The 61,510-nt window shown below is 33.8% G+C and overlaps 1 protein-coding gene and 3 pseudogenes across 1 annotated transcript; 2 read left to right on the plus strand and 2 right to left on the minus strand.

Moving 5' to 3' along the window:
- Nucleotides 1–12,381: 12,381 nt before the first annotated feature.
- Nucleotides 12,382–13,437, minus strand: LOC120126433 (transport and Golgi organization 2 homolog). Its single transcript, XM_039144636.1, has 4 exons — nucleotides 13,321–13,437; nucleotides 13,066–13,255; nucleotides 12,584–12,982; nucleotides 12,382–12,504 (listed from the first exon to the last, which is right to left on the minus strand). Exons 1-4 carry the CDS (start codon nucleotides 13,401–13,403, stop codon nucleotides 12,382–12,384), a joined length of 795 nt encoding a protein of 264 aa, XP_039000567.1. The 5' UTR covers nucleotides 13,404–13,437.
- Nucleotides 13,438–31,850: 18,413 nt separating this feature from the next.
- Nucleotides 31,851–37,652, plus strand: LOC120126469 (annotated as a pseudogene).
- A 5,826-nt stretch (nucleotides 37,653–43,478) lies between these two features.
- On the minus strand, nucleotides 43,479–45,289 carry LOC120126470 (annotated as a pseudogene).
- Nucleotides 45,290–53,825: 8,536 nt separating this feature from the next.
- Nucleotides 53,826–56,498, plus strand: LOC120126421 (annotated as a pseudogene).
- Nucleotides 56,499–61,510: the final 5,012 nt, after the last annotated feature.

A 61,510-nucleotide genomic window follows, 5' to 3' on the forward strand; every position in this document is an offset into this window, starting at 1 on the left:
GACCTTGTAACAAAACAGCACCGGTTTCTTCATCGCGCACTATGCACCGGCTAGCATGGAACTCTAGAAAAACTCGATTGTCTCTAGCAAGCTTCGACACCTAGATTAGATTTTTAGTAATCTGTGGTACAAGCAGCATATGATTTAAACTCAAGGCTCTAGATGGAGTAATTAAAGATTCTTGACCAATTTGAGAAATAGATAAACATTTGCCGTTACCAACAATCAACTTACCGGCACCGGAGTAGTCCATTCCGTCCACCACATTCGCGGGATCAGCTATAACATGATGAGTAGCCCCGGAATCTATAAACCACTTGTTTTGTTCATTCGACGCAGTTGAAGCATAAGTATTAGAGGAATTCGTTGAAACCCAGCAAATTGAGCGTGCTTAGTCTGTGCACAACCACAGTCATGATGGACAACATTGGCATTGTACCTGCTGGAATTTGACGAGGAATCACTACTCACAGAACCGCCCTTGCCACCAGTCGACGATACCCCCGGAAAAGATTTATCGAACTTGTACCAACAACGGTCAACAAGATGACCGTTTTTACCGCACAGCTGACATTGAAACCGCACACGCCCTCGACCACGACCTCCTTGGTACCCCTGAGATCGGCCACCCTTAGAGTCAGAGAACTGAGCAGCACTACGAGATCCCTCTTTCATAGCCTCCTGAGCTACATTGGCACTAAGACTTAACCCTTCAAATTGCTCAGAAACCTTTCTGCTATAGCTCAGCATCCAGAAGAATCGAAATAACACCATCAAGAGTAACAGGTTCTCGGGTTATTGTGATAACCGCCACAAACGGCTTACACTCAGCATACAATCCTCCAAGAATGGTGGCTACCTTCTCCTGATTGGTCACCGGACTTCCACAGGCAGCCAAGGCGTCACATATCTCTTTGACTTGAGATATATATGAAAGCGTAGACAACTCACCTTTCTTGACCGCCTTTAGATGATAATGAAGATTTATTATCGTGGCTGTAGATTTGCTGGAAAAGAATTGGGTGATTGCACGCCAAATCTCAGCAGCCGATTCTGCTCTGACCAGCAGTGGCAACAGCTGAGGACTGACGGTAGACAACAACCACGACGCTAGAGCACTATCTTGAGCAACGAATATATCATAATCTTCTTTCTCCACAACATCACCATTATCACGAACCACAGTCTGCGGCGGTGGCGTAACAGATCCGATGAGCAACTTCTCCATTCGATGACTCCTCACGGCTATGAGAATTTGTTGCTTCCATAACAGGAAGTTAAATTCATCAAGGACGATACTTTTTTAGTAGTGAACATTTTTGAATGAGTCATGGAAGCAGCGCCAAACTTCGTCGGACTGTCACGGGAAAAAACGAGCTTAAGAGAAACGGAAGCAAAAAGAAAACCCATGAATCACAGCAACTGATACCATGTTAGTTTCAGAAATTTACTATAGTTGTAAACAAAGGCTTCTGACATGAAAGAATTTATATTCAGAAAGCATGATGATTACAAGAAACCTAGCCTTATTTATATAACCCTCCTTACATCATAAACACGTGAAGGCTAACAAACTCAATAACAACTCTGCAACAGATTCACAACAATCTGAACAGATGTACACCAATCTATTAATCACATATTCACGCATGTATACTAACATAATTGAATTAGAAATTTAAAATAAAGGATTTAGAGGCAATAAACAAAATACAAAGGATGCAAATTTACCAAGATAGAATTACTAGAAAAAATTAATGTTCATAAGAGAATCACTTGAACAAAATCTTTTCACACTTTAACATGCAATAATGTAAGTCAATATCTCTTTCTTCTCCTATTAACTTCAAATTATCTTTTAGTATAAGTCCTAACAATGAAGAATAAATGATAAAGAGATCATATGCATAAGTAGGGAGAAGTTTAATACTCATTATGATTTGTATAAAATCAAACATTGTACAAGCAATGAGGGTGGCTAATTGATACATGGTTAATTTAAAGGTTTTTTTTATTAATCTAATGTGATTACAAGATGATATATGTTCAAAATTTTCTTAACCAATTGACAATGAACGTACACACTTTGCAAAAACAATTGCTTAAACCTAAAACTTCTAAAGAAAATAAGCTCCCTTTTACCAATGATCTCAATAGATTTTTAAATGTTGCATTATGATATAGATGATTAGACTTTCTTATAAATGAATATGTTGATTCTGATTGGAGATTTGGATAAAAACGAATACATCATAAATTATGTGTTTACATTTGCTAGTGGAGTTATAAGTTGTGTTTTAAAATTACAATCAATTGTTATTACATCAACAACAAAGAAAAAAAAATGTAGAAGCTACACAAGTTAATAAAGAAACAATATGATTAAGGATGTTATCAAAGGAACTAGACATAAACAATAGTATGCCTCTTTATTTTATGACAATTAGCCCATTGCAATTTGCAAGGAATTCAGCCTCTTATTCAAGAATGAAATATGCACGAACTTACTTACTTCAGTGGTTAAAGAAATCGTTTTTTCCTAGAGGTCACAGGTTCAAGCACTAACGATTGCAGCAAGGTGAATTAAACTTTTATTGTCAAATGGTTGAGAACATTTAGAACATATACTACTTTGTAATCACTTTAGCTTAATAAAAAAAAGAGAATGAAATGTATTAGAGTTTAATATCACTTTATTTGTAAAAAAGGTGAAAAGAATGGACTATATATATGCAAAAAAAAAAATTCATACCAGAAACAATATAGGAAATTTCATTACCAAGACTATTTGTATTAAAAGTTTATCCAATGTGGATTTTCTTATTGACTGATAGAGAAGTAAGCAACATGAAAAATGAAGGTAGAAAAATATGATGTGAATACATGATTATCCCAATCAAATTTTTAAGTGGGAGATTGTTAGGTGGGCATGAGAGGTAACAATAATTCATGCCGACAATTATCAAGTTTGCAACATGGGTGGTGGCTCTTCAAAGCGGACTAATTACAAGTTAAAAGTATGAGACAATGGAAAATGGAGCAAAACAACGACCCTCGTAACCTTAAAAAACCTAGACGTAGAGAAGATGAGCCGCTTGATACTGGAGGCCCATGAAGTCAAAGATCAGTTTGATGCTCGTCCTGTGCATGAATTTCTCCCTATGGATACATCAGATTCTTATAAAGACAAACTAAAGGGTGCCTCCCACGTTACTCTAGAAGATGAGAAACCATTGTTGAGGATGAGATAGAGATTCTGGACGGTGATTTCTCACGTTCATTTATCGATGGAATCATCTCAATCAACATCTCGGATAGGATCCAATCTATTGCAGTTAAGAGTCTTGATTTAACAGTTGTTCTCAAGTTGCTAGGAAAACGTATTGGGTTAACACTCTGCGAGGTAAATTGTATGATCTATCCTTTTCGTTTAATGGATATTGAAAACTACTACTTTCTAGTCACTTTTAGAACCCGATTTGACTTCTTGAAGGTAATATCTGAAGGGCCCTGGATAGTTTTCGGGAATTACCTCACTATTGAACTGTGGTTCTTAGATTTTTCGACAGCACAACCCGATCCGCGTAAGGTGATTGCTTGGATTTGCTTTCCAATATTATCAGTCACTCTCTACAAGCGAAGTATTATCAAAGAAATTGGAAAGTGTATCGGACCGACCATTCACATCGACTACCAAACAGATAGTGGTCGGCGAGGTAGGTTTGCTCATATGGCTATTTCTATTGATATTCATAAACTTTTGATTTCAAAGTTGATCATTAATGGTAAATCGTTCCCCACATCTGTTTGTCATATGGCAAATATGGCCACGTCCAAGATCATTATCCTGATTTAAAGTCGAATATTAAAGCTGAACCCGTTGCAGATCAACAAACGTCTGAGCAATCACACCTGGCCGAATCGGCTCCTTATGGACCTTGGATAGTTGTTGAGAGATGACAAAGAAAAGGCGCTAAAAAACAGGTAGATCCTAATGTTAGTAATTCCAAGACCCTTTTATTGCTTCACGTTTTTATTCCATTTTTGAGGAAAGGACAGAAGTTCATGCAACTGAACAACATGATGCTAGTAATTCGGTGGAAACTGGAGCCTTAACTGCTTCGATTCCTAGTGTTGCTTCGAGAGGTAAAGAGCTAGCTTCTCATGCTCTTAAAGTCTCTAAGCACAAGCCGGTCTTGTAAGTCTGCAAACCTTTGGCGGCGATTCCAAATAATCTAAAACAACGTCTGGCTCCTTCTTCTAGTAGCTCCCACAATACCCCTCGCCAGTCTCAACCCGCTCTTCACCTAGACAGATCTCAACATTCGGTCATCATAATCTCTGGAAATTATAACCCTAATGTTGTTGTTGAACCCATGCAGCAAGACACCCCTCGACCTTTGGAAAATTTTCTTCCTCCAATCATCCTGACATTTTTGGTCCATCTCTATCACGATCTGACAGACTTGAAATTGAGAATAAGCAGTTCTCCGCTACAGAGATGGTTATCGACCCAGTGATTGAAATGGTTTTTGGTGCTTCTATTTAGGCCTGTCGAGCCATTCTCTCTTCAATATTTTTAATGATTTTAAAGTTATTCAGTTAGAACATGCAAGGATGTGGTCATCCTGAATTTATGTGTACGGTGTACCATTAAACAGTATTTGCGTGATTATGAATCGGATATAGTTGGCTTAGTTGAGCCCCATGTTAGTGGCTCTAAAGCGGACTACATTATTACTTCTTTGAGTTTCCCTCACTATCACCGTATCAAAGCTGCAGGTTTCTCAGGGGGTATCTGGCTTTGTTGGTATGACACAATTACAATTGAGATCTTGATTAACCATTTTCAGTTTGTTCACTTCCGAATTCGTTGTTTGAATAATAATAACTCTTTTTGTGTACCTTTGTGTACGCTAGTCCCAATGCTACCAAGAGGAGAATTTTTTTGGTCCAACATCCGTCACCTTGCTTCTTCTATCAAGGAGCCTTGGTTGATTTTTGGAGACTTAAATGCTATCATTTGCTCTGAGGATATGATAGGTTGTGCGGCTTCTTCTAAGCCTAGTTATGTTTTCTGTGATCTTTAGTTTGATTTTGGTCTTCGCGACATGGGGTTTTATGGTTCGAACTATACTTGGTCTCGAGGTATGGTTCGAATCTAAAGTTCAACATCTATTGCGTATGTGGTCTGACCATCGACCTTTACTTCTTCACGTGGGTGACCTCTGAGGCAATAACCCTTCTCATCCCTTCCGATATTTTTGGGTTGGCGTATACATGAGGATTTTCGTCGTTTTGATACTGATAATTGGGTTCCTTCCAATAGCCTCTCCGAAACTATTAAGTTTTTCTCTTTGGCAGCCTCATATTGGAATAAAACAGTGTTCGGCTCTATCGGTACCAAAAAACGTATTATTTTGGCTTGCATTCAGGGCGTACAAAAGGCTTTGGGTACCTGTCACTCTCATTTTCTTAAAAATCTCGAAGAAGAGCTTTTCCTTGAGCTTTAAATAATTCTTGATCATGAAGAATTATTATGGCGTCCAAAGTCCCGTTCTGATTGGGTTCATTTAGGAGATTACAACACCTCTTATTTTCATAGAAAGGCTATTATTTGAAGGCAACGTAACTGAGTTAGTTCCAAACTCTCTTACGGTGAGTGGTGCTCTGATGATATTGTCCTCAAAGAGGAAGCCGAAAGCTTCTTCCAAAGATTATTTTCGAATGATGATACCCCGAGGGGATCCTTCCCTATACGTGGCTTCTTCCCACGTGTTCCCCCTCCTTTGATGTTCCGGTTAGATTCTATTCCCCCCAACGAGGAAATTCATGCGACTTTGATGGACATGGCCCATCTAAAGGCTCTTGGTATAGATGGTTTACATGCTGAGTTCTTTTAAAAGCACTGGGACATCATTGGTGCTTCTCTTTGTCGTACTATTCAGGAGGTTTTCTCTGGTAAGGATCTTGAGGCAGGCTTGAATAGGACTGTTCACGTGCTTGTCCCTAAGTTTTCATCCCTAAAGCAATTCTTTGATTTCCGCCCTATTAGTTTGTTTCAGTTATCTATAAGTTGTTTACGAAGTGATGCGTGATTAATTTCGTTATTATTTTATTATTAATTACTCCTTGATTCGTAGGTTTACGTTGTTAAGTTGGGTGTTTTCTCTATTTTTCATGAAGGGTATTGAATTCCAAAAATTAAGCTAAAAAGATGAAATTCTACAGCTTTTCTGTTTTATTGAAATCATGGCTGGATTAATAGGCATGATTTGGGACATGACTACTGATATGGTGACGAATTAACATCTTCTAAAAGGTCCAGCTGATTTGGGTCATGACTGAGGAGGATAAATTATGGGATACTGATGTGTCCTTTTATAGCCGACTTTTTCAAAAGGGAGGGGCCATGAATGACTTTGTTAAGGGTTTATTTCCTTCGGTATCGAGGGCTAGTTTGGAGGCACTAAGTGTGTGAGTGACGGATGGTGAAGTAAAAGATGCGTTCTTCGGTATGGCTCCCCTTAAATCCCTTGGACTAGACGAAATTCATGCTGCTTTCTATCAACAGAATTGGAGGGTGGTAGGTGATTCGGTTTGTGCGTTCATTCGGAAGGTGTTTGAGCAAGACCGATGACTGGTTGAACTCAATCATACTTTACTGGTTTTACTGTCTAAGGTGTCTTTATTGGAATCGATCAGCCAACTTAGACCCATTAGTCTTTTTAACATAGTGTACAAAGAAATGACCAATATCATTGTGAGTCGGTTGAAGCCGTTATTTCCGAAGTGGGTGTCAGAGAATCAAACTAGCTTCGTTCTGATTCGATCGATTGTGGATAATATTTTTATCGCTCATGAGGTTATTCATTCCATGAGACAAAAAACTGGTCGATGGGTTGGATGTCCATAAAGATCGACTTGGAGAAGACGTATCTTGGTATTCCTTGTTAAGAATTGAGCATTGCCAGCTAGAGTCGTTAGCTGTTGGTTTTGCTAATTGTTCCTGCAAATTGTCAAATTGCGGATGTATTAACCAAGCCATTAGTTACAACTCGATTTCAGGAGTTACGCCAAAAGCTTAATGTTTTCTCGCTGCAAAGGCTTCAACTGCATAAGAATTAAGTTTTTTTTACCTCAAGAAGTTGAAAAACGGGGTGAATGTTAAGAATTGAGCATTGCCAGCTAGAAGGGTTACGCCAGTTGGAGCCGTTAGATGTTGGTTTTGCTAACTGTTTCTGGTAAATTGTTAGGCGGTTAAGCCAGTTGTCCTTTATTGGGTTAAACTATCAGTGTTAATCCATGAAGGAGGCTATCAGTGTGGCTATATTAACAGGTCTTTTGACCAAGGGCTGGATATATTCTTTAGCCTACATTCTAATTTCCATCACTTCATTTCTGTTCTCTTTGTTTTCCCAGGAGGTGTTCTTCTAAGTTTTAACATTCCTGACTCGCTTATTAGATTAATTATGCGATGTGTATCCACGATGAGTACTCGTATTCTTTGGAATGGGACCCCGACTGAGGCGTTTACTCCTACATGTGGTATTCGTCAAGGGATCCTTTATCCCCATATTTGTTTGTGTTGTGCATCGAATGTTTGGAGTAGGTAATTAGCTCAAAAGTTAACGGGGGTCATTAGAAACCTTTTCGTAAGTCAAAATTCAGAACCTGGTCTATTTCATTTATTTTTGCGGGTGATATGTTACTGTTTGATGATAACCTCGTAAAAAGGCTATATTATGTGCCTTTTCACTTTGGTTATTGATTGTCTTAAGGATCATTTAGGTCCATATAGATGTATTTAGGATCATATCATTGCATGTGGTGGAACTGTTATGTTGCAACATCTTATTTTGTAAACTGGTGTTGCTTAATGGGGAAGATTATGTTTGTTTGTGGATGTGCAAGTGATTGAAAGCATAAGAGAGCAAGGAGATTTGATATAGCATTTTAGATTGATAAAGCATTGGAAAATGTTGCAACATTCTGGACAACATTTTTGTGTGCAAAAAGGACAAAATAAAAGAATATATTTTTATTGAATGAGCAAACTATCCAGCCCATACGTGATCCCCTCCTGCCAGCTACTGTATAAGGACCACCCTCATCATTGCAATCCCCTTCACGTGAAGGGAATGATACCTAGGGTACAGAGAGAATTTGGCACAAAACCCTAAGACATTCCCCTTGTATAAATAGATAAGGATACCCTATAATTAAAGGAGAGTCTTTTTGAGAAAAGGGTGATGTAGGTAAAAGTGAAAAATGACTACCAAAACTTCTATTTCTCTTCTCATTTTTCATCTTTTTCGTGGTGTCCTCTATATCCAAACTTCAAAGGGGTAGCAAGTTATGCATTTGAGAAAATCTAGCTTGCTAAGGTGGTTCACGATGGCCCAAGGGAGCTCACTACAGCACTCGTGTTGGGATTTTCCTTTATCCTTGTGCTTTCATTTCATTTTTATTTTATGGGTTGTTATGGAACAAATTATTTCTATGGATGATTTGTACCCCACCATAAACTAACCTTATTTGGTGTGGGTTAACTATGGATGATTAAGATTTTGTTTAATGAATGATTGATGTTTTTTATGTTATTATTTGCTTTGATTGTTGTATTTATTTACTTAGGATTGTAAGAGCTTATGAGAGTAGCCATTTCTTAAGTTTGATGCTTAGTATCGAGAGAGCTAACTGAGATCAACATGAGCAATGGGGCTTAGCTGCTAACTAGGTCCTAATTCACCTTAGAGATAAGGATAGGATTTCAACAATTAAAAGGGTAGTACTTAATTGATAGGAATTTGCTATAGTTCACTCTGAGAGGTATTGTCATAGAATTTTTCTCTGTCAGATTCCTTACTAAAGATAGCCTAAGAACACTTTTAGCAAACTCTGTTGAGCAAATAGGCTATAGAAGCTTAAACCATCCCAGAAGACAAGACTTAGGATTCCTTAGTGACCCTATCAATTATCCCCCTTGTAGCTTGTTTGTGTGAGGTTGTCAGGTATCTTACTTATTCCCATATTCTTAAAATTAATTTTCTTTAGCATTTTTGAACTGTTGCTTTTTATTTTGCTTTAGCATTTCATACTTGATACTTGCCATATTACCATCACTTTTCCATACATCTTATACATTTCATTTTCCACAACATTTCTAATTGTTTACACCATTATACAATATATATATATATATATATATATATTTAAATTTAATTAGTGACACCTTTTTGCTATAACTTGCTTGAAAATACCTCAAATTTCTGTGGAGACGATACTCATTTACTATTATATTACTTGCATTGATTGTGTATATTTGCATAGAATTACGTACTATATTTAGTAAACTCGCACACGCGATCATTTGCCAAGGAATCTTTGAACTATGGTGAGTTGATTCGATCTATTCTTAGGCAGTTCTGCTCAGTATCGAGTCAAAGGGTATGGCTAAAACCACTATATTCTTTTCTAAGAATGTTAGTCTGACGGATCCTTACCAAATTAGCCAATTTTTCGGATTCCGGGAGGTGATGGATTTGGGTAAGTATCTTAGGGTTCCGTTATTACATGGTCAGGTAACGTCAGGTTCTTTCAGTATTTAATCAGGATGTTGCAAGCTCGTTTCAGTGGATGGGCGATGAAATCTCTATCTTTGGTAGGAAGGATTACGCTCGCCAGGTCGGTGTTATCAGCTATTCCTGTTTATACAATGCAATCCACGATCATTCTGAAATTTGCATGTTTGGATCTTGAAAGGATAATAAGATGTTTTATTTGGGGGGGGGTGTTGATAGTAAAAAAGGCATGCATTTAGTTAATTGGAGGGATGTGTGTCATCTAATTAAGCAAGGAGGGTTGGGTTTTCGTCATCTTTCGTGATAAAATGATGCTTTTATGATGAAGATTGTGTTTAATATTTTAGATAAGAAGGACCATTTGTGGGTACGAATCTTAAGGGCTAAATATAAATGCATTGATTTGATTCCAACGGAAATTAAGCGTGCAAGTAGCTCCAAGCTTTGGCAAGGTTTATCGGTGATTTGGTTGGATGTGCGATAACACATTAATTGGTGCATCGACAATGGCAGATCAGTGGACTTTTGGTTTGATACATGGCTTGTAGATTGTGGGCCGTTGATAGATCATGTGACGGTGGCTGGAGCTATCGGTTTATCAAGAGTTACGGTTGCAGACATGATGGACGATGCCGAGAATTAGAAATGGCCATTAATTGAACCATTCCATCCGAACAATATTTTACTAAAACTTGCGACCACAAAGGGCCCTTTGTCGTGCTTTGGTTAGGACGAAGTTGGTTGGCGGCTCCGGGATAATCGTCGTTTATCTATGGCCTCGGCGCATGCGAGTAGGAAGGATCGGGAGCAAGATCGGGGCAATGGAGAGAGGAGAGATGGTTTGGGCGTTGATTATCAAGGTGAGGGGCCTTCAAAAGGTTAAGTTATTTTTGTGGTTAGTCTGTTGTGAACGCGTTATGGTGAATGCGGAGCCGGCGAGGCGTCATTTTTCCATCGACAGCAGTTGTTCCTTGTGTCAAGCTCCTGTTGAGGATATCAACCACGTTTTAAGAGGTTGTCCGGCTGCTGTTGCGGTATGGTCTGCGGTGGTCAAACCAATGAAGTTGCAGGACTTCCTTGCCATGGATTTGCTGGCATGGTTAGTGTTGAACCTTAGTGACGCGAAAGAATTTGTGAACCAATTAGCGAATTGGGACATCTTGTTCGGAGCAATCCTTTGGAACACATGGTTACATTGCAACGCGATGACGTTTGCTACAGAGGCGTTCCACAATCGTCCTATATTGGTAAAGAGCCGTCAGTTGTTAGAGATGACGATCCGGGTGTTGGAGAAAGTAAGTAGGGGAGTGTCGTTGTAGATGAGTAATGGTCGGCAGACGTGGAAATAGCCTCCACTTGGGTGGATGAAAGTGAAATTCGATGGGGCTCACCATCGTAGTTTTGGTAGCTCTACCTGTGGTGGGGTTATCCGAAATCATGAAGGCATTTGGCAAATGGGTTTCGCTAAGTTCATTGGTATTTGTTCTGTTGTGGAGGCGGAACTTTGGGGAGTTTATGTTGGATTGTTATGTGCTTGGGAGATGGGTTATTGTCGAGTGATCGTTGAGGTTGACAGCACAGAAGTGTTGAAGATGTTTCGAAATGCAGCAGATGGCCCGTTAAGGGCTACAATTCTGGCTTATGTTATGGACTTGCTGAAGAAAGATTGGGAGGTGTGCTTCCATCATGTGTTGCGGTTCGGGAATCAAGTAGCGGATGGTATGGCGAAGCTTGCGAGAAAGGATACGTATGAATGCATTAAGTTTTCCGTCGCGCCGGGGGACGTGATCACGCTGGTTGAAGAGGACCTGCGAAGCTCGGAAGCTGGTTAATTTATGTTTTTAATCGTTTCCTTACCAAAAAAAAAATCATCCTTATATAAATTGATATACGAATCAAGTGATCTTTTTAATTAAGAGAATAATTATTATTTTTATAAGTCTCGGACGTGAATATACCAGAGTATTTGAATAGTTATTATTAAATGATTTAGAATCTTTCGAACATATACGAGAATTTTTTAAACTTTACTCGTTTTAATTAGATCTTACATTTATACGAGGAAATAGTATCCATTGACATATTTGGCTCCTGACTTCAAATTTGAGTAGCAATTTGGACCCTGATTTTTTTATACATTTTGGCACAGACATTAATTTTGATATGTCATTTATCTCTTGAATATTTATTTTACAATTTTAAAATAATAATTAAGTTTTTATTTATAAATAAACAATTATTTAAAGTGTTAAAATTTATATTTTAAATTTTAATTTAGTACAAATTCAAATATTTAATTAAAGATAAATCTATATTAAAAAGTTAGTGTCAATAGTTGTTGATATACTGACATCGGTTTGACGTACTCTTTTTCCACTATTTAGGTTTATAGATGTCTTTTTAAGGAGCCCTTTATCGATGTCTGGTTTTGAATGTTCCATCTTGAATCATACAAAATCCCTTTAAAAAAAAGTCAGGGACTAAATTATAGATCAAAACCAAATTCAGGAACCAAATTGGTTCTAACAAAAAAATCAGGGCCAAATTTTAGATAAGTCAAATTCATGGGGCAAAAGGTACATTAGCCCTAATTATCCTAACAGCAGAGAGAGATCCTTGCAAAATGCAACAATTAGATACATTTGTTCCCATTTCTTGTATTAATATTGGATTGACCAAACACGCAGGCAATAATACATCACTCCTTTACTATAAACTTAAAACGCTTATCAAATACACAGGTAAATAAATAACTTTGAGCACTCAAATTCCTTTCTTCGATCCACATGTATTCAATCTACTTGATGGTATAATTAATGGTTCTCTCAAACCACACACCCCCTTCAAGATATTTCTCGTTAAAGCTAACCTCCCCACTGGGTATCGCCAATGCCGCCGTACTCCTCGTACCGTACATCCCCTGTATAAAGTCAAGTGAAGATTTCAAGTTCTCATAAAATTCCAATACTTTTTTTATAATTTGAAACTGGGGATTTTACCAGAGGGGTGTCCACTTCAACGAAGACGGAGCTAAGGCTGAACTCCCAGTTGGGAGCACAAATGCCGGGTAATTTGCTTTTATCAGCTTTCACTTTGTCCTTCATAAGTTCCTCAACCATTTCCTTCACCATTACTTGGTTTCTACCATATTGGTTCAGCATTTGTTTGAAGCCTTTACGTAGCCGCTGAGCCTTAGGCAAGGGAGAGTCAAGCTTGGCGTTTGAGAGCACGTGAAGGCCTGGAGATACCTGTTGGATGGCAACAGGCTCCCCCATTGGCCTGTTGGAGATATAAACCATTGATTTTGAAGGAATATCAGCCACTATGAGGTTAAACCCATTGTATCGATGAGCATCGGCTGCCACTTGGCGGGCAAATTCCATGGGGCTCTTCGTGCTCTGTTTTCAACAGCAACAATTGTTGTTTAACTGTGAGCTAATTTGGCCCAACAAAATGAAAGAAGAGATCATTTTTCTTTTACCTCCAAGAAAAGTAGAGGGAGACCGCCTCGGGTCTTGGCGTCGGGATGGGGATGAAGCTCCAACACATTGGTGAGAAATGCTACTCTGCCTTGTCTGGTGCATGCCAGCCATGTGCCTCCTCCAACTTCATCTCTTCCTCCCAGTATCTCCACGCCATCAACGTCCCACCATGCCAATGCCTTTGTAGGCCTTCAATGCCATCCATGGATTAATAAGGTATTCCAACAACAAGAAGTAGTAGAAGAAGAAGATACCTGTTGTGGTATTCATCTCTGTTCTGTATCAGAAGGAGAGGATAGAGTGGATGAGCTTGCCAAATAAATGCACCGATACACATGGTTCAAAGAGAATGAGAAGAGACTAGCAGATTACACAAGAAAAATAATGCAACTTCTTGTTCTTGCATGCATATTTGTCAGGGTTGGACCGACTATATATTATGCAATTAATTACCCTTACCTTTTTTTTATTGTTTTACAATGACTGCTACTCGTAGTCTTAATGGAAAATGCTTTGATTTTAATATTTATTAAATTGTGTTTAATTTTAAATTAGAATCTTGTAAGTGAAGTATTCCACTTTTTATTGATTCAACCAACTTTTATTGGCTCATAAAAGATATTCTTAGTGAAATTGATATTAAAATTACATCAAACAATGAGTGAATAGGAGGAATGAATAAGGATATGTTTAATCAATTTCCACAGTGCATGTCATTTAGAAGATGAAATCAGTATTATTACTTGTTTAGTCAGCCAGTTTTAGTGTGTTTCTGTTATTATCACTCAATTTTTGAAGTTTTTACTTTTATCGTTAAACTCTCAAATTTTACTCTTTTTGATCACTCGATCGTTAAGTGTTTAACGTCAACATCAAAATAGTGTATTTTGGAGCTTTCTATTTGTGAATCTAACCTAAACTTTTAACCTTCTTCTCCATGGTCGACATACTTCTTCACCATAATTCAACTGTAGTCGACCATCATTAGCGACGTAACTGATACTGAAATAATATCATTTATCCCCCCTTTCTTCTTCTCAATTTTGTTTACTTTGAAATCAACAAAACTCAAATCAATGTTTAATCTTATATTGGTTTGTTCTACAGTTTTCATCGTCTGATCAGTGTGAATTCAAGATATTGGTTTTCTCCTTCTTCTTGACCTCCCTATCATTCGAATTTAAAAGAAAATTATTCAACATTAGTGAATCAAAGGAAGTCTAAAATCTAATTTTGATAGAAATTTTTTAGGGTTTTACATAAATTTACCCCATAAGAGTAAATGGCATTAAAGGCTTAACGATAGAGTGACCTAAAAGAATAAAATTTGAAAGTTAAGTGATCAAAATAGAAATATGTTAAAAATTAGATGACTAAATATGCAATTTAGGCAAAGAATAGTTACGTGGAAATGAAACTATCAGCGCGTTTAATAGTGAGTAGCGGCTGCAACTCTAAAGATAAGCGTAAAACGCTGGGTGGGCCAAAGCAGTCGTATTTATATTAACCTTGATTACGCCTCCGGCTGGCCGCCGTTGTCAAGAAGTATTGATTTTGGGTTAATTTAACCAATCTCTCTCAAACTATCATCTAGGTTTTAGAGTAGTCCTTAAAGTTACGTTCTAACTAAATCCTCAAAAGTACGAGTAATCATGTCAATTAGGTATTTTCATCAATCAGCTGTTAATTCATGTGTTAAATGTTAGTTTAGATCTAATATGGATTATATCTAAAGATGATATTAATTGTTTCGGATTCGAATATTTGCGTATATTTAACTTGTTTTTTATGGATTAAAATTATATCGATTCATATATGTTAATTACTATACGCTATGGATATGGAGATTAACCCTTAAACATATATTATGTGAATATTATTTTATTTTTATAGATAATAAATTCAAATCCATGCGATGGAAGCCAATCCACTTTTTTTTATAACGATTAATATTCAGTTATCTGAATTTTTTTCACTTTTCTCCATAAATTTTTATTTAATTTTTATACTTACTAAATGTGGATGTCTAGTGGATAATTTAATTAATTCAGATTTAGATAGGAATATTTTAATTTAATGCGAATAACAAACGAACTCGAGTTTTAGGGTATATTTATAATTTATGGATTAGCTATCTTGAACTCGAGTTTATTTATCAAACTACAGGCATTATATTGCGTCCAATTAATTAGTCACAGCCGGATTTGATAGGCCCAACCAATTTTGAGGTTTTTTCTTTAATTAAAATCGTGATTATAGGCACCACTACCCCTTCTAGTGGTGCACTTTTGGGATAAAGTAATTTTTAGGCAAGAAAATAATGCAATTTCGTCTTGTTCTTGCATGCATATTAGTCAGGGTTGGACCGACTATATATTATGCAATTAATTACCCTTACCTTCTTTTTATTTGATTGTTTTACAACGACTGCTACTCCTACTCTTAATTGAAAATGCTCTGTTTTTAATATTTATTAAATTGTGTTTAATTTTAGATTAAAATCTTGTGAGTTAAGTATTCCACTCTTTATTGATTCAACCAACTTTTATTGGCTCATAAAAGATGTTCTTAGTGAAATTGATATTAAGATGACATCAAGCAATGAGTGAAGAGGAAGGAATAAGGACATGATAATCAATTTCCACAGTGCATGTCATTTAGAAGATGAAATCAGTAAGTAGATAAGAATAAGGGTACTATTACTTGTCTAGTCACCCATTTTTAGTTTGTTTATGTTATTATCACTCAATTTTTGAAGTTTTTACTTTTTTTTGTTAAACTCTCAAATTTCACTCTTTTTTATCATTCGACCGTTAAGTGTTTAACGTCAGCATCAAAAGGGTGTATTTTGGAGCTTTTTATTTGTGAAACTGACCTAAACTTTTAACCGTCTTCTCCCACATGGTCGACTCAATGTGTAATCTTATATTGGTCTGATCTATAGTTTTCATCGTCTGATCAACGTGAATCCAGGATATATTGGTTTTCTCCTCCTTCTTGACCTCCCCATCATTCGAATTTAAAAGAAAATTCTTGAACGTTAATGAATCAAAGAAAGACTAAAAATCTAAGTTTGATAGAAATTTTTTAGCGTTTTACATAAATTTACCCCCAAAAAGTAAATGACATTAAAGGCTTAACGAGAGAGTGACCTAAAAGAATAATGGAAGTTAAGTGATCAAAATAGAAACATGTTAAAAGTTAGATGACTAAATATGTAATTTTGGCAAAGAATAAATACCTAAGAAAAGAAAGTATCAGCGCGTTTAATAGTATTTATATTAACCTTGATTACGCCTCCGGATGGCCACCGTTGTCAAAAAGTATTAAGCATGTTTTATTTTGGTTTAATTTAACCAATCTCTCTCAAACTATCGTCTACATTTTAAATTAGTCCTTAAAGTTTTGTTCTAACTAAATCCTCAAAAGTATGAGTAATCATGTCAATTAGGTCTTTTCATCGATTAGTTGTCAATTCATGTGTTAAATGCTAGTTTAGATCTAATATGGATTACATCTAAAGATGATATTAATTGTTTCGGATTCAAATATTTGCGTATATTTAACTTTTTTTCTATGGATTAAAAATTATATGGATTAAAATATGTTAATTACTATAAGCTATGGATATATATATATATATTAACCCTTAAACATATATTATGTGAACATTATTTTATTTTTATAGATAATAAATTCAAATTCAGGCAATGGAAGCCTAATTCACTTTTTATGGGATATGATTAATATTCAGTTGTCTGAGTTTATTATTCACTTTACTCCATAAATTTTTATTTAATTTTTATACTTACTAAATTTGGGTGTTTAGTTGATAATTTAATTAATTCGGATTTAGATAGTAATATTTTGATTTAATGCGAATAATAAACGAATTCGAGTTTTAGGGTATATTTATAATTTATAGATTCATATTTAGATTTTTTTTATGAATAGAGTTCTTCAAGCTAAGTAACTAATGTTAGAACCAATATCATAAATAATATGAAAAATAATCAGGATCTAATCATGTCAAATCATCAAGAATAATAAATACTAGATTTGTGGAAGCTTACCTGAATTAATCGATATGTTGAAATCTTAGAATCTTTATTTGTTTGTGATTTTCCAAGAAAATATGTTTGCTATTGCCTTAAAAACTTTCTGACGGGATAAGAGTAATGCAAGTTAACCTAATTCTTGGGGACCACTACCTTTTTATATAGATTGAATATTAGGTCAATCTTTTAAGTATTTATAATTATGTCCCTCATCAAATTATAAATACAACTTATGGTATCTACACTTTGATTCCATGACACTTTAATACATATAACACATGTAACATAATTGATCACTTAATTTTGTGTCATACTTTATGATAACATTGTACATTATACATATGATCCCAAAAATATGGATTTTGTTCCAAATATCTCTCACTAGAGCAACATATGTTTGGCGACAAATGTACAACATTAAGAGTTCAAAATTTGCTATCATATAATAAGTATTCTATAACAATCTCGTCCATCAACTATATCCATATAAGACAAAATTTGTCTTTTTCCATATCAATCATGACTAGACTCATCAATGGTCATGTATACAAACACAGTCAAATGACATAGATCAATCTTGGAGTGCAACATAGAAATTACATGCAATGTGAACCGCATATGTCTATTTCCAACTGGTCCTTTTTAAACATTAGTGGTATCAAATTTAACCAAAACCAAAGTGCGGATAAATCAAAATAAACTTTATTTCTTCATAAAATAATCTTAAAATAAATATCCTTTATCGAAGTAACTGAAATTGTGTTTATAATAAACAAGCATTAAATACAAACTCCCACTAAAATGAATATACTTAAATGATATTACACCCACATGAGTAGTGTGCTCATGAAAGATCTTAGGTGACAATTCCTTAGTAAGCACACAATTATAAGTTTGTACCAATATGCTTTATAAACAGATAACCACTAAATTTTATTTAACAACTAAAAACATAATGTCTAAGTGTTTACACTTTAAGGTGTTTCTGTTATATATATAAAATAATGGACTACAACTTAGTTATCACAAAATAACTCAAGTAGTATTTCTTATCAATCCATAATTAGCAGTTCATGTGACAAATTTTACATCCATATTTCAATAAGTCAGAGTCCATAAACTTATTGATCTCTTATTTACTAGACTTTCGATATGTGAGCATGTAACATTTATGTTCTTAAATGTATCGTATAAGTCAATTTGGTTGCCATCCAATGATCCATACCCAAATTACTTAAATATATGTTTAATATCATAAAATCATACACTATGTCTGAATACGTATAAACCTGAGTATACATTAAATCCTTTATTTAATTTGAAGCATAAGGAACTTTTAATATTCTCTTAGTTTCAAAATCATTCTTAGAGCACTGATCAAGACTAAACTTGTTTCCTTTAGCAATAAGGGGTATTATTTAGTTTACTCCCACTAAACTTATAGTATATACAGTTATCAACCAAATTCATCTCAAAACCAAACGAGATAATCACTTGGTGAAATTTGTTATACAATTAACGAGAGTCATACTTAAACTCATATATGGATTTCAATAATTTTCATATCATTAATTTTATATCATCAGATACAATTAATGGTACCGTATAACATATTTCATCAATGTTACATTTGAGAAAATTTTTTGAAATCCAACTTATGTAACTCCCCCATTTTTCATTTCACTTTCTCTCACCTAAAGAGGAGAGAGAAAAATTCTCTACCCTATCTCTTTCTTTCCTCGCCGAAGGAGGCTGCCAATCTTCGGCCATCGTCCGCCAGAGCCTTCCACCACCACACACGGCGACCGAAGTCCTAAAAAGCTCCCAAAATGACCCCTGACCTTCCCTTAACCCGAATTTGAACTCTACTCCCCTTTAAAATAACCCCATTATCCTAGATCTAAAAGAAAAATACGAAGGCTTACCTTCGATTTTCTAAGGTTTTTCTTCTCTTTCCGGTGACGAGCAGCGGATTCAGTAATAAGCTCCTCTATTCTCTCTCTCTCTTTTCCTTTCCTATTTTCTTTTCAAAAAGATCTCCGATTTTTTCTCTTGATTGTTTGTTGGTTGATGTTGTGTTTGGTTGTTGTTTTTGGTTGCTGCAGATATAGGATTTTATAGAACCCCCAGTGCTTTGTTTGGACCGGTCAGAGAAATGGATTCCCTCTTAGTCATCGGGCTATGGCGGTGGCCGTTTAAGAGGCGGCATCGATTTTAGGTAGTTGGGGCATTTAATGCCCCCGGATTTTTTATTTGGCCTATGTGATCGGTGGAGACAGCTCAAGTTAAGATCCCTCGATGATGTGTGATCTGAACCGTTGGATGGGTTCAGATCTGACAGTGGTCAGATGGCAGATGATCCTTGTTTATAGTTGAAACCCTAGTATGGATCGATCTGTACCGTCTGATTGGTTCAGGTTTGACAGTTCATATATGTACGGCGCTTGGCTAGGGAGATGTAACCCTAGTTCTGATCTCTTTTGGGCCATTAGATTGGTTTAGATCTGACGGCTCAAACCCTCTGGCGGCTAGACTCTAATAGTGAAAACCCTAACTGGGTTTAGGTTACCATACATGGGCCACAATATTAGGCCACTGCTTCTTCAGCCTTTCATGTATGACTCTCTAACTTGACTCACTTGCTGGGTCAGGCTTGTGAGTCTGGTTGAGCTTGGACACCAACCGGCCTTTTTGGATTTGGATTTGGACCTGCAATTAAACATTAATAATAATAATAATAATAATAATAATAATATAAAAACATATATTTATTCATATTTCATAATCATAATATATTTATTTATAAACTTTCAATACCATAAATTATATTATATATCTATATAAATTTTCAAAACTATATTTATTTTCAAACTATATTATATATATGTTTTCTAAAACTATATTTATATCCAAAACTATACTATATATATTTTTCAAAACTATTTATTTTCAAAACTAAAAAAACTATATATAACCAAAATAAAACAAAACAAAAATAAACTAAACAATAGGAAACTCTAGGATGAAGAAACATGTCTACACCCCTTTTACAAGATGATAAATAATTGTAAACAAGAAACCTCTTAAAGGAAGGTGTTTACACAATTAAGCTCATTAAAAACACTTTATTTGCAAGAGAAAAGGAAAAATAAGATTGAAATAGTTTTTCTCTTGATGTGGATTGCTTGGATAGCTGTTGTAATCTTCTTCAAGTGTCTTCAACTTCTTTTTATATGTTGGAATGAGTTTGTGACAGTTTGTAGCCGTTGGGGATTAAATTTCTGCAAACTAAAACTGCCCAGACCAGGGAGTATCAATACTCAAGCTAGAAATATCAGTATTTCACTAATAAAAACTAGTCGTTTTTCAACTGTTGGGCTTGGAGTATCGATATTAGGGTTTATAGTATCAATACTACTATACAACAGTATCAATACTCCTCAGAGTATCGGTATCAATTTTGCATACTGGAATCTAAAAACATTTGAAAATAACAGGCAATATTGGTACTACCATGAGAGTATCGATACTTCCTTTACCTTGAGTATCGATATTACAAGAACAATATCAGTATTGTTCATGTGGTATCGATATTGTAAGAACAATATCGATACTTCTGCCATGAAAATTATTTTGTGCTCAAATTCAAGTTTCATAGACTTTGAATTATTTTTGAAAACTTTGAATAAATTCAATTTAGTCAAAAAACCATTTTTCCCTTAAATTTATTATATCAAAATAGGTTCAATATAAGTATTAGTATATACATGGATGGACCCAAAGGAAAGTGGTTGAGACAATCATTATTAAAAATTTTAAATTGTTATGTGTTTTAGATTTTTTATATTATTTATTATTTCTCTAAAATTTTAGGCTTATTAGTACAAAAATAAGTGTCCAAACTATACCTCAAATTGATTTTTGGCACTTATTTCATTAAAAAAAGTGTCTAACGTTTTCTTTATTAGTATTTTATGTGTATGAGTCGTAACTGCCATTAAAAAACTTTGTTAAATGGCATGTGTCACATTCTGGTAATTTTGATTTTTTTTAAATTTTCAAAAATAAAAAAAATCCTAAACTTTAAAAAACTCTAAATCTTATCTCTATACTCACATCGACCGTTGTCCTTACCGTCACTACTGTCGATCAAACCTCCACCTAGTTGCGCCTTCACCCGATGACCGTTTTCCCAACGAAGAGCCACCATAACGAAGTTGATGAGAACTGAATCGAGTTCGTCGTTCGTTAGATTTATCGTTGATTTCATTGTCATGATATGTTTTTTCGGGTGACTACTCGGGGTAAATGATTGTTGGGTGGAGGCACATTTAGGGGTAGGCTTGATTAACGACAATGATGAAAAAAGTAGAGATTGACATGGCTACAGGATTGAAATTATGGTTTTTAAAGTTTTGGGGTTTTTCATATTTCTGAAAATTTTGATTTTTTTAAAAAGAAAATATTTTTATTTTTAATTTTCAAATAAAATTTTAAAATTTACCAGAATGTAACATGACACTTAATAGAGTTTTTTAACAGTAGTTAACATCCGAGCACCTAAATGATAACATAGAAAACATTATGTTCGGTTTTACGGAAGCTTGAATTGATAACCGGAAGGATTCACCAAGAGGAGTTGGATCGGTTTTTGTGTTTAGAGAGTAAGGAGATTGAAAGATAAAAAATTGCACAACGATTTATAGTGGTTCGACTTCTCAACCAAGTCTACATCCACTACCTTAGCTCCTCACCAAGGATTTTCTAACAAATTCACTAATTTATTCTTTCTTTTTTAAGGACAAAGAGATAACCTTTACAACTCCCTAGTTTTTCATGGGCTAAACTAGAACCAATCCCTAGCTTTTAACAGGCTCGGCTAGAACCAAATCCCCTTTACAATGAAAGGAAATGTAAACAAGAAAACCTCTCTATGGTAGTTGTTTACAAGATTTAAGCTCACAAGAACAGAAATATTTACAAGAGAAAGATGAAATAAGAATGAAAAACTCTTCTCTTGTGTTTGATTGCTTGGATAGTTGTTCTCTTACTTCTTCAAGTGTCCTCAGCTTGTATTTATAGCTTGAAATGAGTTTGAAGTCGTATATAGCCGTTGGGGATGTTTTGAAACCGTTTGGGGATGATTTTTCTACAAAACAAGGCTATCTATAACAGGGGTATTGGTACCCCTTCAAGGGGTATCGATACTACCTTTGTTAAATTCAAATTAAACTAGTCGTTGCTAGCAGTTGGAGCCAGAGGGTATTCATACCCATGCAGGGGTATCGGTACCCAGGGTATTGATACCCATAGGGGTATTGGTACCCTTTTTGCATTCGATGTTTAAACCTTCATAGGGATATTGATACCCAATCATAAGGGTATCAGTACCCAGGGTATTGATACCCATTCATAGGGGTATCGGTACCCATTTGCATTTTTGCTCAAATCCGAATTTAATGGATTTTGAATTATTTTTGAAACCTTCTAAAAACTTTTAATAAATTCAATTCAAGTCCAAAAACATTTTGCTTGAAATTTGTTATATCGAAACATAGTTCAACAATCTCCCCCTTTTTGATATAACAAAACATTTAAAAATTTGTTTTTCGCAAAACTCCCCCTTAATAAAATGTTTAATGAAAAAGATATCAATTGTTTACAAAAGGATGCCAATTGTTAAAAAGATACCAATTGTTGGAAAATATATGAAAATGTTAAGCTCCCCTTTTTTCATTAAGAAATTGAATTTTTCAATTTTCAAAAACCATACTTCTCCCCCTTTTTGTTATATCAAAAATAATTCAATATTTGAAGTTCTAAAATAACATTGGAGAGTAAGTGATAAATTTGACATTTAAAATTTATTTGAAAATCTAAAGCTCCTCCTCAATAAATGTATTTCAAACAAAATTTAGCTTTAAGAATTTGACACTTAAACAAAATTGAATTTCAACAAAGAATAACAAATATGTTAGTAGTACATGAAAGTCAATGTATCCAAGTCTAAAATACTTTATGCAATATCAATTGTTGAAATTAAGTGCATATGCATAAACTTTTCCAAAAATGTTATGCATTTGAAAATTTTGATATCAATTGTTAGAGAGATATCATTTCCATTTAGATTTCATGCATAAACATTTAAATTTAGTTCAATAATTTTAAAGATTTATAAAATAAAAGTATTTGAAAAGTTGATAGCAATTGTTAGAGAGATATCATTTGCATTTAAAACCAATTTTTACCAAAATTCATTATGATGAACTAAAAATTATGAAAAAACATTAAAAATTTAAAATGTTCATCATAACCATTTTTCAACATACATGAGATTAAAAACAATGCATAATCATTTAAAATCAAAACTCATACAAGCATAAGTCCAAATGAGCAACCAAATAACCAAAACCAAAACCAATAAGCTTAGAGGTTACCCATTCCTTTTCAATGTGTGGCTAGAGCATTTGAATATCATCATTTTCATCACTTTCATCACCATTGCTTCCACACACCTACAAGAGACATTTAAGTAGATTTTGGTATCCAAATTGATTTGGATCCTTGAACATTAGTTTCTATGCCCCTTGTTCCTTTGGGAACCCATACATGTCTAATTTTAAAACGTTTTCCTTTCTTCAAAGGACAAGTATGTTCCTTATGACCATGATAATGACAATGTGAGCATATTATCATTAGGAAACTAGAAGAATTATTTAAAATGATTTTTTCTTTTGTTAAGCATTCAAGCTTAACTTTTAAATCAAAATTTTCTTTTTCAAAACTTTCAATTTTCATTTTTGAAAGCTCTAAATCCTTTTTCAAAATTTCATTTTGGTTTTCAAAATCCATTTTTGTTTTCAAAAGAAAATTGTTTTCTTGTTTATATTTTGAAATCATTTTCTTATATTTGGAATTCATGGTCTCAAATCCAAATACAACTTATTATAAGTATCTTGTAACTCATCAAAAGAATATGAATTAAATTCATTTGAGTTAGAAGCTACCTTGGGCTCTTCACGAGCCATTAAAGACACCACTTTTGTTGGTCCTTCTTTATTGTTTCCATGGATTTCCTCGAGCTTATTCCAAATCTCTTTGGCATTCGAACAAGAAGAAATTCCTTCATAGATATCTAGACCAAATACACAAAACAACATGTGTATGACCTTAGCAATTTGTTGAGCTTTCTTTCGTTCTTGGTCACTCCACTTCTTCTCATTCTTCTTTGGAGAAGAGTAGTCGTTCTCGATCATCTCCCATGCATCAAGGTCATTGGATTGGATGAATATTTTATTAATTTCTTCCAATGATGGTAGTTGGCTCCATTAAATTATGGAGGCTTGTCGATTGGTAGGGAGTATTCCATGTGGAATGATCCGGATATGGAAGCCATCTTCTCGGTTGTGTCGGGAATTGATAGAGCGTCTTCTAGGATCGTCTCAAGGATGTTAAGCCTTCTAACGAGTTAAGCTCTGATGCCAATTGTTGGGTTTTAGAGAAGCTCGAATCGATAACTGAAAGGATTTGCAAAGAGGGGTCGGATCGGTTTTTGTGTTTAGGGAGTAAGGATATTGAAAGATAAAAAATTGCACAGTGATTTATAGTGGTTCAACTTCTCAACCAAGTCTACATCCAATACCTTACCTCATCACCAAGGATTTTCTAACAAATTCACTAATTTGTTCTTTCTTTTTCAAGGACAAAGAGATAACCTTTGCAACTCTCTAGTTTTTTATGGGCTAAACTAGAACCAATCCCTAGCTTTTAACAGGCTTAGCTAAAACCAAAATCCCTTTACAATGAAAGGAAATGTAAACAAGAAAACCTCTATAAGGTAGGTGTTTACAAGATTTAAGCTCATAAGAACAGAAATATTTACAAGAGAAAGATGAAATAAGAATGAAAAACTCTTCTCTTGTGTTTGATTGCTTGGATTGTTGTTCTCTTACTTCTTCAAGTGTCCTCAGCTTGTATTTATAGCTTGGAATGAGTTTGAAGTCGTATATAGCCGTTGGGGATGTTTTGAAGCATTTTGGGGGTGATTTTTCTACAAAATAAGGCTATCCATAACATGGGGTATTGGTATCCCTTCAAGGGGTATCAGTACTACCTTTGTTAAATTCAAATTAAACTAGTCGTTGCTAGCTGTTGGAGTCAGAGGGTATTCATACCCATGCAGGGGTATCGATACACAGGGTATTGATACCTATAGGGGTATCAGTACCCTTTTTGTATTCGATGTTTGAACCCTCATAGGGATATTGATACCCAGTCATAGTGGTATCGGTACCCAGGGTATTGATACCCATTCATAGGGGTATCGATACCTATTTGCATTTTTGCTCAAATCTGAATTTAATGGATTTTGAATTATTTTTGAAACCTTCTGAAAACTTTTAATAAATTCAATTCAAGTCCAAAAACATTTTGCTTGAAATTTGTTATATCGAAACATAGTTCAACAATCTCCCCCTTTTTGATATAACAAAACATTTGAAAAATTATTTTTGACAAAACTCCCCCTTAATAAAATGTTAAATGAAAAAGATACCAATTGTTTACAAAAGGATATCAATTTCTAAAAAGATACCAATTGTTAGAAAATATATGAAAATGTTAAGCACCCCCTTTTTCATTAAGAAATTGAATTTTTAAATTTTCAAAAACCATACTTCTCCCCCTTTTTGTTATATAAAAAATAATTCAATATTTGAAGTTCTAAAATAACATTGGAGAGTAAGTGATAAATTTGACATTTAAAATTTATTTGAAAAATCTAAAGCTCCCCCTCAATAAATGCATTTCAAACAAAATTTAGCTTTAAGAACTTGACACTTAAACAAAATTGAATTTCAACAAAGAATAACAAACATGTTAGTAGTACATGAAAGTCAATGTATCCAAGTCTAAAATACTTTATGCAATATCAATTGTTGAAATTAAGTGCATATGCATAAATTTTTCCAAAAATATTATGCATTTGAAAATTTTGATATCAATTGTTAGAGACATATCATTTCCATTTAAATCACATGCATAAACATTTAAATTTAGTTCAATAATTTTAAAGATTTATAAATTGGCTCTTCACGAGCCAATAAAGACACCACCTTTGTTGGTTCTTCTTTCTTGTTTCCATGGATTTCCTCAAGCTTATTCCAAAGCTTCTTGGCATACGAACAAGAAGAAACTCCTTAATAGATATCTAGACCAAATGCACAAAATAACATATGCATGGCCTTAGCATTTTGTTGAGCTTTCTTTCGTTCTTGGTCACTCCACTTCTTTTCCTTCTTCTTTGGAGAAAAGTAGTCGTTCTCGATCATCTCCCATGCATCAAGGTCATTGGATTGGATAAATATTTTTATTAATTTCTTCCAATGATGGTAGTTGGCTCCATTGAAGTATGGAGGCTTGTCAATTGGTAGGGAGTCTTCCATGTGGAATGAGCTGGAGGTGGAAGCCATCTTCTCGGTTGTGTCAGGAATTGATAGAGTGTCTTCTAGGATCGTCTCAAAGATGTTAAGCCTTCTAACGAGTTAATCTATTATGCCAATTGTTGGGTTTTGAGGAAGCTCGAATCGATAACCGAAATGATTCGCCAAGAGGGGTTTGATCAGTTTTTGTGTTTAGGGAGTGAGGAGATTGAAAGATAAAAAATTGCACAGCGATTTATAGTGGTTCGACTTCTCAACCAAGTCTACATCCACTACCTTAGCTACTCACCAAGGATTTTCTAATAAATTCACTAATATTTTCTTTTTTTCAAGGACAAAGAGATAACCTTTGTAACTCCCTAGTTTTTCATGGGCTAAACTAGAACCAATCCCTAGCTTTTAACAGGCTCAGCTAGAACCAAAACCCCTTTACAATGAAAGAAAATATAAACAAGAAAACCGCTCTAAGGTAGGCGTTTACAAGATTTAAGCTCACAAGAACAAAAATATTTACAAGAGAAAGATGAAATAAGAATGAAAAACTCTTCTATTATGTTTGATTGCTTGGATAGTTGTTCTCTTACTTCTTCAAGTGTCCTCAGCTTGTATTTATAGCTTGAAATGAGTTTGGAGTCGTATATAACCGTTGGGGATGTTTTGGATCCGTTTGGGATGATTTTTCTACAAAACAAGGTTATCCATAACAGGGGGTATCGGTACCCCTTCAAGGCATATCGGTACTACCTCTGTTAAATTCAAATTAAACTAGTTTTTGTAGTCGTTGGAGCCAAGGTGTATCGGTACCCAGGGTATTGATACCCATTGATGTATCAGTACCCTTTTTGCATTCGATGTTTGAGACTTCATAGGGGTATTGATACCCAGTCATAGGGGTATAGGTACCTAGGGTATTGATACCCATTCATAGGGGTATTGATATATTGATACCCATTCATAGGGGTATCGGTTCCCATTTGTATTTTTGCTCAAATCCGAATTTAATGGACTTTGAATTATTTTTGAAACCTTTTGAAAACTTTGAATAAATTCAATTCAAGTCCAAAAACATTTTGCTTGAAATTTGTTATATTGAAACATAGTTCAACAATCTCCCCCTTTTTGATATAACAAAATATTTGAAAATTTGTTTTTTGCAAAACTCCCCCTTAATAAAATGTTTAATGAAAAAGACACCAATTGTTTACAAAATGATACCAATTGTTAAAATGATATCAATTGTTATCAATTGTTGAAAAATATATGAAAATGTTAAGCTCCCCCTTTTTCATTAAGAAATTAAATTTTTCAATTTTCAAAAACCATATTTTTCCCCTTTTTGTTATATCAAAAATAATTCAATATTTGAAGTTATAAAACAACATTAGAGAGTAAGTGATAAATTTGACATTTAAAATTTATTTGAAAAATCAAAAGCTCCCCCTCAATAAATGTATTTCAAACAAAATTTAACTTTAAGAACTTGACACTTAAACAAAATTGAATTTCAACAAAGAATAACAAACATGTTAGTAGTACATGAAATTCAATGTATCCAAGTCTAAAATACTTTATGCAATATCAATTGTTGAAATTAAGTGCATATGCATAAAGTTTTCCAAAAATGTTATGCATTTGAAAATTTTGATATCAATTGTTAGAGAGATATGATTTCCATTTAAAGCACAAGCATAAACATTTAAATTTAGGTCAAAATTTTTAAAGATTTATAAAATCAAAGTATTTAAAAAGTTTATATCAATTGTTAGAGAGATATCATTTGCATTTAAAACCAATTTTGACCAAAATTCATTATGATAAACTAAAAATTATGAAAAATCATTAAAATTTTAAAATGTTAATTATAACCATTTTTCAACATACATGAGATTAAAAACAATGCATAATCATTTAAAATAAAACTCATGCATGCATAAGTCCAAATGAGCAACCAAATAACCAAAATCAAAACCAATAAGCTTAAAGGTTACCCATTCCTTTTCAATGTGTGGCAAGAGCATTTGAATATCATCACTTTCATCACCATTGCTCCCACACACCTACAAGAGACATTTAAGTAGATTTTGGTATCCAAATTTCTTTGGATCATTGAACATTAGTTTCTATGCCCCTTGTTCCTTTGGGAACCCATACTTGTTTGATTTTAAAACGTTTTCCTTTCTTCAAAGGACAAGTATGTTCCTTATGACCATCATAATGAAAATGTGAGAATATTGTCATTATGGAACTAGATGAATTATTTAAAATGATTTTTTTCTTTTGTTAAGCATTCAAGCTTAACTTTTAAATCAAAATTTTCTTTTTCAAAACTTTCAATTTTCATTTTTGAAAGCTCTAAATCCTTTTTCAAAATTCATTTTTGCTTTCAAAAGAAAATTGTTTTCTTGTTTATATTTTGAAATCATGTTCTTATATTTGGAATTCATGGTCTCAAATCCCAAAATACAACTTATTATAAGAATCTTGTAACTCATCAAAAGAATATAAATTAAATTCATTTGAGTTAGAAGCTACCTTGGGCTCTTCACAAGCCATTAAAGACACCACCTTTGTTGGTTCTTCTTTCTTGTTTCCATGGATTTCCTCGAGCTTATTCCAAAGCTCCTTGGCATTCAAACAAGAAGAAACTCCTTCATAGATATCTAGACCAAATGCACAAAACAACATGTGCATGACCTTAGCTTTTTATTGAGCTTTATTTCATTCTTGGTCACTCCACTTCTTCTCATTCTTCTTTGGAGAAGAGTAGTCGTTCTCGATCATATTCCATGCATCAAGATCATTGGATTGGATGAATATCTTCATTGATTTCTTCCAATGATGGTAGTTGGCTCCATTGAAGTATGGAGGCTTCTTGATTGGTAGGGAGTTTTCCATGTGGAATGAGCCGGAGGTGGAAGCCATCTTCTCGGTTGTGTCAGGAATTGGTAGAGCATCTTCTAGGATCGTCTCAAGGATGTTAAGCCTTCTAACGAGTTAAGCTCTGATGTCAATTGTTGGGTTTTACGAAAGCTTGAATCGACAACTGAAAGGATTCACCAAGAGGGGTTGGATCGGTTTTTGTGTTTATGGAGTAAGGAGATTGAAAGATAAAAATTGCACAGCGATTTATAGTGGTTCGACTTCTCAACCAAGTCTACATCCACTACCTTAGCTCCTCACCAAGGATTTTCTAACAAATTCACTAATTTGTTCTTTCTTTTTCAAGGACAAAGAGATAACCTTTGCAACTCCCTAGTTTTTCATGGGCTAAACTAAAATCATTCTCTAGCTTTTAACAGGCTCAGCTAGAACCATAACCCATTTACAATGAAAGGAAATATAAACAAGAAAACCTCTCTAAGGTAGGTGTTTCCAATATTTAAGCTCACAAGAATAGAAATATTTACAAGAGAAAGATAAAATAAGAATGAAAAACTCTTCTCTTGTGTTTGATTGCTTGGATAGTTGTTCTCTTACTTCTTCAAGTGTCCTCAGCTTGTATTTATAGCTTGAAATGAGTTTGAAGTCATATAAAGCCGTTGGGGATGTTTTGGAGCCGTTTGGGGATGATTTTTCTTTAAAACAATGCTATCCATAACAGGGGGTATTGGTACCCCTTCAAGGGGTATCAATACTACCTTTGTTAAATTCAAATTAAACTAGATGTTGCTAGCCGTTGGAACAGGGGTATCTGTACACAGGGTATTGATACCCATAGGGGTATCAGTACCCTTTTTGCATTCGATGTTTGAGCCTTTATAGGGGTATTAATACCTAGTCATATGGGTATCGGTACTAGGGTATTGATATCCATTCATAGGGGTATCTGTACCCATTTGCATTTTTGCTCAAATCCGAATTTAATGGACTTTGAATTATTTTTGAAACCTTTTGAAAACTTTGAATAAATTCAATTCAAGTCCAAAAACATTTTTGCTTGAAATTTGTTATATCGAAACATAGTTCAACACATTAGGCACCTATTTTTAGCGAAAAAGTCTTTAGACGCCAAAAGTCAATTTAGGGTATAATTTAGGGCACTTTTGTATTAAGTCAAAATTTTACAAATTTGCCAACCCTTAAATTTTTATAAAGTTACACCTCATAACATAAAGTTTTACGTTTGTTCCTATGTGTATAATTAAAATATATTACAAATCTATATAATTAGGGATGAATAAAAGGAGATAGTCACCTCTTGAAAAAAAATTATATAATTTATTTTTTATATTTCTATTTGTATTCTTTTTTTTTCATTTTTATAACTTTATACATTAACTCATCCTAAAAATTTATAAGAGAAACTAATAGTGAGCCATAGAGCTCAGTGTGTTCTTAAAGTGCATGTCAAACAACATAGTGATAAATCATAATATTTGAGTAATACATGATATTCACATTGTCAACATATGGAACCCATAACGCAACATATATTGTATTAATGTAATGGACTGCAGCCCAATTCGATCTATCACATCATTATGCCCTTATTGGATTTATCATCTTAACAGACGAATTAATCGATAATTGGATTTATCATTATAAAGAATGAGGTAAATCGATCATCATTGTAACGCTAACCCAATCCGATGCAACATACAAAATGATATGAATAATAAAAATGTTCATATAAAAGTAAGACGCTTATAACACATTCAGTTCATTTATGCTTATTTGGTGTTAGAAATAATTCGACTATTCATAACTAAACTAACTCATGTCGGTGAATATAAAACATGGATATACATGTCACATGATCAATGGCTAATCATATCACATACATAGTACAAACAAATTATATAATAAATAGCATTAAACAAAGAACACACCTCTAGCAAGTTGTAACACTAACTATAAACACGTTTCCCACATTCAGTAGCACTAGGTCTAAGAGCATTAAACCCTACAAGTTTGAAACGTTATTTAAATAACCAAAGCAATTCATATATTAATCATAAAGATTTACGATTCATAAGTTAGAATAACTTGGGCGTAATTCTAAATTTTATTCGAACGGTCAAGATTTATATGAACAAGATGAGATGAGTCCAGATCTACTGGCGAACGAGATCGAATCACCTTCATAAACAATTAATTACAAATAAGACAATTTCCAAATAACAATTACAATAGAAAAAGTCTAAATAATTAATAAATATGGTAAACAGAGGCTTTCAAGTAAAAAAATTGACAAAACATGCTGAAAAAACGGGCTTAGAACGTCGAACAATATTAGAATAGAGGTCTTTGAAAAAAATCAACAGTCAACGGTTGAAGTCAAAGTCAATGGTCAACGTCAACAAGTCGAGTCATGTCAACGGTATGGTTGGATTGGATTGATTCGATTGGACTAGACCGATTCAATTCAAGTCGGTTCAAAAGACTTCATGTTGAGTTAATCGATCGACGAATCGGTCAAGAGGGGTGAATTGGCAATAAAAATTTCGGTGGAAGCTTTTGAAGAAAATTGAAAATATTTGCACATCGATTTAGAGTGGTTCGACTTTCTCAATCAAAGTCTACGTCCACTACCTTAGCTATCCACACTAAGGATTTTCCACAAATTCACTAATTTGTCTTTTTTTAGGACAAAAAGTAAACTTACAACTCCCTCAAGAATTATACCCCAAATTCTTGAGAACACTCTCTCTCAAAGAGAAAATTACAAATTTCGCAAACTTACAGAAAACGTCACAAGGCAAGATGTTTGCACAATTCTAGAACAAAGAAATAACACTAAAAATGAATACAATTGAGCACAAATGGTGTTCTTGAAAACAAAATGAATATTAAATGAAAATAGGCTGAAAATGTTCAAACGATAAGTTCAATGCTTTCTCTTTGATTCTCTCTCAATTCTTGTTTCTTCTTATTGATCAATGACTCCTGAACTTGTTAAATACACCTTCAATTTATTCTGAACGTTGAAGATCATTGGTGAATTTAATAGAGCATTTATGGTGTAATTATCGTTTAAAAATCTGTTGGGAGCGTAGGTGTATCGGTACACTCTCAAGGGTGCATTGGTACACTGCGTGTAAAATTTAAATATTTCGACCGTTATAAGACGGAGTGTATCGGTACACTAATTACATTCGATGTTTCAATAGAGCCAGGAGTGCATCGATCCATTGGTTGTGCATCGGTACACAAAATATTCGATGTTTGGTGTGTATCGATACATCCAAGAGTGTATCGGTATCCCTTAATAAAAATTATTTTTGGCTCGAGTAAGGTTCGAAATACTTTGTAAAAATTGTTTCAAAAGTATTTTAAGACTAAAAAAATAATTTTACATTTTAGTAAGTATTAAAATTGACATTTGAAAATCTTGGAGTAATATTTTGATATTCGAATTTTAATCGAATATTGAAAATCAGATATAAAATCTTAAAATTCATTTATACTTTATTTGTTATATCGAAACATCAAAGTATTGAATTCCTGACTGCAGACAACACCCACGTGTAGAGGGCAACATGTGGACGGCTGCAATCATTATTTTTTTACCAAATTTTGTAGAATTAACTTTTAAAGCAAGAGAAATTCCTTATCGAGGTTGATTCGCGAAAGAAGAAGGTGAAAGTTTTATAAAATTCGAAACTTTCTTGTTTTCACCATCACAAACGACGACAACAAAGGAGAAGGCGAAGACAACGATCAAACAAAGAGAATTAGAGAACTCAAATGGTGCCGACAGTATCAACCACAGTAGACCGAATGATGAAATCATCGAAAAATCGACTATGCAGTTAAGAGAAAGAAGAAGATGTTATATGGCCGTAGAAAAGATGAAAAGGAAAAATAAGAGAAAGTGGGTGTTTAAAAGCCCTAGCTCTTGGGTTAATTACTGATTGAGTCCTCGTACTTTAAAAAATTTGCATATAAACATCAAAATTCCCAAATAAAACTCTAATTTAACCATACTTAAATATTAAAAAAATTAACTCCTAAATTCGGGTTATGACGATACTTTTTGAAAAGTAATGTTGAGCTGGGAGTTAATTTTAGATGATAAGCATTATATATGGGATAAATTAGTGTCACGTGTTACACAAAAGCCGAGCACATCCATCGGTTTCACGTGACTTCCCCGCCACGCATCATCCCCCAATATTACTGTTTAAAAACAAACAAAATAAATAAAGAATGATAATAAATAAATAAAGAATGATAATAAATAAATAAAGAATGAATGATAAAATAAATAAAGAATGATAATAAATAAATAAATAAAATGATAATAAATAAATAAGAATGATAATAAATAAATAAAGAATGATAATAATAAATAAATAAAGAATGATAATAAATAAATAAAGAATGATAATAAATAAATAAATAAATAAAGAATGATAATAAATAAATAAATAAAGGCCGTTTACCTGAAAATAAAAAAAGAAAGGGAGAAAAAAAAGGCAATGGGAGGTGAGAGAGGGCAGCAGAAACAACAATGACGAAGAAGAAGAAGAAGAAGGGCAGACCCTCTCTTTTAGAACTCCAAAACGCTCCCTCAAACAACAGCAACTCCAAGAGCGGAGCCACCGCCAATCGATTCCGCTACACAAAACCCCAAATCCCGTGAACCCTAACTCCCCCCTCAATTCAACCCGCCGGTCCACTCGCCGGAACCACAATCTCGACGGCGGATCCCCTGTTCCCGACTCGACTGACGGAGGAGACGAAGACGACGATGATGACGAGCGCCAACAGAAGAAGCAGAAGCTGTTGCTCGGCCTCAATTCTTCTCGTAACAATCAGCATTATCCATCCCATCCACGCCCGATTCGGCCTCCTACAGGTCCGATTCGAATGCTGATGGTGAAGATCAGGAGGCGTCACTCAAGCGTCGCAAAGTCGCCTCCATCGGGCCCGGATCTGATCAAATGGTGACTAATTATACACTAACATATAAAATGTTGGGCGTTGGAATAGGTTTTCGTGATGTTTTCGGGAGTAATATTTTTTCGAAACTGAAAAAGAAGAAATTTTACCCATTTTGTTTGGATATTTATTTCCATTTTATTTTATTTGAAATTGAACTTTTGGGTTTCGCGCGTCAACTGAATTTTTACGGTTGGATCGAAGATGAATGGACGAGTTTTGACCAAGTCATGTGTTTTTTTTTTATGTTATTGGAAATTTAGTTCAACTTTTTGATATTTGGAGAACTTGAATTAGTGTTGAACACAGTTATTTTTCTTTATTTCCTAATTTACGAATTTTCCATAATTATTTTATTCTTTATTGTCTTTGTATTTAATCTGACCATTATATATGTGCAAACATAATAGATACACAGACCAATCATGTCTGAAAAGCTTCAATTTGTCTTTCTTTTCTTTTCTTTAATAAATAATAATTCAATGTCTGTGTGTGTGTGTTCTTTTGGTGCTCTCGTACTTTCTTTGTGTTGTTGTAGCTTTTTACTGTAACTTTACTCTCGATTCTTCGATGACCAAGGCAAATATCTCTAGCTATAGGTTCTATCTTGGTAGTTAAATAAATACATATGTTTTTATGATAAGAGAGTTTGTCATGTTTGCAGGGAGAAAGGTTATCGAAAGCGACAGACGCTCTTCATGGTATAAAACCAATCTCGATTTTCATGAAAAGGAATTTCTGGAAAGTGTTAAAAAAGTGTTGGGTTAATGGGTTTTTGGCAATTAAACCAAAATTATTATTTGTTATTTATATGTGAACAGGATCACCGGTGGAGTCTGGCCCCACGACACCTTTGCCAGACAAAAAGTTGTGGTGTTCATTCTTGACAGGCTTCAAAAGTATGTGTTATATTGGTTCACTGGATTTTTTTCCCTCTATTTTTATCCTATCATACTCTCACTGGGTTTTGACTGTTTGCTTAATCTACTTCAGGAAGGACACTTACGGGGTTTTCTCGGAGCCGGTGAATCCTGAAGAGGTGTATTTTCTTTTTAATTATCGTATAAATGCATATTACTGATGAGTGGATTTTCAGTTCATGACATAACGCTGGATTGATCTTGATGCAGCTTCCTGATTACCATGAGATTATTGCACACCCAATGGACTTTTTGACAGTCAGGAAAAAGCTTGATGGGGGAGCTTATACAAACCTTGGAACAATTTGAGGTTTGTATTTCAAGCCTTCTCTTTCTCTTCTTCTTCATTTTTTTCTTTTTGATGCTGTGGCAATGCTTCTCTTTGCTGAGTTGATCATAAGGATAAAAATGTTCATTTCTTTCTACCTGGGACAATTAGGACGAGGCAGGATCATTAAGTTGTTCGATTGTTTCGTTGATGATTTTTAAGTTGATATGAAATTATAGGTACTCCGGTTGATTTGTTTGTTCGCCTAGAAATATTGTACTCGCGAAGTGAAGCTTTTTGCTGCCAATTGAGCAAGCCCTCGTTGAATAGGCCGGCATACTATGCCTGTTGAGAATACTGTAGTGATCATGACTGATGAGTTTTAGTTCTTCATTTTAAGTCCAGTGTGTAGAGCATTTTGGTCTGTTAAAGTATGAGTGATTCTTTATTTGGATTGAGGAAATGGATCATTGTTCTCCCTGCCTTTTTACATTTTTGTCAAGTTATATGATAAAGAAGTTAATGGTACTGCCAATGATTGTCCATGATATGGGAATTTGATTGCAGAACTTGTTCTGCTTAGTTTGGATCACACAGCTTATTCATCCCTAGAAGACAACTTTATGTGCTGTGAGTTGGTTTTTTTCTTGTTTAGGTTAACTGAGAAGTTGACATCCTATTGAAACGATTTTGAAGTCGTATGAGTGCTCTTGACTTATCCTGTGGGGAGAGCCTATAGATTTTGGGAACACTTTAAATTTTGTTGTAGGGGATTTAGTTTCCTGCATATGTGATATATGATGTGATATGACAAATTGTAACTTTTGAGTTTGATTGTGCAGAAGACGTTTTCCTGATATGCTCAAATGCAATGGAATATAATGCATCAGATACAATTTACTTTAAACAGGTTTGGCTTAGATCTCAATATATATCATTCCTTTGTTATTATGACTCTGATTTATGCTACTTTAAAAATCTGGACTTGTTGGTTAGGCACGTTCTATGCAAGAGCTAGCTAAGGACTTTGAGAATTTGAGGCAAGATAGTGATGAAGGTGAACCACAACCAAAGTTGTGAGGAGAGGAAGGCCACCTGGAAAGAGCCTCAAAAAGACATTGGAGTCACCGTCTTTTGATCATGTTGGTTCTGAGTTTTCCTCTGATGCTGCTCTAACTACTGGACCAGATGCTTCCAGACATTCTAACACTTACAATTTGAGGAAAGTACCAAGTTCACAGAAGCCCCTCTATGCTGATCCATTTATCAGGCCCTCCTGGGGTTCTCATAGCAATGACAATTATGCCAGCTGGTTGTCTGAATTGGAGAACGATTTCCAGGTTTGATGTTTCATAGAGTGACCTGTATATATCTTTGTTTTTTTTAACTTTTTTAGTTAATTATTGTTTAAACATTTATATTTGTATTGAGCTATGTTTCTCACGCTGCAGCGTCCGTTGTGAGGGCTGTGACGAAGTATGGGAAGAAACATTTTGCAGTAGATGAACAGGCGTGATACCTACAACCTTTCATGCGCTTCTGGACATGAGCAGCCAGTCTTTCCCATCGTGGATGGAGAACTAAAAAACTAATTCCGGTGTGTTTTGTGTGTGTGTGCTTGAATAACAGTAATTAATGCATCACTTAAGATTAATCTAATTAATTGTATAATGGCAGTTCAATCAATCTTAAATTTGTTAAGCACGGGTCTGGGAATCCTAAAATTACTTTCTTGCATAATAAACAGTATATATTCATACATCTAACCAATAGGAGCATTTATAAAAGCAAAATAGAAAACAATTGAGAGAATGGGAAGATTAGAATGCTAAGTTGCCCATATACCATGGCAACCTCATTCACCAATGACTTTTATCCCCTCAATTTTATGTGTAATTGTAAAGTTTTCCCCTTTTCCATGTGTATCAGGTTGGCTTGAGTGCTGAAAACGGTTATGCTACAAGCTTGGCACGTTTTGCTGCAGATCTTGGACCTGTTGTTTGGAAAATAGCTTCAAAGAAATTGAAGTGTTTGCCTAGAGAGTGAAGTTCGGTCCTGGATGGGTAGGAGAAAACAAGATTGAGCAGCCGCGATTCTCGTTTCCGAGAAGCAGATATCTTCAGACTCTCTATCTGATAACTATTCAGTAGACCTTTTACTTCCAACTGCTTCTGGTTCAACCTCTATGCTGCAAGTAGATCTCCTTTGCAAGGTAATGAAGATGCAGAACCAGAAACTGTCAGAGGACCAAGCTCTCAGAACGACTCGACATCTGCACCAGCTCATCAGTTGCAGCTAAAATCTTTACTGCACTCAGGTACAAAGGTTCTATTAGTGATTATTCCCTCAACCCAGATTGGTAGTGCAGCCCATGTCAGAAAATACTTCAGTGGCTTTTCAACCACAGGGCATGGTTTCAGGTAGCAGCTCCACCATGTGGCGGATGCCAAACCGACTAAATTTGCCAATAGTTCTGCAAATGCAATGGCTATGGTGTCACATGGGGCTACTACTAATGCGGGGCTTCAGCAGAAACCCGATAACGAACAAGATTTCCTTTCGTTTCCTCCCGATCTTAATGTGAGATTCCCGGCACCAGGTTCACCCAGTTCTAGTTTGCCAATTGGTTCACCCCAGCGCCCAGATTTAGCATTGCAACTCTGATATAATAAGTCACCAATCCATTATTTCCAAACGATTTGACGTAAAGGTAATTGCAGTATTAGATCTTCGTTCCCTGGATAAGACTCAATGGAACTTGCCACATTCTTCATTGGAAGGTTCATTGAGTAGCAGTTGTTCTTAAGATCAAATTGTAGGGAACATTTTGTACAGATTGATATGTGAAATTATTCTTCATAAGCTTAACAATTTACAGATTTATATTTCACGTCTAACGATTTTTTAACATAGTCTAAAATGACTAAGAAGTAAAATTTGTTTATAATCTTTCTTAGTTATTGATAATGCATACAAGTTGTGGTAGACATTTGAATCCAAGACCAACACGGATAATAACATTTCATTAATTATTGATGTCATTCAATGAGTTCTTCAATTTTTTTATAGAAGTAATTAATTTTATAAAAAATATCTCGAATATAATGAAGATTTACAGTCATAATAAAAAATTAAAATCATCAACAAATGAACCGCAAAATGACAACAATAATTAATGGAATGTTATTATCCCTGTTGGTCTTGATTGCATAAGCAAAAACGAACAGTAAAATGAGATTAAACTATTGAAAGATCATCGATCAAATCGTAAATTAGAGTCGAGATACATGAAAAAAACTATCCAAGAACGCAATTCAAGTATCTAAATTCAATATGAGAGTCTAAAGTAAAGAAAATCAGTATGATTATAAATAAGTATCATCTTAATCGCACAAGAGTTAATAAATCAAACTTAACTTGACCAAAACCTATACCTGAATAATATAAAAAGTGATACAAAATGACATGAAACTTATATGATGGACTTGAAAAATCTAATAAGCTAACTGCGTTGATATGAACCCGATACATGCAAGTTAATGATTTTTTTTTTGTCGTCCCGGTTCCAAGACTTTACTTTGACTAATTCGAATTGATCTACGTCGCACATCTAATTTTGGTGGGTGAGTCTCCTAGTAGAGATTTTCTATATACACAAGAACTCGAACTAGAAATCTTACTTAAACAATATCAAGTTGTTTACCACTCTTGAACAATACTGTTGGTAAGTCTGCAATGCCTTACATCTAAATTGATCAAATACATTTGTACGCATGTTAAAATATTTTATTACATATCAAAAAGTATACAATAGTACCACACATATTTCTAAAAGAAATTTGATTGAAACTTTAAATACAATAGTATTAAAAGTGACGGTCATAAATATCATATATATACACAAAGTGGATGCATTTATGTTATGTAAAATTCTTTTAAATTAAATGGAAAGTGTAGACTAATCAATTACTGTGCTGTATGGAGCATGGTTTGCCAAATTTCAACAAATTCCACCAATCCCAACGCATATAAATGAGTTGACTCATCCAGTCCTCAAGCAAGCGGGAGAAATTATCATCCACCAATGCTCTGACTTTTAACACTGGAAATGGTTTTAAGTGTCTTAGGAGGGAAATAATTTGCACTTGATTGGAATGCTTATCGTTTGGATCGTATTTATAGGAGGGAAGTAATTATGCAATTTGATATTTAAAGGTTAATAACATTATAATGTTTGTTTCAGATTAATTGGTCCAATGATGTTAATGCTACAGTGCCTATGTATGTCGTACGCGACAAGGGGAGATGGCGAGATGCCATGTACTCCCTGTGTTCCCCATGATGTGTCGCATGGATGGTAATGTGTCTCCCCCTCCATATCCAACTTGAAGCAAGGGAGCAGATTAGCCGAGCAACGGAGATTAGCCGAGCAAGGATTCAGACTAGGCGAGCAGGTGAACAGGACTAGGCTATTAACTTGAATTTGATTGGATTCAATTCCTGTAGCCACCTATCAACTGAACTAGATATAGCTTTAACATAAAAAAAATCTCAGGTATATAATGTATGAATGAGGAGCTTGTTCGGGAATGAATTAAACAAAAAAAAAAGAGATTGAAAGGGAGAATAATTGACGAGGGAGCATTTGCTTACGATTTTGCAAGAGAAACGGTTAAGTGTGAAAAAAATTTATTGAAGTATTTTACGATCATAGTATATGTACCTATATTTTTTATTCTAAATACGTACTTTTAATTTATAGAGAAAATTAGCAACAACTTTTTCATAATTGTCCATTATAATGGACATATTATGAAAATGAGGTATGAGTTGTTTTTCAGTGTGAAACCCTATAAATTGATATTCAAAGGGACATGATTTGTAGAAATGAAGTAGAGATAGAAAGAAAAATTCGAGCTACAATTAATGGTTTGAAGTGCAGGTTTATGGTATGTCACAATCTAGTTAGATATGCTACATACCACTTGAAGAAGATGATGATATTGGAACCATGAATGATTACATAAGTCAACAAATGTTGCAGTATATGTTATTTGTGAGGTGTGTATCCAATGTTCTAGGGTTATCAGAAATGTGGTTAGAAATTCATCTCAAATGGCTTTCGGAAATGATTTTGAGGACTCTTCATACAGGTCGATAAATAGTTTTATGGTGTTATTGGAAAGTGAAAATGAAGTCAGTAGGAAATCCACAACAATAGAGTATAGGGTGAGAAGCATATATCATTCGAAATTGACTATTATTATGTTGAAAATCATGGAGAGAAATACATGATGATTCCATCGAGATGAAGAAACTAAGGAACATGTTTTGGCCAACTATGACAATATCTACGGTGGTGGTACACCTGATTTATCATGATGAAGTTCCGACATTGTTTCAATCGACCTCTCATGCACGAGATAAATTATGACGCAATGAGGGCACCTGAATTTCCAGACATGCCACATTTAACTTCATATCACATGGATGTATCATTCAAAAATTCAGGTGAATTTTCAGTTGGGATCCAATTTAGAGGAAAAAAATAAAGCTCGTTGGCAATTAAAGAGTATTCTATCAAAGGCCATATTGATGTCCACGTTGCACAGTCCAACAAGAAAACCATATATGCGAAGTGTGTTAAATATGACCCAGAGTGCAAGGAAGATCAGAGAGTCGAAAATTCAAAGGCACGATACTTGGGTCATCACAAGGTATAATGGTCCTCACACATGTTTGTGAAACTCTATCGAACAAGGCCGCCAACTTTATACTCGATAATATGTGAATAAGTGAAGACGTTGGTTGAAAAAAATCCAATGATCTCTAGTTTAGTGTTAGTTGCATCTATTTGAAGCCAGTTTTAATACCATGTAAAATACGACAAGGTTTAGAATGCGAAGTTGAAGGAATTGAAGCTAACGTATGGAGATTGGGATACCTCATACAATGAGCTATTATATTTGTTACAAGCAATGAAATGATCCATCCCAAGAACCATAATGAAGTCTCAAACCTTGTTTGTATATAACAAAAAATGTTAACTTATTCTAGGGAATAAAATATTTAATAGACTCTTTTGGAAATTCAAGTCATGCATAGAATTATTTCCATTTTGCAAACGTATGGTCCAAGTAGATGGTACGTAGTTGTATGGTCAATATAAATATGTATTGTTGATAGCAGTTGGGAAAGATGGTGAATGAAATATCTTCTCAGTTGCATTCGCCATTATTGAAGGAGGGACAGTAAAGGCTTGGGATTTCTATTTGACCAATCTACGTCAATAGTCGTTTGAGAAGATGGAGCTTGCTTGATATTTGATCGAGGAACGGGCATTTTGGCAGTAATTCAATGATCAAGAAGTCATTGAATACCTCTTCATGCATCCCACATTTTGTATATGCCATATTGGAAGAATAGTATCTATAAGTTTCATAACGCCCGCATTCGCAGTGAGATGGTAAGCATGGGTAAGTTTTGTTTATTTTCAATATGCATGTATCCAGTTATATGTTTTTTAATTAATGTTTAACATAATATATATTATGAAACAAGATATGAACTACGTCAACCAAATTTTGATAAAATGTTAGAGAATTTAAAGGTGGTTTATGATGAGTGTTTGGAATTGGGCTTTGAGAATTCTGCAGGAAAGGCGATACAGACACATGACACCAAACCTTGCTGAGGCCATTAATTCAGTACTAAAAGGTACATGTCATCTCACAATAACAAGTGTGGTAAAAAGAGACATACTTTATATTGGCTAAGGTTTGTTCTGATAAAGGAAGAGAGATTGAGTGTCTCATAAATATATCAAACTTGTACTCATGCAGTGGTGGAAGCAAACGAGCAATTGACAACCTCAATCATGCAGTCGATGCATGCATGTATACTGGTATAAGCATGTACGCTTTTGTTGATGAGTGTTTTCACCTATAGAGGATATTAAATATTTATAACTATATATTCGAATAAATTCCAAATGAATCATATAGGCAGAAAGGCTCATGATGAATGACTGTCAAATACAATGCTTCGTAGAAGTCCAAAGGGTCAACCTACGTCCACTCATATTCATACCAATGGATTTCATAGTACAGAGAAGGTCAACCAAATATGCACGGTGTAGGCCTCATCAGTAATCATATATGTATTTATATCTGAACGATGTATTTGTATCTGAACGAACAAATAATAGAATTTATGCTTTTATTTCAATATGAATAATTCTTTTTATTTAGGGTAATATGCATTTCTTTGCAGTTGGTTGGAATTAGGGAAATATTATTATGATATTTTGGGATTTGTAATCATAGTTTTAACTTATTATTATCCAATTTAAAAGTAAGGAATTAAATTGATACAGTATAAATCTATACCTTCCTATCCACACAAAATATTATGGATTTGAACTTGTCAAATAGTCTAAATGGATAAGGAGAATATTATCTTTTCTGTAAATATTTAATTCAAATAATTGTTTACAAGTACATGTGTATTACTAATAGTTAATTTTTAAAACAAATTTACCCCTAAATATAAAATTTTATAAGTTTAAATTTGATCTTAAATAAAATTTTACGTCAGTATCTGTTTCAAACATTTTACGTGCACCTTAATTGACAAGAATGAAGTCTATTATTCAATTATTAATATTTGAATCAAACGGGAATGAGTAGACCAATACCCTCAAGAAAACAATTTCTTTTCATATGTTCCAAACATCCAAAGTACCGAAATAAAGTTGATCTAAAAAAAATTCTTTTTCTCTACTTGCATAAAAAGGAATAAAAAACGACAACTGTAAAGAATATTGATGTACTGTATTCTAAAATTAAAAAAATAGTATTGAATTTTAAATTTTAACTTGTTTAATTATTCTATCGACTTGACTCAACTCGGCTCGAGCCATCGGTATAGTATAGAATTTTGTTAAGCTGAGTTATGCCTTTGCGTTGTTCATCCATGCCAAGCCATCCATGCCAAGCCATTTTGAACCCTTCGGGTGTTTGAGAACCGAATCATTTTCGAGTCAAAAATTTCAACCTTTCATCTTTCGCGTCGCAAAACATTCTCTCCCAACGGTCCGGTTTAATGGGTTGGAACCCTAACCCGGGGGTCCGATCCTTAGACATCGGGTTAACCCTCGTCTTCCAATCTGCAACGAAAGCCGATACCCTCCGTCGGAACTTGGTCATGAACTCAGGCCACGCTTGGTACTTGTAATGATTGATCACCGCCGCCTCCAACGACAACTCTTTCCAACTGTAATAACTGTCGTTCAAATCAAAGTGATGGATCACGTTATGCAACGAATGCACCGCATCCAATCGATGATCGATTTGTGGCGTTCCTCGGTCTGTCGTCTACAGTTGTATCCCTGTATTACCCCCTTTTCCGGTGGTTCTTTTGATCCGACGGCCCGAAATCGTTGCACTTGATCGAAACTTGACCGGTTGGTCGATCGGATGGTGTTGATAACAAAGATTTAAGCATTGTTTTCGATGGTCGAGATGCGTTCTTAAGCCATGATGGTGAGAATATGAACTCATCGACATCGACATACATCATCCATGAGCATGAATCTTTGAAGTAAACAGCGCTGTGAGAGATTCGGCTTCTTGGGTTTTAGGCCAAACCCAAAAATTCTTTCGATATTGTAGTCTCCTCCTTTGTTGAGCTCTTTATGACCATTTCGAGATTGTCGACGCTGCCATTGTCGTATAGGATGAACTTGTCGACGCCAATCACGGAATAGTAGATGATCCATTCTCTCTAAGAACTTCGCCACGTTGTAAACCATGGTGGTGGTGCACAATAGCGGTTTGGGCTTCGAGTTTGATGGCGTGCGCCTCGGAGAGTAGTGTAGTGCAACCGAAGGGACAACCAGCTTTTCGCTTCGGATTTCGATGGAGACTTTGATTCTTTCGGCGGAGGCGATCGTGGGATGGTGGCATCTGAATAACTCCTGTTTGGAGCTGGTAACGACGGTTCTGACGGCGTTCTTGATGTCGTCACCGAAAACGCAACTGAGTTCCTCTGGGGATTTATTGATTCCTTGACGGTGGTTAACGCCCTTAACGAAAACAACCACGTCGGTCTCGGTGGAGAAACACTCGTACGCCAAGAAGTCCCACCGCGGCATCACCGGCGAAGCGAAGGTAACGTTCCGTTCCTTCTCTTGAAACCTCTCCAGAACAGGCTGGCGAAACGGATGAAGTCTTCGGTTCCGGTTCGGTAGAATGCACTTGAATGTCAAGGCGCCGCTGAAAGGCAACATCCCGGAGAAATTCGCCGGAGAAGCCTCGTTTCTCGGGAAAAAACAATACAAACCACCATCACCGTGATTCAGCGTCAATGGGATTTCATTATGACCACAACAAGGACTTCCCAGTTGGGCAGAAGAAGGGAAAACGAATCAACAGGACCACGAATCAAGGTGACGAGTCGAGTTCGGGAAGTGATATCTTCTCTAATAGCATGATTAAAATTCCGAGTCCTTGAAGCGAACGGTGAGGTTCTGGGGGCGGAAGCGTAGGTTGGAGGGGAAGGAAGATATGGCGAAGCGAGAGAGGAGGAGAGATAGAGAGCGAGGCAGGGAGAACAAGGAAAACGGTGAAGGTGGTGGGAGCTTTACGAGGCATTGTTGGGTGAAATGAAACTAGTGGGAGTTTAGCATATTATTGTCGGGATTCATTTTTATATTCTCAACTAAAACTCAAATCGTAACGTCATCATTCTTTCCCTAATTATCCACTTTTGTTTACCTCTCTCTCTCCAACAAGTATTCGTATTAATTATCATTTTAAAATTAATATAATGATTTAATTTTATTAAACTGTAAATTTCATTTATCTATTTTATACAAACTAAACTTTCTATATTTTACAAAAGTCAAAAGATTAGTCTAATCGTACATACTATTAATTCATAAACTAATATTTATACATAATAAACTAATAAAATTAAAATATTTTCACGATTTATGCAACAGAAAAATTCAATAATTAAATTTATTTCAAAAGCTTCGGTAAGAATGTATCGAGAGAATATTAAAAGTAATTAGATTATATGATATTTTTTTAAAAAATCTCATATAATCTAATTTTTATATATATTTTACCTAATTTTATATTTTAAAAATTTAATATAATTTTCTAAAATTTAATATTCAGATATAAAATTTAGAGTCCGTCACTGTTTCACAATACATTTATATGTTGACTACCTTAAGCGAATTATATCCTTTGATTGCTTCAGAGTTAACCAGCCTCTTGCTTTTCCTTTCCATATAATATATATTATCAATATGACCCAAGAGGGCACTCCAAGAACATTTATTCATTATTAAACACAGTAGAAATGTCTCATCATAACATGTATTGATCATTAATTAATTAATAATTTCAATTTAATAAGAGTTATTTTAACTAAAAATTAAAAATTAAAGATTTAAATATTAAAAAAGAATTAAGATGACTATTTATACAAACATTAAGAATTAATTTTGTCATTACATAAAAAAACTAATGGAACTTCGTAACAAGGAAATGAAATCTAAACGATCTGAAATTCAACTCAGGCCCATTTGATGTTGGACCGTTGTCTTGAGTGGGCGGGCTCTAAATAACCCGTATTCTTTTCAATTAGGAAGGGAGAAAAGAAGTGGTTGAGATTCAACCCTAAATTAGAATCAATCAAGACTTGCTAAATCAAGATTAAAAATAAGAAAAAGCATAAAATTTTATTAGTCATTAGATTTGTTACACCACATTTTTCTATAAAAAAATATGTGAAAATTTAATTAATAAAAGGGTAAACTCTAAAACTAGTCACCAATTTTAGGATGCTTTCATTTTAGTCACCAAGTTCGATGAAATATACAAGGGAAACGTTTTTGTCTTATTTAGAAGTATCAAATGGACTTGACATGATGCATTCTTGTCCTTTTCTAACACAAAAAGCATATTAATATTTTTTTTTCTTAAGTTCCTAAAATCGAGAACGTACCCAACACCCAAAAAGTATACTTTTTGAGCATTGTTGTATACATTGAGACATGAGAGGGACACTTTTCCTTATTCTTCCCAACCCCACAACCACTAAATGCTCTTTTAATTTGTCCTTTAATCAACTACTATCACTAAAATAATCTATTCAATAAATTCAAATCTCATCATATGAATAGATATCAACGAATTAAAACGATTTTAATAATTAAATAAATAATTATTATTTTTAAAAGTATAGGATTTAAGCACATCATGTATAATAATCACCTAGTGTTAGGATTTTCGGAAGCTCGAAGCGACAACCGAAACGGTTTGCAAAGAAGGTCGGAATGGTTTTGTGTTTAGGGAGTAAGGAGATTGAAAGATAGAAAATGGCACAGCGATTTAGAGTGGTTCGACTTATCAACCAAAGTCTACATCCACTACCTTAGCTCCTCACCAGGATTTTTCAACAAATTCACTAATTTGTTCTTTCTTTGATGACAAAGATAACCTTACAACTCCCTAGTTTTTCCGGGCTAAACTAGAACCTTTCCCTAGCTTTTCACGGGCTAAGCTAGAACATTTCCCTAGCTTTTACACGGGCTAAGCTAGAACCTAACCGTTAGTATTATTAAAAAAGTGAAAATATCCGAATTACAACAAGAGTCTACAACTATCATCATAATTTAAAGAGAAAATAACCTCAGTGACGAAAATGCCTTATAATATACGATTTAACCAACTTTTTTTGAATTTGCCAAATGACCAACAAAATCGCAATGCGATCTTAAATTTGCAACGCGAGCTCTAATTTTCAACTCAGTTTCCAAATTCGCAACGCGATTTTGCGATAGTCCAGGTTCGCGTTGCGATTTTCCAAATTTACGTTTAGTCCAAATTCGTTGAGATAGTCGAAGTTCGTGTTGCGATTTTCCAAATTCGTGCGATAGTCCAAGTTCACGTTGCGATAGTTAGTCGAAGTTCGCGTTGCGATTTTTTCAAATTCGTTGCGATAGTCGAAGTTTGCGTTGCGATTTTCCAAATTCGCAACGACTGGTGGTATTGCATTTGTTTCTTGTATTACCACGACCACGACCACGACCAAGACAAGAGACGAGACGACGGGACGAGGCGGCGGCGCGCGGCGGTGCGCGAGAGTCCCCCTTATTCTCTTCCACTCAACAAGGAAGTGAAATCCAAGGCTTAATACCCATTCCCAATAGTGTTTCCAATACTATGTGGGATTGAGCATTGCCAACACTTGGGAATCTTATACACTATCGCAACACATTCTTTATTGTTCAAACTAAGATCTTACAATGGCTTGTGAATCTTATACTATCGCAACACATTCTTTATTGTTTCAAACTCCACGTGAATTTGGAATAGTTCAAATGTAAACTTATTTTGGATTTTTTCACTATCGCATACTTTTTCACTATATCAACAACACGTTTTTCAAACTCTCGCAACACATTTTCAAAATCGCGTTGCGAATCTTACAATTGATTGCAAATTTGGATATTCGCGTCGCATTGCAAATTTGGATATTCGCGTTGCGAATTTGAAAACTGAGTTGAAAATTAGAGTTCTCGTTGCGATTTTGTTGGTCATTTTGGCAAATCCAAAATAAGTTGGTTAAAATCGTATATTATAAGGTATTTTCGGTCACTGAGGTTATTTTCTCTAATTTAAATACATAATTTAGACTTTTCCTATAACATTGAAACTAGCTACTTTTGATCATATGAGGACTACACATGAAAAGTTTAAAACTAAACCAAGAGACTTGAACAAAAATATTATGAAAAATCTGATTTCATCGGCAAACGAACCACAAAAGGGAATTAAGCTATTGAAAGACCATCGATAACTGCAGATCAGGGTCGAGTGTCGTGAGAACTATAAAAAACGCAAAATCAAGCATCCAATTCAATCCAAAGGTCCATAGCAGAGAATATCAACAAGATTCGAATAGGTGTCATCTTAAAGAGTCGTGGCATCGTCAATCCAACTAGGGATGCACAAAGTCGGATTTAAATCCGATCCGGATCGGATAAAACCGATCCGATTTTTCACCTAGCCAAAAAACCAGATTTTAAAAAAATCGGTTCGAATCCTAACGGTTTGGAGGGCCGGATGGTGTAACTGGTTTTGGTTTGAAAAAACCAGTTTTTAATCTGGTAAAAAAACTGGTCTTCCAATTTTTTCCCAAACGGTTATATTAATAGCTATTTTTAAACCCCATATCATATTTTTTCAGATAAAAAAATCAATTTTTTATCCGGTTTTTTCAAACCGGTTTTTAATCTGGTAAAAAAATCGGTCATCCAATTTTTCCGAAACCGGTTATACTATCCGTTTTAAAATATTCGATCCGGTTTAAAAAAATCAGTTTTTTCCCCAAATTCGGTTTCGGATATTTTTTGTGCAAAATCGGATATTCGGATTTTTTGTGCACCTCTAAATCCAACACTGAGAAAACATAAATAAAAGAACGGATAAACGACCGAGAAAAAAATTGAAAAATATGTCACAAAAATAGAGATAACATACTACAAAAACAAAGATAAACATGCAACACATGCAGATTATTCTTATTAAAAAAAAGAGAATCAACGGTCGATAATTAATATCAAAATCGATATCATGTCGGCTAAAGAAAATAAAATAAAATAAAAGTTGATATGAACTTTGAAATTGATACAAACTCAAAGAAAAAAAAACAAGATAAGACACGGGTTAAGGAAAGGATGGGCGAATTATATTTTAATTTTAAAATAATATTTTTTAGTATAATACATTTAATTTGATTTTAAAAATAATTTAATAATATAATATAGTTTTTTAATCAAAAAATATAAATAGATTTATTTATTTTTTAAATAACATTTAAAAAATAATTTTTTCTTATTTCTATTTTTTCAATCTCTATATTTCACTATTTAATCTGATTTTTTAAATAATACATTTATAATATTTTTTAAAAATAAACTAAATAATACTTTTTTAATGATAAGGAAATGCTATTTAATTTGATTTTAAAAAATAATTTAATCTTATATTTCATATAATATAAATTTCATCATGTATGTATTTTTTTATAAAACCATTTTGATCCGTAAATTTGATTATATTTTATTATGATTAATTTTAATTACATCCGTGTCATATAAAATTATGATCATGCTTCATAAAAACTAAGGGTAAATTACACGCTTACTCACTAATTTCTTTCCTATTTCACTCACCATACTTTTAATTTTTTTAATTTGCTCACTGAACTTTAGATATTGAACTTTTTTTTGTCACTCCATCCATTAAATTTTTAGCGCCGTTAAATTAAAATTGAAAAAAAAAAAAAAATACAGTGAGTGAATAGGGAGAGAGTAAAGTTCAATGAGTAAACATGTGATATATTTTATTATTAAATAAGCGACGTGAGCACGCCATTATTGAGTAAACGGTCGAGTGACAAAAAAGTTCAATATCTAAAGTTCAGTGAACGCCATTATTGAGTAAACGGTCGAGTGACAAAAAAGTTCAATATCTAAAGTTCAGTGAACAAATTGAAAGTAAATTGATTAAAACAATAGAAAAAGTAAGCTTTGTGAGTAAGTGTGTAGTTTACCCAAAAACTAAAAGTGGATATATTTAATCATGTCAATGGGTCATCATGTGGGTGGTTGAAGGAGTGAATCGGACCGTTCGCTTATAGTGAAAACGCTTATCCCCCATCTAACCTGTGGTCCCATCTCCATCACGTGCATCGCGCACTTCATAGCTTCCTGCAACCTGTAACATTAAATTTCCCAATTCTTATTAACAAATCCAAATTATAAAATAAACTAAACTCCACCCATATTCAAAATTGATGTGCTTGTTAAAGGAAGTTTAAATTAAAATATTTAAATTATTAATTATAATCTCTATGATCAAATATAATTATTCAGCGATGATATTAGGACCTTAATTTATTACTCCCTATGTCCCATAAAACTGTATATCATTATTATTGTCATTTTTTAATTTTGATTAATTATTATTTAAAATTTATAATTAATAAAAATATGTAAAATTATATTTTAAAACTTTTAATCAAGTAGTTTTCAAATATATTTTATAAAATCTAATTATTAAAATCAAAATAATTAAGATCAAATTTAAAAATTTTGACTTTTTAAAAGTTAAGAAACATTTTATAGGACAAGCGGAGTACTTCTTTAGCTTCACTAGAGGTTTGACGGTGGAGAGCAGAGAACAATTAGAAAGACGGATTAGATAAACAGGAAAAAAAATAAGAAAATTGGTACTCAATACTTAAATTATTTAAAATTTCAAAATCACTCTAATTGTAATTTAAAATAAATATAAATACTATTTGTGTTATAATATTTTTAAAACTTAGGGTCTGTTTGTTTGCCGTAAATTCAATTACGGAATTGGTTTTTCCCGAATCCCGTGTTTGTTTCATGTAATTCGTTTTTCGGAAAATATTTTTCCGTGTTTGTTTCACGTAATCGTTTTCCAGAAAATGTTTTCCCGTGTTTGTTTCACGTAATTCGTTTTCCGGAATGTAATTCATTTTCCTAGTAACATAATTTCCTTTGTGTTTTCTGTAAAATGATTTACGGATTCAAATTTCGTAAGTCATTTTTCGAACTTTTCACTTTAAAGAATAAATACTCAAACTAATTTTATTTTATGAATTAATATTAATAAATATTTAATATCATTTTCATCAAATTATTAATTATTAAAACTTTAAAATATATTTTTAATATTTTTAATAATATAATATTATATTTTAATATTATATAAAATAATCAATTATATTATAATAATATAAGATATTATATTTTTATTTTAATAATATATAATAAAAAATATATATTTAATAATGAATATATTATTTATATATTTTAATAATATTTTAATAAGATATTTAAAATACTATAATATTTTTAAATATAATATAACACTATTACTTTAATAAATAATTAATATAATTATAATATTTTATTTCACTAAAATACCAATATTAATATTTTTATTAATAAAATTATAAAAATAATATTTAATAATAAATAAATTATTTTAATATTTTAAAATAAAATATTAAGTTTTATGATAAAAATATTATTTATTTATTTAATATTTTAATAAATAATTTTTAAAAAAACTCTTCAACTAGTGGAAAAAAGGTTTAATATCATCTTCCAAACATCATAAAACGTTTTCCATGTTTTTCAGAAAAATGTAATTCATTTTACGGAAAACATTTTCCGAAAAACGTTTTTCAGAAATGTAATTCATTTTCCAGAATTCAAATTCCAGTAATTCAAATTTCAGTAATTCAAATTTCAGTAATTCATTTTCCGGAAAACCAATTACAACCAAACAGACCCTTAAATAAGTCTAATATTAGGCGTGAGCCTTAAATCCGAGATGGTTGATCATTCTAAATAGGGACAGAACAAAATTTTATGTTGGGATAAACCTAACTTAAGGTTTGAACTAAATTCTAGGGGTGAATAAACTTTCAATAGGAAATATATAAAAAAAATAAACGGTAATTTTCATTTAAAGAATAATACTCAAACTAATTTTATTTTATGAATTAATATTAATAATAAAATATTTTTATATCTTTTCATCAAAATATTAATTATTAAAACATTTAAAATATTTTTAATGTTTTTAATAATATAATTTATTTTAATATTATATAAAATAATCAATTATATTATATAATATAAGATATTATTTTTATTTTAATAATATATAATAAAAAAATTTATATATTTAATAATGAATAATATTTATATATTTAATAATATTTAATAAAGATATTTAAAATATACTAATTAATATTTTTAAAATTAATATAACACTATTACTTTAATAAATAATTAATATAATTTAAATATTATTTCACTAATATACCATATATATTTTATTAATAAATTATAAAAATAATATTAATAATAAATAAATTATTTTAATATTTTAAATAATAATATAAGTTTTATGATAAATAATATATTTATTATATTTATATTTGTATATAATTTTTAAAAATCTCTTCAACTAGTGGGAAAAAAGGTTTTAAATAACATCTTCCAAACATCATAAAACGTTTTCCAATGTTTTTCAGAAAAATGTAATTCATTTTACGGAAAAATTTTCTGAAAAACGTTTTCCAGAAATGTAATTCATTTTCCAGAATTCAAATTCCAATAATTCAAATTTCAGTAATTCAAATTTCGTAATTCAAATTCCAGTAATTCATTTTCCGAAAAAACCAATTACAACCAAACAGACTCTTAAATTAGTCTAATAGTTAGGCGTGAGCCTTAAATCCGAGATGGTGATCATTCTAAATAGGGACAGAAGCAAAATTTATGTTGGGATAAACCTAAACTTAAGGGTTTGAACTAAAATTCTAGGGGGAAATAAACTTTCATAGGAAATATATAAAAAAAATTTTAAATAACGGTAATTTTAAATTTTCAAGGGGCGACTTCTCCACCCGTCCTCTCGGTCCATCCTTGGTTCTAAAAAATATAATTTTAATTTTTCTCTAACAAAACGATATCGTTTTAGATCTTTTAGATATAAAAGTACATAAAAAACAACAATATTTGATGGGCGGGCACTCAAGAACCGTTAATTATGTCATTTTACGTTACTAATTAATAAACAAAGTGATATAATTAATGTAAAATTAAAAATTTAATTATACAATTAATAAATTAAAAAGTTTAATTATAAATGAGTGGTTAAAAGTTTTCATTTGATTTTCCTTTCTCTTTTATATTATAAATACAATATTTATCATAATAAAATTTTAGTTCTATATATTTAAGTAAAAAAATTTAAGAAAAGTTATATAAACAAATCAAGTTTAATGGTATTTACTGTAATTTTATCTTTTTAATAAAAATGAATTAAAATAAGTAGAAGAAGAAAAAGCAACCTCATTATGTTTGCCGCTAAATCTGGCCCTTAACACAGACTAAATTTTGGCACATCATTACAAAACATAACTCCACCCGAGCCCTTCCTTTCATCATTACAAAACATAACTCCACCCGAGCCCTTCCTTTTTCATTTTCTCTCTTTTACCCTTCCCCGCTCTTGTACCTCTGTTGTAGTTGTAATTTCCTTGTTCCAATCCACTTCCAATATTACCACTGTTGTTCGTTTTCCTTCCTTTATAGTCCTTCGTCATTTCCCGGATTTATGCTCTCTGTATTTGCAATTATTGGTTGATTTTTCGTGGTTACTGTGTTTTTGGTCCCCCTTCATTCACAGATTCCCAGTTCATTGCGTTACTTTTTCGCCGTTTAGAATCTGAAAAGCTTTCAGCTGAGTCGAAATTTTATTTGTTCTTCGTTTCACTTTTTGGCTTCCTTTTTTTTCAACAACAAAAGCGTTTCTTTTGCATGCATAAAGTTGGATTTGATTCAAGGAAGGAACCGATGGAAGATTTTGTTAATATCGTGAGTGTTCAAAGTTCAAATCTTTGTTGCTCAACTGCACTGATTGTGGAGGTTAGCAGAGAGAAGATGAGTTGTTTCTCTTGCTTGAATCCTCGTTCTAAAGAGGCAAGGATCGACATTGACAATGGAAGTCGAACTACTTCTCGCCATTCCGCCGATTCCTCAGGTTCTTTTTTCCATTTCCTTGTCTATCATTCTTTTCTATACAAAATTTTCTTCTCTGGGTTCATTTATTCTTCGTTTTCTTCTAACCAGTTTCCTGCGCTAAGAGAAGAAAAGCATGCCTAGAAGGTAATGTCAACGATTTTAACACCGAATTTCGTGTTATTTCAGTGGAATTGGTTCTTGATTGTTTGTCTTGTTTTGAAATTTGGTTACAGATCATAAGAACGGAAGTGAACAGGGAAAAGGCTCCAAAGACAATGGAGCACGCAGGTTCACATTCCGAGAGTTGGCAACAGCAACAAAGAATTTCAGAGAAGACGATTTGCTTGGGGAAGGAGGATTCGGAAGGGTTTTCAAAGGTCGATTGGAAACCGGAGAGGTAAAGATTGCTTCTTTTCATTTCAAATTCATGTATCAGTTTGGTATAATTCTAGAATTTGGTCTGTATTTTACTTATTTGGTCTCTTTTAAAGTTTGAGTTGGATCATTTATGTTTTTCGTAACCGACCAGATCGTCGCGGTGAAACAACTTAATCACGATGGTCTTCAGGGCTATCAGGAATTCATTGTTGAGGTTCTTATGCTCAGCTTGTTACACCATGTTAATCTCGTTACTTTGATCGGCTATTGCACTGCTGGGGACCAGAGGCTCTTGGTTTACGAATACATGCCGATGGGCAGTTCGGAAGATCATCTTTTCGGTAATGCTTACTAAATGCAGAGTTCCATTGAACATGAATGATCATACTGTTTCTTGCTGCTATTCTTAGTGTCCCTTATGTTTGGAGGCCTTTTGCTAGTGTGTATTGTACTTTAATAATGCAGAACTCCAGGTCTCATTCGATATTCGTCTCAAAGGAAGAGTGCATAACATCTAAACCTGGTAGAATAGCCTTAGAATGTGTGCTATACATGACAGTGCTGCCCTTGCATCGTTCAATCATATTCACCGTTGAATATGCCTAGCACTCGAGAATGCAAATATCTAAAATTTGGCCCCAAATGGGAAGTATTTTTCACCTTGTTTTCACACTTGGATGCTTGGTCATGTGCTTCTTTAATTCGTATTATTCAATGTAGTTTTTAATATGATCATTCTCACATGTAAAGGGATTGTTTCATATAGTTGTGTAAAAGCAATAGTAATTCTTCTGATTGTTGCAAAGCCACTAATCGAATGTGTTTCTACAGATTTAGAACCAGGACAAGAGCCTCTGAGCTGGAACAATCGTATAAAGATAGCCGTTGGTGCTGCTTGAGGAATCGAATATCTACATTGCAAGGCCAATTCACCCGTCATTTATCGTGACTTGAAGTCTGCAAATATTTTGATGGATAATGATTTCAACCCTAAACTCTTGGATTTCGGCTTAGCAAAGTTGGGACCTGTGGGTGACAATACCCATGTTTCAACCAGGGTGATGGGAACATACGGATGTTGTGCTCCCGAGTATTCCATGAGTGGCAAATTAACTCTTAAATCTGACATATATTGTTTTGTTGTGGTGCTATTGGAATTGATAACCGGACGGAAGGCAATAGATTCTACTAAGAAGCATGGAGAGCAGAACTTGGTGTCATGGGTAAATTACCCTTCTATTTATTTATGGTTCAATCCAGTTTGACTTCGTTCCCATCCTTTTCATTGCCCCTATGTTCTCTCTGGTATATAATTTATCCCTTTCGTGTTGCAGTCCCGTCCGTATTTAAAAGACCAGAAGAAGTTTAGCTTACTGGTTGATCCTCTAATTCGAGGATGTTATCCTCGTCGATGCTTGAACTATGTGATTGCAATTACTGCCATGTGGCTCAATGAAGAAGCCAACTTCCGACCACTTATCGGTGATATCCTCGTCGTACTCGAATATTTGGCTTCTCAGAGTCAGAATTGGCCTCCTGAATTTCAGAGTGTCGAGGCCCGCAATGGTTCACAGTCCTCACCGATGCAACCAGAGAAAGGGAACCCTCGTCGGTCCAACCCCAGAAGGAGTTTGATCGCTGTTTGAAGTTATTCAGTAAACTTTGATCAAGTAAGCTGCAGCTCATTTTTTGTTTCTAGATTATGGCATGGTTTAGAATATGTTTCTTGTTGTCACAAGAACGAAACACATCGGTATAGGTTGTTACCCGAAGATCGACATGATCGACCATAATATTTACCGACAAGTGAGTGCATATATGAGTAAATGCATGTGTATCGAAGGGCTCTCTGTTAATTGCTTCCATGAATTCCCTTTTATTTATTTATTTTTTCTTTTTGTAAATGGAAAGATTATATATAGCTAGACAGACATAAAGATACAGAGAGTACCATATCGTGGGAAACATTAAAGAGTAGATGAGTGTTTGTCGCCTTCTCACACACACACCCCACGGAGTTTGGAGTTTAGCCATAACCAAGCAGGGAAACATTAATATTGGTCACATGGATGATGTAATTGGAGTAATGGATATTCCTATTTCATCTTTGTGGGACTTGTACCATTGTTTCCAGTCATAATCACTTTCAAAAACCCAAAGGTAGGAATAAGGGAAATCAAACATGGGGAAAGGGTTGTTATGAGCACTAATCGAGTAACATTCAGCACTTGGTAAATGATTGACAACGTTTTTATTAAAATTTGTTCTATTGATGAAAATAAAATTAGAGTTAAAGAATTTGTGGGGTATTATTATCAGAAAATCAAATTTAATACTTGATTAAAATTGATAACATTTTGTATAAGTTAAACTATAATTAATAAACTATTAATATATATATAGAAGTATCGGAATCCTTTACCAACAACGGAAAGTTTTTGGATCTCTTGTTTTCATTGTTTGTTGGGAAAATAAAATGTTGTTCGATGACCATTTTATTTAGTTAGACAATTGTTTGGATAGAAGCTTGAGGCTGAAGGACAATGTGTTGAAGGTGTGTTGAAGGTGGCAATCGGGTGGGGAATTCGAACCGGCGGGACGAGGAATAACCGAAATCTTCATCCAGGGGTTGGGGATGGGGGAAGTTTTATCCCTCAAATGGGTGGGTTGGGGATGGGGGAAGTTTTATCCTTGAAGCTCAAATGGGATGGAGACGAGGATTGCTATATCCGAACCGTATGGATAATAAAATCCTATCCGTGTAAATAACTGTGAGGATCGTCAAAAAATAATTGTAGGGATCCCTGATATTTTACAAAAATAACTGTGGTGATCCTCGAAAAATAAATGTGAGATTACGTGTTGTCACTGTTACAAATTTGAGATAATCTAATATATCCTACAAATTTTAGGTGTTGCATTGATTTAAAAAAATGTTTGTTTATTTTTTAGGATGTGGATTAATTGAAACTCACAGGGATCCGTAAGGGATGGGTATGAGGACAAAAAAAATCCAAAACATATAACGGAGATTCCCCAAAATCGTACCCGTAAATATTGGGGACAATGGATAATACAAAACCGTTCCCACCTCGCCCTGTTGCCACTCCTAACTACGAATGGAGTAAATATGTGGAGAAAAAAAGTTTATTGATATGGAAACCACTATAAACTGGTTTGATTAAAGTAAATATTGATGGAGTCGTATGATTTAGTGATTAGATACTCACTCTCAAATTATTTTGAGAGTGAGTATATGTGTTAATAAACATAAAATTTTGTATGTTGATAAGCACAAATAAAATTAGGTGATTACAATCAATAAATAACTAAATGGAAATTCAAATTTCATAATGAATACTTGCCCAACCTGAATATACAATAAATCCGCTACCGATATGATGGTGGTGCGCTTAGGGGCAATCAAGGCGAGTGGTGGTTAGGGGACTTGCTCGGTGATCATGGCTGAGCGCACGATATCCTCGTACACATTTGGAGTAGAGATTATCTATAAGAAGGTTGAGCTTGACATAGACTGATGAAATCATTCGGATTATGAAGCGATGAACCAATGCTCTTCAAGGTATTTCCGATGTTGCTGCATTAAGGGGACCGTTGAACCAAAATTGGGAGGTTCAACTACTATATATCGGACGCCATATTGACTCATGCGATGGCCGTAGTAAGACCAATGATGCGGACTAGGCATGTTCTTAGCCATAGAAAAGTCTATTGATTCATTGTATTTTTAATTGGATTCGATCAGTTGCGTCTGTATAACATGTACGTTATCATAAACTAAAAAAAAATACTGAATATATATTCTTTTATAATTATCTAATACTAGTAAAGGGGGAGGCACTTTCGAGTATTTACTTCTTGGGGTAAACAATTCGGCCCAAAAAATTGGCAATTCCCGGGTTATGCAGCCCACTAGGATGATTTACTCATTTTCTTGGATTGTGAATAAAAAGGAATTGAAGTAGGTGGGCCATGATCATGCATGGAAAAATGAAAAAAAAAAAAGCTGAAGAATGTGAAATAGATTATTATTATTATACCAAGTTGATTATGATTAAAAGAGGGTTGGTCAGGGTTTAGGGAATATGATTCATGCAGCACGCTCTCCATTGCCGACAACCTGTATTTTTATTCTTCTTTACAATGTATGTGTGATGTGATGCCGATGTCGATATATATATGCCGATGCCGATGGGGATATATATATATATATATGTTTGAATGTTTGAACGCTGAAACATTGATGATTCTTCTTAGTGCGCTGCCGGGATGATGTGGACCCATTGTTGGGGCGGCGCATTCCCACATTAATCATCATGATATTATCATCTACCATTGATGCCCTAATCCCTCTTAATATTACTATTATATTTCCAGAGTTCTCCCCGCTTGAAGATGATACATATGTATATTTAAATGTAATTCTGAGTTACTTTGGAACTGTCGTAATATTTGATGTAACAGATATTTATAGCCTCTTTTAGCAGACAATATGAGGTCAAATGCATCATAAAAACTTTGACTCTATCTCTTCCTCCTATTGGTTTAATTTCTTTTAGCGAAAGTTTAAAAACTTTGATTCTTCTACTTGCAAATTGTCGACCCACCATCGATGACCTTCTGAACGTACTTGATGCCAAAATGTTCCACTTTGCCCCCCCCCCTACCCAAAAAAATCTTATTTGATAGATTACCCTAATATGGTGAGACTCTATGAACATAGAGACACTTTTTGCAGATCAAAAGTTTGAAGGCTCAAAAACTTTTGAGAAGCACAAGATCCCAGTACTTGGGTCTCTAGAAACTGCATTAACATGCAGTCCTTTTTGCAGTAAACAATCTATTTGAGCTTTCGGAGGAGGACCACAACACTACCACACCGACCCTATTTAGCTAAACCATAAACAAACCAAACAATGATTAGGTCTGCTTGCAACTAGCCTCTAACCTTTGAATCATTTCTGATATACTACATAGCACGTTTCACTGATCCATCTCACACACCTAAACTTTCATGGGACCATAAATAGCAATTATGACTACTAATTTACTTTTTTATTACGACTTCACTGCATCAACAATTTGGGTTCCATATAAAAATCTTATTATTATGTTAAGTTATTATATTATATTATATTATTTTCTTCTCATTTCATGGGACAGAGATCAAGAGATGTGATGTGTCGAGAAATTACAAGGGGTCCATTTTGTAGGCATGGCTCAACTTTCAAAGTAACCCAAAAGTCATAGGCAGCATTGATGAAGTGATTATGAAGTGTGGTGCTGCAAAGGAGCTGAGTGCTTGGAAACGAAGAGAGACCGCTCCTATAGCTCGAGAGCCTGCTTCCTCATTCATAACATGCGGAACGAACCAAAAATGAACATAGGATTTTATAGTAGAAATAAAATTTAAGAATTTATATTAAAATTTTAGAGAAATAAAATTGTAAAACTTTAAAGAATAAAAATATATAAAAATATATTTAAATTATACAAAATTAAAATTTTCTTTTAAAGATTTCACCGTATCCCAACAACACGAAGTTCATTTGTAGCTTCTTTGGGCCCGTCAGTACTAAAAGATTAATGAAACAAAATACGTATATGGCCGTAGATAACCAGCGCAAAGGTCACGGGGCGCCGGATAACCAGCGCAACGGCAGCGCTCACACTCAAATACGCAAACGCAACGCAATTGACGATCCGCATGGGAAATTAGTTTCGGAAAGTGCCTAAATAAACAAAAGAATTTCGTCACAAATCCACCTGGCAGTGGGCACTTTTTGACTTCCCTGTGAAAAAGCATAGTCTGATGTTTTTATTAGTAAGAGATCTGCTTTGAGCTGTGAGTTGTGAGGCAAGGACTAATAATTAGGGAGAGGCGTCGCCCGGTGTCCATGTGGCATGTGGTGTGGGTAAAAAGGAATGCATGATCGAGGCGTGGCGCCGAGGGTGATGATTTCGTCAGATGAGCAGCCATCATTACTCCAAATGGGGCCTTGAAAGTTGCCGTTTCTGTCCTCTCCTGCCGTTTGTTTTCTTTCGACCTCTCGCTGTGCCGTTGGTGTGTACGATTTGCCAACATCAGTTGAAACGGATATCTGACCTTACATTCAGGGTCCTTTGGATCGCGTTTAAACAGTTTCCGGTGATGTGAAAAAACAATAATGTCGAAGACACTAGTTATGTAACGATCAAATTAAAGGCCTTTTTTTTCATTGAAATATCACTAATTAAAATTATTTACGAGATTTATATATTTTCAAATTATTTTTAATTGATAGTTTTTTATTTGTGTAATGTAAGGTGAGTCACATATTATTTATGTAACAGTACGGTTAAAAACGTCGTGCTAAATAAAACAAAAAACATATAATTTATCCAAAAAAAGCATGTACGTGTTAGCAGTAAGTTTTATTTTAGTTTTTAAAAAATCATTTTCAAACGTTTAATCAGTATATGTTTAAATTTTATATTCATATTTGAAAATATGCATACTTATGTATTTGAAATTTTCATAATCAATAAGTTGATTTTAAGTTGTAAAAGATAACCCATGACCTTGATAAAATTTAAATATGAATTTAGAAGAAAATGTTGAGTTTAAGCAACAACTTAGAAATAAAATAGAATTGTTTAGAATATGTCTTGATTATAGATGGAGGAGAGGGAAGTAGCTAGGGATAATGGTCTTTCTTAAAATTTTAATTTAATTTATATTTTAAAAATTTTATTATATTTTTATAAATAATATATTTCATATTTTTTTTCAAAATTTTATAAATTTATCCTACCTTAAAATTTTAAAAATTCAGAGGTA

This window comes from Hibiscus syriacus, unplaced genomic scaffold (assembly GCF_006381635.1).
Source record: "Hibiscus syriacus cultivar Baekdansim isolate YM2019G1 unplaced genomic scaffold, ASM638163v2 tig00110458_pilon, whole genome shotgun sequence".
Lineage (NCBI taxonomy): Eukaryota > Viridiplantae > Streptophyta > Magnoliopsida > Malvales > Malvaceae > Hibiscus > Hibiscus syriacus.

Coding starts and splice junctions, on each gene's coding strand:
- LOC120126433 (XM_039144636.1), bottom strand. CDS start 13,403: ATGTGTATCGGTGCATTTATTTGGCAAGCTCATCCACTCTATCCTCTC. Junction 13,256..13,320: donor AGAGATGAATACCACAACAG/GTATCTTCTTCT, acceptor ATGGCATTGAAG/GCCTACAAAGGCATTGGCAT. Junction 12,505..12,583: donor TTGAAGTGGACACCCCTCTG/GTAAAATCCCCA, acceptor GACTTTATACAG/GGGATGTACGGTACGAGGAG.